The sequence below is a fragment of the Dasypus novemcinctus genome, chromosome 13, assembly GCF_030445035.2.
Source record: "Dasypus novemcinctus isolate mDasNov1 chromosome 13, mDasNov1.1.hap2, whole genome shotgun sequence".
NCBI lineage: Eukaryota > Metazoa > Chordata > Mammalia > Cingulata > Dasypodidae > Dasypus > Dasypus novemcinctus.
The window spans coordinates 48,453,609-48,525,697 of NC_080685.1; the positions used below are offsets into that span (position 1 = coordinate 48,453,609).

Consider the following 72,089-nt stretch of genomic DNA (forward strand, 5'->3'; position numbering starts at 1 on the left):
AGTGGCAACTAAAGGAGGCAAGCATGCTTTTTCCTGGCTGGAACAACACCTCACTCAGCTTTACTTAGCACCTGCTGGCTTGGAGTGGTTTCATCCAAGCTGTCGGACAGAGGATGTGCCAAGAGCCTTTCCTCCCATATCTGTTCCCCGCCCCAAACCCCATGGCAACCTGTCCTGATATAGATATAAATGACAGCCTCAAGTTTGTGAAGGAAGAGAAGGCTAATTCAAAGCAACAACCAGGCAAGCTTCCTTTCCCTGTATGAATAATTATTACCCCCCTTTTCCATGGCCCACTTGGGAGCCCATTATGCCTTTAGATCCCGCTGGCAGAAGACGGACGATGAAATCTGTCGACATAGCATGTCTTTTATCCTTCACAAATCCATTCGCCATGATTTCTTTCTGAGCTATCTCTACCTGCTGGAAAAAATTCCCCTGGGTAAGTCTGTCAGTGCTACTAGATAAGGGACAAGCAATGACTGAAGATTCTGTGTGATGTTGTTGAACTTGTGGAAGAGGAGTTAGAACAAGGGCCCTTTTCAGATAAAAAGAACCCACAGCCATACCAGTGGGCTTGAATGTTTCAATAGAATTCTTTTATGGAGAGTGCAAAAATCAAATGCTGCCTATCGAGTCAGGACTCTAGGATCTATTTTAGGACTTCTGGGTGTTCTCAGACAGAGTAATTTGCTTCTCTGTGTGTTGGTTTTCTGAGTATCAGGCTTATCAAAACTTATTTCTGGGATTTTGAAGGGCATTTTAAAATTGTCAAAAATTTAGTGTTGGGCAAATAGGTAGCTCAAAGATGAGCACATTAGTGAGGTAGTATATCAAGTGAGAATTTATAAAAAAGACTAATTAATTACCAATCAAGGTGTGCCGTGTATACATGTCCGTGTGTTTGTGTGTATGTGTATGTGTATACTTCATTCCTCTGACCTTCCTGAATCACTACAGTAGTCACAGAGCTTAAAAGGAGCAGATTTTGGGTCGTTTTTTGGTTACTTTATTAAGGAATAAACTGGAATAACTTTAGTTTTATTAATAGTTATTTCTTTCAGTTTTCAAGGAATTGGTCAAGAGGACAATAAAAGTCTTATCTGGTTTGTCTGTACTACTTTTCTCACTGTCTGTGAACATGGTTACTTCAGGGCTCTCTTAACAGCACTAAAAAGGAAATAACTTAAGATTAAAGAGTGAAATAGCCCCCTCTGATTTATATTTCTCCCTGTTAAAGCAGGAACACTGTGTATCAGCCACAGCGTGTTTTTGCACTTTACGTGGGACTAGGTTTCCAGACCTGGAAGGACCTTCATAATTCCTTACACGTTGTTCAAGAAACTAGATGCTAGTAACCTACCAAAGGTCTCTTTTCATAAATCCATTTTTGAGGGGATCTTTAATTCTAGACATATAGATACCTTCACCTCGTATTTATATAGCTTTCCTGTAAAAAATGTGCATTTCTCATCTTTATTTGGTCTTCACAGCCACACTAGGGGATAGATTGGGTAAGTAACATTGTTCTTTTCTTCCATCCTCCATAACCAATTTGTTTTTTTCAAGTTAGGGAAAGAAAAATCAAAGATAATGTGGTCAAATCTAGATAGAGGAATACCAAGGCAAGAACCCAAGATCAGGGCTCTTTTTGGTAGATCATGCTGTTATTCTTTTAGGACATATAATACATCATATCTCTATCCAAATGGAAAAATTTGGAAGGTGATGCCATTCTGGTACTCCACATATTGGTAGAGCATTGGTTTTTCTGGAGACATCCTTCAGGCCATACCTCTGTAACAGTAGTTTGTTGGTCTTGGTTGCATTAGATTGGAGAAAGGTATCAATTACAGTATCTGAGAAGACACTCACTAAAGGGCAGATGATTGACAAGTTTTAAAAATAATTGCTGCAGAGAAAAGGAACTGATCTCTGAAGGTAGCTGAAGGTGAATTAAAAAGTAATAAAACAATCTCTCCTGAAAATCAGTTGAAAATTAATTTGAGACAAATAGACGATAATTCATATTTGGCTTCAATCTTTTTTTTAAGCTACAGAGTCATTTTGGTTTGATCTTTTTCTCTTTTGTGAACTTGCTAATTGTTTGACAATGATTTCCAATCTTTAAAAAATTATTATTATTAAAAGGCAAATAGTTTGACAAATAAAATCTTCCATGGAAGTTCAATGTAAAACATAGGTAAAAGTGGATCTTTCTAACTGGGATTGGGTGTAGCATCATTTTTTTGACCTAGCTTCTCAACCTTGCCAATAACTTCTGAGGCACTTTGGTAGCATCCATAGGGTTCCATAGTCAACAGTCTGAAAACCTTTAATCTATTCTAAGCAAAATTTGGCTCCATTTCACTTAGTTGCAGTTTTCCACAAAAGGGCACTGCTTATTTTTTTTGACCCTGATGATCCAGCCCAGGTATTAGTTTTTTCCACAAAGGCACAGATCTAGACCTAGACACAATACCTCTTTGATGATAATAGTTTGGGATTATATTAGTCAGGATGGACCAGGTTATGCTGCAGTAACAAATTAATCCAAGAATCTTTGTGGCCTAACACATAAAAGTTTATTTATTTTTTATTGCTACAGCATTTTCGACATGTGTCATTGGGGAGCAGGTAGAAGTATGCCTCACATAGTACTCAGGGATCCAGGATGATAGAGGCTCCACCACCTGGAATATTGTTAGTCACCATGGCAAAGTTACAGAGGAGCTGAAAGTTTGCCTACCAGGTCTGCAATACTTTGACCCAGAAGGATATCTGTTACATTTGCTCACAGTCCATTGACCACAGTTAGTCACACAGCCCTACCTAACTGCAAGGATGATGGGAAATATGAAAGTAGCACATGCTGATTTGGTCAGTAGTAAAAGTCTCTGCCACAAAGACAAAGTATTACTTTTTAGTCATATAAACACCAGACATTTATTCTTCTGATCAATACAATTATATTCAATTTAAAGGACAGGTAGGGGATTCTATTGTATAAAGTACTATGCTGTGCCCAGGAAAAGATTGAAACACTAACGACAGCATCTCTCTTTTTGAGGATTTTATAATTTGCTAATGGATGCAGATCTATAGATAATGTTATATCATTCCTCAAAAGCTTCAATAGGGGTACACGGATGGCAGCCTACCAGTTCTGTGATTATTCATATTTCTTACAGCTTTTTCTTCTCATGGCAGAAGCCAAGGCACTTTTACTAAACTATAAGCTCCTATCTTGTCTATATTTATATATATATATATGTTCAATCAAAAACTGATGTTTTCCTAAAATGAATTAGCATATGTATTTCATCTGCCAGTATAACTTATATGTAATCAGAGGGTTTCCACCAAACCTTGATCTAACTTGCTTAACACTTGATTTTTTTCCCCAGGAGGTTATAACATATATTTAGGAATTCATTTACGTATATTATTCCTCTATTGGACTCTAGAGTCTATGAGAGTAGAGATCTTTCAATTTTGTCTTCTCTTACATCTATACATTTAGCACTTACCATAGTTCCTGATACATAGAAAAGAGCTCAAAGATATCTGTTGACTGAATTAAGTGGTCCTTTATTAATTATGAATTGAAGGCTATTGAAATTCTGGATTTGAATTTTGACACTGCTACTTACTGAAGAAGTGACCGCGGGCAAATGACTAAAGTCTCTGAGCATCATTTTCCTTAAAATTAGGGCTGAAAAAGAAAAAACAAAACTTCAGGGATGTTTGAAGGATCACATGCAGTAATATACATGAAAGCTGTAGATGCTCAATAAGTATGTTTCTTTCTTTTCTTTCTCTGAGCAAGGCCTTTTTTAAAAGTCTAAAGCATCCTTCCCTAGAAGAAGCATTGCAAAAGACACTTAATTAAATTCAATATATGAGAGTTTATGGGCTTCAGTGGTTATTATGCTTTTCAGTTTGGAAATAAAACTTAGCCAGCAGAGGTGCTCCATCCCCAGTGTCACTGAGGTGTTTTATAGTCAACTTCCTCTACTCTCAGTGATCTCAAAACTTCATAGAAATAAAAATAAAGCCCTTCTTTCGAAAAGGCAGGGTAACCCTTCCTGTAGGGTCTACACAGAGAGCTTGTTGTTTGGGGCAATTTGGGAAAGGCTGCGGTTGACCAGACTCTGATATCTTCTTCCCTTCCTTCTTCCCTCCATGGGAAGACATGTACTGAAAGCCTCCAATGGAAAGACTCACCTCTGAGGGTGAACACAGATCTTCATAAAGACAGGGAACAAGCTTATCACTGTTCTAATTGTAAAGCCTCCCAACATCCCTATTAGGTGGTGCTGCTATTTTCCCCATCTTATATCTGAGAAGTTAAGTAACTTGCCAGAGATCATGTGGCTAGTGCATGGTGGAGGTGGATTAGAACACAGGCAGTCGAATGCTATAGTCTATCTTTTTAACCATTACATCATGCTGCCTCTCCATGCGAATGACAACTTAACTAATGTGAGCAGCAATATAAATTAGACCTTGTATTCTGACTGGATAGGAATAGAAAACACAGTCCTTGTGGAAAGAATTTTCTTTGTTTTGAATAATCTACAAAATCGGCAGAACAGTGAGTAGACTCATATAATCTAGTTCAATTGGAAGCTTGGAGTGAAAGAGTTTTCCAAAAGGTGGCTCTTTATAGCAAATAGGAAGTAGAATAGGAAAACAAATCAGTATAAATCTCCAGTTTGTATGTCAGTATATATATAGACAACCTATCAGAGATGTTCACAGCAGTATCCAGGGCACGTTTCTGAGTATATAGAAGGAAGTCAATGAATATTTATTAATCATATTATTGAGCAAGAGTCTATTACTCCTGGACATTGTTAAAGGACAACATTTAACTTCATACTTAGCACAAAGATTCCATGTCGTTTAAGAGAAAGAGCAAAGGTTTTGTATTCAGATAGGCATGGGTTAGAACCTGCCTATAACAGTTCTTGTCTGTGTGAGAGTGTGCAAGTTACTAAATCTTTCTGATTCTTATATTGCTCAATCTGTAAAAGTGGTGATTATAATCCTGGTCTTATAAGTTCATTGTGAGGCTGAAAAGAAGTAATGTGAAGAGATGGTATGAAAGTGCCTTGCATAGTGCCTGACATGTAGGAGGTCCCTACTAAATGTTAGAATACTTCTCATTTACCTCTTTTTAGAAGAATCAGTCTCTGAGAAGGAAAGTGAGAACTATGGCTACCTTTTTACTATTATAGTTAAAAACCAGAGTTAATAAAAACATCTCTTATAAATACTTCCAAATGAAACTTGCCATACAACTTTTGGCATTTTTCAAAGTGATTTCATCTCAGTGACAGGCATTGCTGCACAACTCACTGTACAGCAAGAAAATTTTCAAATATTTATTGTTATCTTGGCAATGCAAATGCTGCGAGATCACTTTCCTCCTTAAAAGAATGAAGATCAGATGCTTTAACCTTATTTAGCAGATTTATTTTCAGGTGCTGGAGTTTGAGATATATGAGATATGGTTTTGGATTTAAACACATCCCAGTAGCTTTTTGACCTTGGGCAATTTAGTTAACTTTTTATGCCTTGGTTTCTGCTTGTGTAGAATGAATGTATAACATCTATCTTAAATATCCAGTTACATATAAATGCTTAGCATATGTAATGCATATATATGTGTTTGAACAATCATAGTTACTTTTTTTTGTTATTATTTGAGTATGCCTGTTAGAAGATAGCCCATAAACTATACCAATGGTATGACTTCCATGTGGTCATGTAAGCTTTTTCCTATATATAGCCTCTTAGTTTAAATTGAACTTAGGTATCACTCGAAGAATAAAAAAGCTAGACAATTCACTAGAAGGCTTAATACTATGTGTTAGACCTGATGTTAAGTGCTGGGATTATAAAGAAAATAAGATGTAGTGTTAAACCTTCCAACTTCCCTCTTTTTCTTCTTTTTTTTTTCTTTTCTTTTTTATGGTATAAATCTAGTTTAATAAATAAAGGAAACACAGGCCTGACTGCACTCTGGGAGAACATTCATTCAGAGTCTTTGCTGAGACTCCACTGCTGCTTTCTCCCAGGCAAGTCTAATGCTGCAGTCATGAAATTTGTAGCCATCTTGCCTCACTAATGCTACAGCACCAGGCTGCACCCTAACACTTCCTCTCTGCCTGCTTTCCTTCCTTTATTCTTTTTTTACCATTGGCTTTTTTTTTCTTTTTCTTTTCTTTTCTTTTAATGTTATCTTTTTTAAGAAAGATACGTGGATCACACAAAATGTTACATTAAAAAATATAACAGGTTCCCATATACCCCACTCCTACAACCCCCACTCTTCCTACATCAACAACGTCTTTCATTAGTGTGGTACATTCATTGCATTCAATGAGTACATTTTGGAGCATTGCTACGTAGCATGGATTATAGTTTAGGTTGTAGTTTACACTCTCTCCCAATCCTTTCAGTGGGTTATGACAGGATATATAATGTTTTGCATCTGTCCCTGTAATATCATTGAGGACAACTCCAAGTCCCCAAAATATCACCATATAACATGTCTTTTTCCCTCTGCCTGCCTTCAGCATCTCCTGTGGCCACTGTCTCTACATCAATGATATAATTTCTTCCATTGCTAGAGTCACAATATTTCTATAGTAAATACCAGTAAGTCCACTCTAATCTATATTTTATTTCTCCATCATGAGGACCCTGGAATGGTGATGTCCACTCCACCTCTAAATTGAGTGGGGGCTTAGATCCCACATGGCTGTTGGATGGAATTCTCTTTGTAGCTGTAGACTCTCTTGGTTTCCTGGTGTGGTGGTTGACCATCCTCACCTCCCTGTTAGCTGGCCTGGGTAAGTCCAATGAACCAGAGAATAGGTGTTGCAACCCTGCTGAGGCTCAGGGCCCTGCTGGCACATTGACAGTCCAGAGATTCAAATCTCCTGAGCATACACCAACCCCAATGCCAACCACAGGTTCAGTAAAAGTGACAGAAGAGACATGCATGGAGAGATCACATCTGAGTCCATCACACTCAGGAGCACAAATACCAAAGTAGGGCCCATTGGCAAGGCATTGAACTCCAGAGCCATCTCTCATGACCATAGGACCTGGATGTCTCTATAGACCTCAGGAGCACCCCTACTTGGGGCTGTATCTAATTTGGCTGTCTCTGAGATCCTGCTGAGATGTGCATAAGTGCAACCCTGCTGATGATCTCCTGATTCATTTTGAAGTCTCTTAGCCATATAAACTCATTTGTCTTTATCATTTTCCCCTTTCATTCAAGGTCTTTTTCTAGTTGTATCACCAGCTGGTACTTGGTAATAATCCTTTGCCACCAGGGAGGCTCATCCCTGGGAGTCATGTCTCACACTGGGGGAAAGGTAAAGCATTTACATCCTGAGTATGGCTTAGAGAGTGGCCACATTTGAGCAACATGGAGGCTTTCAGGAGGTAACTCTTAGGCACCCTGCAGCTCCAGGCCTGGTTGAAATTTCAAGCAAACAGGCTTATAAGCATAGCCATCAATATCAAGGGCCCATTACTGGAACTTCCTTCTTCACTGATCCTTGTCCTTGTACTTGGGGGGATTGTTGCTGCTTCATTGGGGAGTGTGACAGAGTTTCCAAGGATGTAAACTCAGCACTCCCTCAGTTGTCATGTGAAATTCTACCACCCTATGTCAATACCCAACAAATATCCGGACATATTATATACCATATTTGCATGCCCTGGAGAACTCTCTCCCACCCATGCATCCCCATCAATGACACCCCACATCAGTGCTCCTTCCCTGTGATAACTGAGCCCCCCTGTGATCAAAAACGTCTTAAAAAATGAAGTCTAATATATTGCCAAATTCAATTCATAGGAAAATGAAAAGGTAACGATAGGTTTAAAGATTAGAAATAGATATATGATAATTTAGAAAAGTTAAATAAAGTAAAAAATAAGTAATTTGTGGTATTAAAAAATGAAAAATATCATAAGACAACTTCTTTGATTTTTGCCTTTCATCGTTGTGATAGGTGTTGCCCTGTATGTACAGTGGCAAGACAATCTCTTCCATTTCTTCCTCAGTGTCTACATTCTATTTTTTTTTGATGTCTTCAAAAAAGTTTTAGGTCACGGGAAAGTCACATATAGAATGTAAAGAACTCTCATATATTCAACATCAGACCCTTTTCCCCATCCCCAGCAATGATCTTTTTACAAGTGGATGTTACATTTGCAACAACTGATGTACTGATATTGAAACATAGCTACTAACCATGATTCCATTATGATTCACATTATGATTTACATTTTAGACTGTACACATTTATAAATTTTCGGTGATATTTAACATGGCCTATATCAATCATTGCAGGATTATGCCAAACACTTCCTTTGCCTCCCAGTTACCCCCTCTTCCTACTATTCTATTTCTCTCTCCCCCTCCTCTTAGAATCCACAGTGACACCCAAGCTTCAGTGCTTGATGGACAAGATTCATAGATACTTGTAACAATGCTGAGGGCTTGACACACTAGTTTGTCCTTCCCCTTTGGGAGCCACCCATGCTCTTGAAAGACACTCTCCCCTCTGTTTGAGAACATTAGGCCTCCCCAGAATGGGAGCATAACACCTTCCCACTCATTGTATGGGTCTCCACCCACTGATATAACACACTATGACATGATGAGTACTCACACACTCCATAGAAGCCTGCCACAGGTGCACCCTGTGCCAGATGCCACCTGTCAAACACCTTTAAACAGTAGCCCTTCCTTATTATATTTTTAAAAGAGTTTTCTCAACATTATAGTTTCAACCACACACACAACAATCTCCTATGTTCACCTGCCCCACCCGCCAGCCCTCCCCCCAATTCTTTGGACCATTTGACCTATCCTCCTAACCCTAGTCCCCTCAAACCTGCAAAGCCCAACCTGGTAGTATTCCTATGCCCCCACCTTATCCCTTCACTGCACAACTACTTACTTCTACTTTATCATAGATTTCACCCGTGTGGGCATTGGCTTACCACTTTCCTCCCACCACCCTATTTTTTGAAAGCCTAGCTTCTAGTCCCTAGCTCTCTCAGACAGCTTGATTTGCTTAATTCATATCAGAGAGGTCATGTATTATTTGTCTGTCTTGCTTCACTCAACATAAGTCCTCAAGATTCATCCATGCTATCCTGTGTGTTAGTACTGTATTCCTTCTTCCACCTGAGTAGTATTTCATTGTATGTATATACCAATTTTGTTTATCTATTCATCTGTTGATGGACATTTGGGTTGATTCCAACTTTTGGCAAGAGTGAATAATGCCCCTATGAACATTGGTGTGCATATATCAGTTTGTGTACTTGTTTTCAGTTCTTCTGGCTATATACCCAGCAGTGGAATTGCTGGGTCATATGGCAAATCTATAGCTAGTTTTTTGAGGAACCACCAAACTGTCCTCCACAATGGCTGGACCCTTCTACATTCCCACCAGCAGTGGATGAGGGTTCCTATTCCTCCACATCCTCTCCAACACTTGTAGTCTTCTTCTTCTTTTTTTTTTTTTTAAATAGTCTAATGGGTGTAAAATGGTATTTCATTGTAGTTTTGATTTGCATTTCCCTAATAGCTAGTGATGTTGAGAATCTTTTCATGTGCATTTTGGCCATTTGTATTTCTTCTTTGGAGAAGCATCTGTTCAAATCTCTTGACCATTTTAAAAATAAGTTGTTTGTCTTTTTGTTTTCAAGATATAGGATTTCTTTATATATGGATATTAGTCTCTTATCTGATATATGGTTACCAAATATTTTCTCCCATTGGGTAGGCTGTCTTTTCACTTTCTTGATAACTCCTTTGAGGAGCAAAAGGCTTTAATTTTGAGGAGGTCCCATTTACCTATTTTTTTCATTCATTGCTCATGCTTTGGGTGTGGAGTTCATGAAGACATTTCCTATTATAGTGTCCTGTAGATACTTTCCTATATTGTTTTCCAAGGTCTTTATGGTCTTAGCTCTTATATTTAGATTTTGATCCATCTTGAGTTGATTTTTGAATAAGGTGTGAGATGGAATTCATCTCTCATTCTTTTTGAAGTGGATATCCGGTTCTCCAAACACCATTTTGTTGAAGAGGCCATTCTCTCCCAGTTGAGTGGGCTTGATGGCCTTGTTGAATATTGAATGACTGTATATTCGAGGATCTATATCAGAATTTTCAATATGGCTCCATTGGTCAGTATGTCTATATTTGTGCCAATACCATGCTGTTTTGACCACTCTAGCTTTGAAGTATGTTTTAAAGTCAGGTAGTGTGATTCCTCCAATTTCATTTTTCTTTTTCAATATGTCTTTGGCTATTTGGGGGCTCTTTCCCTTCAAAATAAATTTCATTAAAAAAATACTGTGTTGATTTGTGCATTAAATCTGTAGATCAGTTTGGGTAGGATAGACATCTTAATGATATTTAGTCTTCCTATCCATGCACAGGGAATATTCTTCCATTTATTTAAATCTTCTTTGATCTCCTTTACCAGTATTGGGTAGTTTTCTGTGTACACATCTTTTACATCTTTAGGTAAATTTATTCCTAGGTATTTGATTTTTTAATTTACCTTTTAAATGGTGTTTTTTCTTGATTTCCTCCTGAACTTGCTCATTATTGGTGTACAAAAATGCTACTGATTTTTGCACATTGATCTTATAACCTGCAGCTTTCCTGAACTCATTTATAAGTTCTAGAAGCTTTGTTGAGATTTCTCAGGCCTTTCTATGTATAGGACCATGTTGTCTGCAGATAGTGAAATTTTGACTTCTTCCTTTCTAATTTGGATGCCTTTTATATCTGTTTCTTGCCTCAGTGCTTGAGCAAGTACTTCTAACACAACGTTAAATAGGAGGGGTGATTGTAGGCGTCCTTGTCTTGTTCCTGATCTTAGAGCTAAAGATTTTAAGATTTCACCATTGTAAATGATGTTAGCTGTGGGTTTTTCATATATACCCTTAATCATGTTCAGAAAGTTTCCTTCTATTCCTATCTATTGCAGTGTTTTTTAAATCAGGAAATGTATTTTGTCAGATGTATCTATAGATATGATCATATGATTTGATTTTTTTCCTTCCATCTGTTTATGTGATGTATTACATTGATTAATTTTCTTATGTTGAAACATCCTTGCATATCAGGGATGAAACCCACTTGGTCATGATGTATAATTTATTTGATGTGTTGTTGAATATGATTAGCAAGTATTTTGTCAAGGATTTTAGCATCTAGGTTTGTTAGGGAAATTGGTCTGTAATTTTCCTTTCTTGTGGTGTCTTTGTTTGGCTATGTAGTTAGGGTAATGTTGGCATCCTAGAATGAGTTAGGCAATGTTCCTTCTATTTCAGTTTTTTGCAAGATTGGTGTTAGTTCTGTCTGGAATGTTTGGTAGAATTCACTTGTGAAGCTGTCTGGTCCAGGGCTCTTGCTTGGGAGGCTTTAAATGACTGATTCTATCTCTTTACTTGATTTGGTTTGTTGAGATCATCAATTTCTTCTTTGGTCAATGTATGCCCCCTATGTGTTTCTAGGAATTTGTCCATTTCCTTTAAATTGACCTTCTTTTTGGCATATAGTTTTTCAAAGTATCCTCTTATGATAGTCTTCAGTGGTGATATCCCCTTTCTCATTTCTTATTTTGTGTATTTACATCTTCTCTCTTTTTTTCTTTGTTAGTCTAGCAAAGGGTTTGTCAATTTTATTGATCTTCTCAAAGAACCATCTCTTTGTTTTGTTCATTTTTTCTAGTGCTTTCTTATCTTCTGTTTCATTTAGTTTTGCTCTGATCTTTGTTATTTCTTTCTTTATTCCTCCTTTGGGGTTAGTATGTTGTTTTTTTACTAATTCCTCCAAGTGTGCAGTTAGGTCCTCAATTTTGACTTTTTCTTCTTTTTTGATGTATGAATTTATGGCTGTGAATTTCCCTCTCAGTATAGCTTTTCTGTATCCCATAAGTTTTGATATGTTGTGTTGTCATTTCATTAGTTTCAAAATAGTTACTGATTTCTTTTGAGAATACCTCCTTAACCCACTGTTTGTCTGAGTGTGCTGCTTAACTTCCACATCTTTGTGCCTACTCTGGTTCTCTGGCCCTTGCAGATTTCCAGCTTCATTCCACTGTGGTCAGAGAAATTATTTTGTATGGTTTCAATCTTTCTGAATTCATTGAGCCTTTCTCTGTGGCCTAGCATGTGGTCTATCTTGGAGAATGATCCATGTGTACTTGAGAAGAATGTGTATCATATTGTATTTGGGAGTAGTGTTCTCTATATGACCATTAGGTCCAGATCTCTAATATATTATTCAAAGTTCTGTTTCTTTATTGATATTTTCTGTTGAGATATTCTGTCTAATGGTGATAATTGTGTATTAAAGTCCCCCACTGTAATTGTAGAAGCATCTATACCTCCACTTAGTTTTTCCAGTGTTTGCCTCACATATTTTGACATGCCCTGATTAGGTACATAAATATTTATGATTGTTCTTTCTTCTTGAAGGATTACCCCTTTTACTAATATGTAGTGTCCATCTTTGTCTCTTATGATAGTTTTGCACTTAAAATCGATTTTGTCCAATATTGGTATAGCTACACCTGCCCTTTTTTGGTTATTGTTTGTTGTAAGATTGTTTACCAGACATTCACTTTCAACCTCCTTGAATCCCTGGGTCTAAGGTGGGTTTCTTGTAGACAACATATAGATGGGTAATATTTCCTTTTCCATTCTGCCATCTGTGTCTCTTGTCAGGTGAGTTTAATCCATTGACATTCAGTGTTATCACTCTCAATGAATTATTTACATTAGCCACATTTTCTTTGGATTTGTGTATATCATACATTGTTTTTATTTCTCTTTTTGTCTTTTTAGTTGTTTCTTACACTCTCCTCCAAATCTGTCTTTCCAGTTTTTTTCTTTCCTCTTGTAGAACTCCCTTTAGTATTTCTTGAAGGGCAGGTTTCTCAATGGCATACTCTCTTACTTTTTGGTTATCCGTGAATATTTTGAACTCTCTATCATTTTTGAATGACAGCTTTGCTGGATAGATTATTCTTAGTTGGGAAATTTTTTTCTTTTAGTACCTTGACTATGTTAATCATTGCCTTCTTGTCTCCATGGTTTCAGATGAGAAATCAGCACTTAATCTTATTGAGCTTCCCTTGTATGTGATGGTTCTCTTTTCTCTTGCTGCTTTCCATATTTTCTCCTTGTCTTCAGCATCAAATAATTTGACAAGCATATATCTTGGGGCAGGACTGTTGGGATTTATACTGTTTGGGGTGCATTTTGCTTCCTGGAAATGTACATCCATCTCTCTCAATAAGTTTGGGAAGTTTTTAGCCATTATTTCCTCCAACACCCCTTCTGTCCCCTTTACCTTCTCTTCTCCTTCTGGGATGCCTATAACACATATGTTTGTGCATTTTGCATTGTCATTCAAATCCCTAAGTCCCTGCTGCATTTTTTCTATCTTTTTATCTATCAATTCTACTATCTGTTTTATTTCAGATGTACTGTTTTCCACATCACTATTTTTTTCCTCTGCCTCTTCAAATCTGCTGCTATTTGCTGAGGTTGTATTTTTGATTTCTTGGATTGTGCCATTCATCACCATTATATCCATTATCTTTTTGTGTATGTTTACAATTTTCAGTATGCTCTGCATACATTTTCTTAATCTCCTTAATCTCTTCCTTCATGTCATGAAGTTGGTCCATGATATTTGTTTGGAGAGCTTTGATTAGTTGTTTGATGTTCTGCCCTTCTTCCTGGTTTTTAGTTTGTCCGTTGGATTGGGCCATGTCTTCCTGACTATTGGTATGGTTTGTAATTTTTTGATGCTGTCTGGTCATCATTTTCTCTTGATGGGTTTGTTCAGTTGATTAGCTTCTCTGTCTAGCCTCAGGTTTTATTTAGATTTTTTTTTGTGTGTGTGTTTTCTTTTTGACACTTAGTTCTTCTCATTCTATTTCCTTGTTGTTGTATAAGTTCCCTTGAAGGAAAAAAGATTAGGGCCAGACAAAGCAAAAGAGGTAAGGAAAGAAAAAGTATAAGAGGATTGATAGTAAAAGTTAGCAGAAGAACCATATAAGACCCAGAAGAATGAATATTAAACTTTTATAAGCAGTGTAGAGTTATAGGAATAAAAAAATGGAGTACCTACAACGAAATGTGAAACTGAATATGGAGAAGAATATAGTATGAATTAAAAGGTCAATGTGATTAGGAGAGAGGGAAAGAGAAAAGAAAGGACAATAACATAAAGAGTTAATAAAAGACAGAAAATAGATTAGAAGTGTTAGAAAAAGCCAGAAAAATTGGGGGCTACACAAAGAGAGGTGGAATGTAAGAGCAACAGCAGAAGGTGGAAGATAGAAAGATATAAGAAGGAAAAGAGATAGCATTGGTAGCCCAAATCAGTATACACAGGAAAGAGGAAATCGAGGATGAGGAAGTGTAGCAAACAAGAAACAAGACAGCATCTCCTAATAGAAAAATATAAAGGAAAAAAAAAAAAAAGAAACAAAAAAGAAAAAAAATGGGGTGGGGGTATAAAGAGGAAGGAAAGACCAGAAAACAAAACAAAACGAAAAAAAACGGACAAGCCCTCAAGCAAGGAGTCAACAAACTTTAAGAAAAAACAGACTTCCCTCTTCCGCCTCTGTGGAGCTTGTCAGGCTGCTGGTGTTTATCAGTCATTTACCCTGGAGCTTTCTCCCTGCAGGTTTGGAGGTGGGTTTTACTGAGTAAACTAAGTTAAATTACGTAACAAAAGTAAATTTTTTTTTTAGGAAAAATAAGGAACCCAAGGGAAGTTAATACAAGGATAATGTGTTTTCCCTGTTTCAAAGTCTCAGCTAGATATTTAATATCCCAGTGGGTCACTACTCTAAAAGGAGCCAGGAAACTGAACCAGAGACCTTGAACATTCAAGGCTGAAATCCTCCACTGAGCCAAACCCTCCTCCCAGGTCAACCTGCTCCTCAAAAGAGTCCCCTTCCTGGGGCAGAATTGACTCTTTGCAATTGAATAAACTGATTAGGAATCTGTCCTTCCCCCTTTCTCCCTTTCTCCCTTTCCTCTCTCCCAAGGCCAGCAGGAAGCCCATGTGAGAGCTCCACTCTGAGATTTAAATGGGACTCTGGTGAACCAACTCACCACAGAAAATAATGACTCTTAGTCTCTATGAGAGAGAGAGCACTTACACCTTGCCAGGAACACTAAATATGCTCTTGGAAGCCTGCCAAGCATTTCCTACTCTCCCCCTCCCTTAGATGTGTTGCACAGGACTAGTTAATTGCCTGAATCCACCTTCTCCCAGACCAATTTTCCCTATCCCAGGTAATTTGGGTAAATCAGGCTGCCTCAGCAGATTCTCCTCTCCCCTCTTCCTAGTTCCTCCTCAAGCCAGCTAGTATGCTCCTCAAAGCTCAAAAAGGGGGGTCCAGGCAATTGGAGCCCACACCTGTCAGACCCTTCTGCACCTTTCATCAGAACTCTCCCACTCTCAGAGTTTGTCACAGATTGGCAAGTTTTGGGGAACACTGGGGTTCAGGGAATGCCAAGTTTGGGGAACTCGGCTTCAGGAATGTGGGGTTGGGGACCATGGATTTGGGGGTTGTGGGCTTGGGGATCATGGGATTTGGGGAAGACCATTGCTATCTGCCCCAAGGGAGAGTCTTAGCCTTCCCACAACTTTAGGCACAAGCTCAGAAACCCATGGTTTTACTTTCAGCTATCACTCTTTTTGTCACACTCTCTTCAGATCGATGTCCAGAAGACTCCTGCTTTGTGGGTTCTCAAAAACAGCTCACTGAGGCAGGAATTTGTCCCCACTCAGTCTTTTTTTTGTAGGAGGGATGATGTGGGTGCACTTACTCGGACACCATCTTGCCCCGCCTCTCATCATTGGCTTTTTAATGGCTAAACTGGGAAAGGCTCAGCTGTGAATCTCTTTATGGAAGGTCTTACTCTTCATAAGAGCATCTCTTAATTGAGCTTTTTTTCCTCATAAATAATGGGCTAATTTGATCCAATATTGTGTCTCAAATCATTTTAAACTTAATGTCTAAACCTAGCCTTCATACCCTCTGGAGACCATCAGGTCAATTTTCAGTTGACAAATAGATCTAGCAGCTAGAAAAAGGCTAAAATAGCTACATTTGAGCATTTTTTACAAAGAAAGAAAAAATATAAAGAAAAGCAAAGAAGATACTCAGCAAAAATAAACATTTAGCTATGAACAAAATAACTTCTCTGTGATGTCTGTTAGGAAGACCTCACATTGTTGGTACACTGAATAATAATGACTGGACTTTTTGGACTGTTCTCTGATATTGGGTCAATAGGTATTTTCAAATCTATTTTAAGATTTCGATTGATTATTCTGTTTTCTCTAGTTTTTTTTTTTATATCAAAATACAGCAAAGACAATCAAATAGCACATGGCCTTTAAGTAAACGCCATTTCTTTGCATCCTAGAATCAAAACCTGAGAACCTGACTTCCTGTAAGAGATTTTCTCAAATGAGACATTTTTTAAAAGTCTGCGTTTTTATCCCAGTTACTCAGATCATCTGAAATTCCCATCCTCTTCATTATTTTTGCTAACAAACAAAAGCCATCCTTCATGACTAAGGTCTTTTTGGAATCTTTCTCTAAACATGTCTGCTGCTTGCAGGCAACTGCTGGTCCTCCAAGGTAATGGTTATATACCGTTCCTTGGGCATGCAGCTATGTATGGTATAACTCCCTTTTGCTAGATTGTAATCTCCATAAGAGAGAGATTGGGCTTTATATTTCCTAAACCTGAGTGTTGTACTGGTGCTTGATGAATGGATTGTCTTTCATTGAAGACTCTTGATTATTCATCTTTCTAAGAAAGTTCATACCATTTTTATTCTCTTTCAGGATAAATGAACTTATGCTTCACATTTTTTTTGTGTGTGTAACAAGTAAATACTTGGAAGGTCCTTGGGAATTCAACTTATAATGTAGGTCAAGAAATAAATAACATATTATATCAAGAATTAGGGGAGCATCTAGTCTTTTTTAAAAAATGCTTGTCTCACAGAGACATCACAATCCTATGAAAACAAGTCACCAGATGTACATCGATAGTGAAAAGCCACCAGCTGGTGACTGGTTGCCTTATCTGCCTCGACTTGCACTGTAGCAGGAGCTATCTGGAGGGGAGAACCTGGAGCTGGCCATGACACCTCATATATCTCTTTAGTGAAATGCTTCTGTCAATTAGGTGAAAATGAGCCCATAACCATAAAAGCCCACCTATTGAGTCTGACCCCTGCTGAGCTTGGCATTCACTTGTGGTCTAACTGGTGCTGGCATAATGGACCATTCCCATTTTCAGATTAAGGTTTTTAATAGACTCCACAGACTAGTTGACTTAAGCAGGTGATGATGAGTGTGGCTGCTTTGTTGCTTTGGTTGGATCAAGTAGAGGACTAGCCTGTGGCTTGCCAGTAAGCCCAGAGCAGCAGTCAACTCTGGGCAGACTTTATGAGCTTGTGAGCCATGGTTTCTTAGTCCAGTTTACTGGGGCAACCATAAGGATTTGGAACAGTTATGTTCTTGGGATGCTGATGCCTGATTTTTGTCATCTCTTACAGAATTTATAAGCATTTATTCAACCACCTGCTGTGTACACAATTTACCAAGTGCTGAGGAAGGGAAATTGGTGTAGATCAGTGGTTCCCAAAGCTTTTGAACATGAAGACCTTCCTTTTAATACTTTATTTACTCAGTGAATAATTTTTGTATAAAATGTCAAAAATCTTCTATGTACTTAGTAATACTTCTAAATTTTGATATTTTAATAACTGTGTATAATAGTTAATATATATGGGAGATATAGTACATAATATTGTTAGTATTCAGAAAATTTCTTGTATTCCTTTCAGCAAATTCATAATTCTTCAGAGTCAAAACATTGGCTCTAATATCTATGAGTTGGGAAATGCAGATTAACTCCATAGATGGAATATAGTTATAATAATGTAAGTAGTATTTATTGGATTTTTAACTCTTAGAATAAAAATTTGGTACTACATAATTGTTGTTCAAATTAGAGCCAAGCAGTGCACTAGCCCCATGTCACAATCTCAGGGTTACCTGAAGAAAATGTTCTAGTAAGGTTAAAAATAGATTATCATTTCTTTTATTCCTTCTACTGGATAATAAACTGTTTTTTTTTGTTGTTGTTGTTTTTTAAAGATGTATTTATTTCTCTCCCCTCCCCTCCCCACCCTGGTTGTCTGTTCTCTGTATCTATTTGCTGCATCTTCTTTGTCCGCTTCAGTTGTTGTCAGCAGCATGGGAATCTGTGTTTCTTTTTGTTGCGGCATCTTGTTGTGTCAGCTCTCCGTGTGTGCGGCACCATTCTTGGGCAGGCTGCACTTTTTTCGTGCTGGGTGGCTGCCCTTACGGGGCGCACTCCTTGCAGGTGGGGCTCCCCTATGCTGGGGACACCCTCGTGTGGCATGGCACTCCTTGCGTGCATCAGCACTGCGCATGGGCCAGCTCCACACGGGTCAAGGAGGCCCGGGGTTTGAACTGCAGACCTCCCATGTGGTAGGCGGACACCCTAACCACTGTGCCTAGTTCGCCACCAAACTATGTTTTGATTTGCTTCATATTCTAATCATACCATTTTTGCACCATTTTATGGTTTTCTTTGAACTTAAAAAAAAACTGTTAGCAGCGTTTATTTTTATTTTTTCTCTCCCTCCCCCTCCCCCATTCCTCTTCTTCCCTTCTTCCTCCCCTCCCCCACCCTGCTGTTTTTGCTGTCTGTGTCCATTAGCTATGTGACCTTCTGTATCTATTTCTCTTTTTATCTTCTCTTCTCATCTTCTGTAGGATTCACTGGGATTTGATCCTGGGGACCTCTGAAGTGGAGAGATGTTCCCTGTCAATTGTGCCACCTCAGTTACTAGTCTCTGCTGTGCTTCACCTTGACTCTCCCCTTCGTCTCTCTTTTGTTGCATCATTATCTTGCTGTGTGACTCACTTTCTCACCGCGCGGACACTTGGCTTTGCTGTGCAGGCACTTGGCTCGCCATGTGGGCACTGGCTCACTGCACTGGCACTGGCTTGCCATGCAGGCACTCTCATGGGCACTCAGCTTGCCCTGTGGGCACATGGCTCACCACTTGGGCACTCGGCTCTCCACGTGGGCACTGGCTCACCATGCAGGCATGCTTTCTCTTGTTTTTCACCAGGAGACCCCAGGGATTGAACTGGGTCCTCCTATATGGTAGGCACAGGCCTTACCACTTGAGGCAAATCTGCTTCCGTTTTTGAGCTTTTAACTATCTTTTATTTTTGGTGGTTGAGATAAAAAATATTTAAAACATGCCTTTGTTAGAATATTACTAATATCTCCTTGCTTCTTATGTGCTCTGTCTATTGCCTTTCATTTATAGCATTCCATTTCTTGAAGATATATTTTTTAAGCCTATGTCTTCTGTAGTAATATAAATTGATTTCTTTCTAGGTATGATAAACAGTCGTTTGGAATTTCTTTTCAATGGATTCCTGGGTTAATTTCATGGTCTTTCATTCCACATCTTCTCTTGATGTTAGCCCTCATTAGACTGAAATATAGCTTCAGGATACTTCTAAGGAATGAATCCATGGGAGGTAAATATTCTAAGTCCTTTTTTCTTTGAAAATAACTTTATTTTATTCTCACACATTTAATGGCTCTTGAATTTTAGGTTCAAAATAATTTTCTCTCAGAATGTTAAAGATACTGTCCCATTGTTTCCCAGTGTTGCTGATGAGATCTGTGATATAAGCATGATTTTAGTCCTTTGAAGGTGGGGTAAAATACAGGATGTCCAGTTAAAGTGGTATTTCATCTAAACAATGAACAATTTATTGGTATAAGGTTGGTCCAAATATTATGCTTATAATATTTATACCAATAAATTATTGACTATTTATCTGAAATTCAAATATAACTGTGTGCCATATTTTTATTTGCCAAATCTGGCAATCCTATTTGAAAGTCAGCCACTTTTTTTTTGTTTTTTTTTTTGAGGTACCAGGGTCTGGGGATTAAACCCAGGACCTTGTATGTGGGAAGCCAGAACTCAACCACTGAGCCACATAGGCTACCTTGAATTTTTTTTTTTTCATTTGTTTTGCTTGTTGTTTTTGTTTTTTCTAGGAGGCCCTGGGAATCAAACACGGGCTCTCCCATGTGGGAAGCAGGCATTCAACTGCTTGAGCCATATCCATTCTCCGCAGCCAGTTTTCCCCCCTTTAATGTCTTTAGCATCTTCTCATTACTCTTTGTGTTTTGAAACTTCCTAAAGATATGCATAAATGTGCTTTTCATTTTTAAAATCCATGCTGCTCAGCACTTGTTGGACTTTATAATCCCTTTTTAGCTTTGAGAAATTTTCTTCTATTATTTATTTAATAGTTTTCACCCCTCCATTTTCTCAGTTCTCTTTTCCTTGAGTTCTAATTACCTTGTTAGATATCCTGAATTAGGTCTCAATAGCTCTAATCTTTTCACTCTTATTTTCTATATCTGTCTTTTTGTTTTATGTCCTGGTAAATTTACTCAACTTTATATTCTAAAGTTTTTGGTAACTATACCTTTAATTTGTAAGATTCTTTGTTATTCTTTGAATTATTATTTTTTTTGTATCTTGTCTTTGATATATGTATGCACCAGTTATCATAGCTTTCCAATGGTATATAAGGGTTTTTTGCTTTTTAAAAAATCTTTGTTTTCTTTTAAATTCTCATCCTTTCTCTTGAATTATTTCTATTTCCTTTGGGGTTAGTTCTGATTGTTTATCTCAGTCTTTTTCTTTCACACCATTATTTTCCACCATGTGTTTAGAAGTTATTGTTTGTCCATATTTAGGAATAAAAGATAGGGTCAATGTTTCTTAGGTAATTGGAGGTTTCCTCTGTTGTATATCTTTTCTCTGAATACAAAGGATGACAAGAAATTCTACTTATGTTGGTAGACCTTACCAGGCTCTAATGAGTACAAAGAAATGTGAGCTTTGAGTCCCCTAAATGCCAGAACATATATATATATTCTGGTCTGAAGTTTTTTCAGCTTTTTTTCATCTGCTTTTTGTCTTCCAGAAATTCGCTGTAATCATGAATCCATTAGTGATTCCCTATAATTTCCTTCACTGCTATGGATTTAGTCCAATGCAATAATTTTCAGGGAGTATTGGGAGAATGGGAAGACAAATGCATGTGCTCAATCTTGAATCAGTTGTTCCTCTCTTTCATTAGCTACTAGTTTTCCTCTTAAATATTCTCTAACAAAAATATTTTTATATGCGTGTGTGCATTTGGTATAAAAAACACATTTAAATGCATTTTCATTTACCCTTCAGAAGTTGTAACATATGCTTTACTAAAATTAAATGTCTTAAAATAATAATTCATAGGATTTCTGAAATAATGACATGCCAAATGTATCTAGCATACTACCTGGTACAGAATAGCTTCTCGATAAATTTTTTATTATATCTCTCTTTAATATTTTCAGAAGATAAAGTTCAAATATATTCATGTAAAGTTGGTATAAGCAGATATTTGGGTCTGTGTTACTTGAGGGAAGTAGGAAAAAATAGCTACCCATAATCTATCTTGTGATTCGAAATCAGGATTAATGAGAAAATTCTCTTAAGACATTTGAAGCTCTCAAAGATAAAACTCACCATAAAATTGCTGGCATTCTTTATTCTACTGTAGCAAATACTGTTGAATTTTTTATTATACAGTGATAAACTGTAGGTTTATACAGCTACAAATGACACATGATTGTGACTTATAGATGAGATCACTGAAGATGAGAGAGGTTAGACATTTCCTCAAGGTTACAGAGCAAGTAAGTCACTGAGCCAGAACTTAAATCCAGATTCTCTGAATTCAAATGCAGCACTCTTCTTCCACAAAACAAATTCATGGCCTTCCAGGAGGATGCCTGATAAAATTGAGCTTTTTCTGTCATATAAATATTAATAATATTTCATTTGCAGTGAGACTGTATGCTTTGACAAGCCAAGTTATCCACGGCGAAATGCAGTTCTATGCCAGAGCTAAACTTTTCTACCAAGATGTACCAGCCACAGAAGAGGGTATGATGGGAAATTTCATTGAACTGTCCAACCCAGATATCCAGGCTTCTCAGGAATTTCTTAGGAAATTTATTTGGGTAAGTTATCCAGCCAAAGTTTGATGAGGAGGCAAAGTCCTTGCAAACACTGAATTTGCATGCTTCTATGTTGTCATTTAAGTCAGGTAAGAACTATATGAGATCAGCCATGCATGCAATCTAAAAGCCAACTTTAAAATGTTCAGAAAGGATGGGTCACATCAAACCACTGGTTTACCCACCTGGCATTTTGCCCTCCTTGTGCAATTAGTTAAGTTAAGGGTGGATTAGCTTGCTGATATTATGCTTTGGGAATTAAGAAGATGTTTCTTTAGAGTCTCACAAATGAACAGTTGACACCCAGATGACTGAGAAAGTATCATGTCATTTGGGATCTTGGAGTGATGTATTGATTCTCTGAAACGAAAATTCAGGTGTAGTAAGGAAATGCATGTTTGTATTTAGTTTAAAAATCAGCAGAGTAGGATCCTTTTACACAATTTTGTACATAATCAGACTTTGTCTTGATCTAAAAAGATTTAAGATGGCTGTGATTCCCTCATAGTCCTGGCATTGTGATATCTTGTAGTCCTCTCTTACTTTCATTCCACATGAAACTGAATAGTGTAAGGACCAAAACTTTAGGTTTTAGAGTCAGATTTGTTATAAATGCACTAAGCCTCAATTTCCTCACCTGTGTCTAGGGGTTAACAATAGAACCTGCCTCACTGGATAACATGAGGATCAAATAAGTTGATAAATGTCAAGTGCTTCCTTAGTGCACAAAGTACACAAAAAATCTAATTTATTGCTATTAGTAGTAACAAGGCTTTCATATAATGTATTCAGTATATTTTAAGGAATATAATTTAGTTGTTAGACTACCCATGCAATAAAGCTTCTGTCTTTCCTACTGAAGACATAAAGTCCTAATTGGGAAATGAGTTTTGTTCCAATTCATTGTGAAGCCATTTATTTAGAATTTATAGCCCATTTTATTCTGATAAGGGAAATATTATAAATATTAGGTTTGATATTACCTGACAACCTACTAAGAAGTGTAATATTAATATTTTAAAATATCTCTGTGTTGAGTTGAGAACTACACACTCAGTCTCCCTGGAGAACAGAATGCTTCTAAAACCAGAGCCTAGCAGTAGAGAAAATGGGATTATGATGGGGATTCCACTGGGGCTAAGTGTCTGGATAACAACCGTAGCCATTCAAGGCTTTGGAGGTTAGGGATGACGGCGATGGCTGTTTCTAGGTAAAAATCAGTTTTATCTGTACTGTTTCTAAATCGGTGATACTGACCAATTGCACTGGGTGCTTATTCTGAGACAGTATGGCTCTCTGCTAAGCAGTCACTATGTTAACCATTGTCTCATTTACTCTTCACAACAATTTTAGGAGATAAGTATTATTATTAGCCCTGTTTTTCCTATTTTTGCAGTTGTGGAAACCGAAGCTTGGGGAGATTAAAGAAATTGTCAAAATCAGAAAGCTAGTAAGTGACAGAACTGAGACTTAGGCCCAGCCAGGTCTGTCTGACACCAAACTCCCAGCTCTTAATCATGACTTATTTTGTTCCATTTGTCTCATGAAGCAGAAAAATCTCTGCTTTTTCTTTTTCGGTGGGCCATCGACCTTAATTCTCCTCCAGTCTGGCCTGAGTAATTCCTCCTGCTTGCCTCGTGGTGAGGCCGGCTTTGATCCCTTAGCATTTCAGAAGCTTAGTTAGTAATCCAGCTGTCTTGTCCCTCTCGGTGCAGTGCCAAACTGGCCACAGCAAGGCTGGTCAGACAGCCCATACACACTCCCACAGACCTGGGAAAGGAACCAGCCTTGAGCTTGCTTATTTATGTTGGAAAAGAGGCAGCCTGCTCTTTTCAAACAAATATAAGGAGTTCTTCTTCGTAGACAGGGCTTATTGTAAAGCTATGACTTCTAACTAAATAAAAATGTGGTCTTCTGAAGAAATGATATTTAGGTACTTTGACCTTAATAATCTGCTAAATTAGCATCCAGGTCAAGATACAAGGAGTGAGGGAATACGAGTATCTGACATGATTTATTCCTGTGTCAACTGGGAAAAGGCAGATTGTTTAATTTATACTTTTACTTTCCTTTCAACACTAGTGACATAGGACAGTGGGAAAAAAGCATTTAAACTTGTTGCAAATACGTTTACTTTACCAAATAAACAAATGATACTAAGATGATGTCAATGACAGCTACTAATGTTCCTCAAATTTTAGCTTGCTATTTGGGGGTAAAGTAGCAATTTATAAAGGTAATCAGTGTTTGCTGGTATTTATTGTGACATTTCTCAGAAATTGTATGACTCAAAAATCTTGATCTAACTTGCTAGATTTAATGATTTTGATACAGTGGCATGAAGCACTTTCATTTTGGTTTTAAATGATGGTAGATGAACTTTAAACAGTGTTCTTTAAAACAATATATAGAGCTAGAGGACTCAAAACTGCTATGAAATTCCTCAGAGTATTGTGACTCTATTTTTCATGAATTCAAAAATAAATAAGACAGTAAATGAAAATTAAAACAAAAAAATTTTAAATCATACATATATATTTTCAAAAGGTCACATTCACAGTAAGGCATCAGATTTCAATACAATCACACTTTGCGTAGCTATGTTGACAATGAAGTGGGAGATGTCACTGAGATCATTCTTTTAATATCCTCTTCTCAGAGGAGCTGCATGTGAATGAGAGAAAGAAAGAAGTTTGACGCCAGGAGACGAGAGACAGAGTCAACCATATAGAGTGAACCGAAGGAAAGGGAACTAGACAATAGAGGCTAGAGGCATGCAGAATTTCAGTGAACAGCACATTTTTGTATTTGTAAATAACCGTTGTTCAAGATTATCTGTAGTCAGATATAGCACATCTAAATTGATGAGAAGTAAAAATTAGAAAGATAATTTTCAAGAGAAATCTAAAACATTTCATCTTTATAGGCCTCAAAAAGTAGGGAATTAGACACCAGTGGTTTAAAAACTGTAGTTTATGGTTCTCTAGAGTTTCATTGAGAACTTTCAAGGGCTTCCATGAAAAATAACAAGAAGCCTGGATGAATGAAGTCTTGCCCTATTTTAACCAGAGCAGCTTAATGTTTATTTGTTCATTGAGAAAAAGGAATTTGGCTGCTATAACCTTCTTGAGATCCTCTGGCATTATACCTATAAGGCTTCTTTGCTTTGTTGTTCCATGATTCTACTTTCTAAGATCACTAACTTCAATAATGAGAGCAATATGCCCAGTAAAACTTTTAGGGTAATGATATGAAAATGTTGTAATGAGTCTTTCTAATTGAATCCATAATTTTCTAGTAACAACTGAAATTTTCAGTAGCTAAAAATAATCTTCCTATACTTTCCCCCAGTCTTTTTCATGCAATGAATTTACTTAACAGGTGCTTTTTGCTAAAGCCTTCACAACATAATATTTAGCCTAGGCCTTTTTCTGAATTTGTTTAGTTTAAATTATAATATTTTAATAAGAAAGTTGACCTAGTGTAAGTAGCAATGGCAAACATATGGCACATGTACCACCACTTTCCCTTCCCATACCCAAGGCAGACATTACTAATCAATCATAGGCCTGTTATATCTGAATGATGCCTTGGAGTCCTTTTCAATAGAGCATTAGACAGAGACTACAAGGTAAATTAGAGTTGTCACTTGAGGTGACATCCCTAATGTAGGTCTTTGGATTCAGAAGGTCTTGTGTTCAAATTCTAGTTTTGCCCTTAGCTGTGTGATAGGGGAAGCCTAAGGTTCCTTATCTCCAAAATGGAGTTAATACTCTTTATCTTGTAGAATTATTTCAATTACTGTAGTTATTATAGATGTAAAGAGCTTGGAACATAACTGGCACTCAGTAAATAATAGCTGTTCTACTTGAAAAGAAGTTATAACTGCTCTACTTTTTGTTCTTCATTTTACCTTTCTTGCATTTTAGATGGTCTGGAAAGAAGCTTTTCTGATGCTTCCTTCTGCTTGCACTTCACCTTTGATCCTTAGCAAGATGTTTGTATTTTTAATCCTTAGTTCCTGAGAAATCAAGAGTAGACTTTCTCCTTAAGACCTTAATTGGCAACCTCAAGTATATTGTTACTGTAATTTCTAGCACAAAACCTATTCAGCAACATCCTTATTATGACAAGATAATTTAGACCAGCTGAATCTTTATAAATCAGAAAATATTTTTTTTTACTTTAAAGAAGTTAGTTTGAGAAAGTTTGCATTGGCTGATTCCCTCTTACTCTGTTCCTCGCACACTCCCGGTTAATGTAATGTACAGACCTACTTTTAAAAAAATCAGCTTTAAGAATCTTGTGCCTAGTAAATCATGTAGTTTCTGGTATGAAAGCAAAAACCAATTTTAGCATGAAGGGAGACTTTGCTGAAACCACCTTTTACCCATGTGAACTAATGAAGTGCTGCATATGTCAGGGCTGGGTTTGAAGTAAAATCGTGGCCTAAAGAATGAGACAATTAGCATTTCTTCAACTCAGGTTCTAAAATTTACAATCCTCATAAGAGGAGTAGATAATTCAGAGCTCCCAAATTAGTTTTTTAAAAGTGAAATCCAATCAACCCCATATGGATTGAAATGTTTTCCTCCAATGAATTTTTAAAGAAATTTCAAAATTCAGAAAGACTTTCACTGCTTTCCTTTTGTTTTCCAAAGTGGTAATCTATAGTGCAGGTCCATCTGGCTGCAGATTCAACCTAAATTTATAGTTACTAAGGTTCTATCCCCAGAGGCCTGTCAAAGACCCATTTCTTACGGGTGTGTGTGTGTGTGGGGGAAGTATCACCAAATTTTCAAATCTAATACAATATTTTTTAAAAATTCTATTTTGCAATTCTTTAAAGACCTATATTTAGATAAAATAAAGAGAAGTAAAATTAGAAGTGTTTAGAGATTTTTGTCAAAAGTAATTGAATTCTCTGTATCTTGATTGTGATAATGGTTACTTGGGTATATACATTTGCCTAAAATTATTGAATCATACACTTAAAATGGTGCATTTTATTGAATGAAAGTTGATCTTAATAATGTTGATTTGGAAAGTTAATTAGAGTAGCCAAGCCTCTGGCGGGGGAGGAGTATTTGTACTTGAAATATTCCACAAGGTGCTTTTCTGCAGGGACCCGGGAAAGCTGGAACAGGCTGTGCCTTGGATTGTGGCTCTGGGATAGGAAGAGTTAGCAAGCATGTCTTGTTGCCGGTTTTCAACAGCGTGGAACTGGTGGACATGATGGAATCTTTCCTCCTTGAAGCCCAGAACTATCTGCGAGTTAAAGAGGACAAGGTAGAAAACTACCACTGCTGCAGCCTGCAGGAATTCACACCTGCAGTGGGGAGATATGATGTCATCTGGATTCAGTGGGTCTCTGGTTAGTCCTGCATGGCACCTGCCCTTCTCCCTTCCCAGTAAGACAAGACAACACCTGGGGCTTCTTTGAAAATTTGTGGATAAAGGGAATTCCTGCTCCAGTTGTGTTTATAATAGTTACTTAGCCTTAGCTATCTACTAAACACACAAAATCTGGTCCTCCAGATTTCTCTCCCAGCATCTTGTGTACAAGCCTAACAATCCCCACCCTTAGAAACAGAATGCCTTTTGACCAACTTAAATCCTTGAAAAACTTTCAAAAGCAGGTCCAAAAGTAAATTCCCACTTATTGATAGAACTAGACTTTCTTAGAATAAATAAAATCTCTAGGAAGTGTGATGGTAGTGTTGGGGTATGTGTGTGTATAGGAGACACATATGAGTGATGGCAGAATGGGGTTGTCTGGAGGACATGGAGGGAACCCACAGGAAGGCAATAATTTATCTCACACCTGTGAGGTAGGAAGGTGAGGTAGTATAATACCTAAGTTACAGAAAGGGAACTAAGTCCTCTTATCTGAATTCCAAAGCCCGTTGGAACTAAGCAGTGTACACTATTAAATAATTCATGAGTGAGTAAAGGAGTGGTCTCCTGATTCTTAATCCTATGTTCTTTCCTACTCACTTCCTCCTATCCACCATTTCATCCTGTCCTCCCATCTACTTGACCCCACCTGTAGGATACCTCACTGATAAGGACCTTCTTGCCTTTCTTTCCCGGTGCCGAGAGGGCCTGAAAGAAAATGGTGTCATCATACTGAAGGACAATGTGGCACGGGAGGGCTGCATCTTCGATCTCTCTGACAGCAGTGTGACTCGGGACATGGAGATCCTCTGGAGCCTCATTAGGAAGAGTGGGCTGGTGGTGCTGGGCCAGGAGAAGCAGGAGGGTTTTCCGGAGCAGTGCATCCCAGTGTGGATGTTCGCTCTGCACAGAGATGGACAATCCTGAGTAGCACTGAGAAAGGACTAAGAACTGAAATGCTCTACTGGACTGGACAGTGGTGCTTTGGGACAGAGATGTTCTCCTTTGAGATGCCCCTTGAAATTCAGAGAGGGATAGCGAAAAGGGACACAATGCATGCCTAATAGATAGATAATGTAGCATGCTCAAGTTTTCACTAATGTTAGAAGTACATGCACATGCTCAGTGGATTTTCAGAAAGAAAAAGGAATGAACCATCAGGAAAAAAGTTTAAAGAAACTTCCTGTATACACTTAACTCTATCTGTGTGCAATGTTCACAAATTCTAAATTGCCTCCGTCTTTGAAGATTTGCATTACAGAGTGGAACAGGATGGGTGGGGGAAAGTCTAGACCCTCTGCCCTCACATCAGCTCCATCATACTTCCTTCCTCTTTGGGACAACTACTTTAATTGGACAAAAATTTCCTCTTCAGTTAAGAGGGTACTAGTCAAAACAATCTTATGAAAACAAAATCATTAGTTAATTTTGTCCTTTGCCTTTCTATTGGCAGAAAAAGTAGATGGTTTCACTTTCTATTTTGGGTCAGTTTCACTACCCAATGATGTAATATGGGTGTAATTTGATAACAGAAGTCTGCATTTCAGTGATGAGGAAGTGTCTCTTTTTCAGCTGAAATTTCAGCCCAGAACGTATAAGTAAATGTCACTGATAATCTAATTGTAGCCATTGGCTTCCAACATCACTTGCTTCATTGCAGCTGCTCCTGTTTCCTTGTTTGATAAGAATGGATGGTGGGGAGAGAAATTACAAAGGAAATGGACAAGGAAATGAGAAACCTGCAAATTGAACTAGCTGGTTATTTTAGTTTGCTAAATGCTGCTGGGAGCAAAATACCAGAAATGCATTGGCTTTTATAATGGGAATTTATTAACTTAAAAGCTTACAGTTCTGAGGCCATGCAATGTCCAAAGCATCATTGAGAGATGTTGTCTCACCAACTTGCAACTGTGGGCAATCAGGTATATGGCAGTGTCATCTAAACATGCCTTTTCTCATAGCTCAGCTGTGGGTGATGAGGCACATGGCAGGGCACAATGCCAGTCTGCTTGTCTCCCCCCTCTCCTCCAGGCCTGTGCCTTTTCTCTCTCCTGGGCTCATCAGCTTCTGGAGGCCTCTCTCCATCTCTGCTGCTTTTTTTCTGTCTCCTGCTTTTAGCCTTTCTTTTATAAAAGATTCCAGTAAGAAGATTAAAATCTATCTTGGGTCACCCAATCTAATGACAGGCCCTTAGTAGAAATAATTTAATCAGGAGTTCCCACCTACAAAGGCTTTACAAGCACAGGAATGGATTAGCTTTAAGGACATGATCTTTTCTGGGATCCACAAAAAGCTTCAAACTGTCACACCGGATTAATTTAGGGCATAGGTGTAATTAAAAATGTTCTAAAATGTTTAAATGAAAATGTAATTCAATTTTTATTAGCATTATTTTAAAATAAAACTGCTGTTTCTTTAAAATACTCTAGTTTCTTCATGTGAAGCACATACATATGTTTTCACATATGTTGAGTCTTCTATGAAATTCAAGGAGTCAATTTAAGTAAAGGTGGTCTAGTACACAGATATTCTATCATTATAAAATTACATTTCCAAGTCATAGCTCTAACTTAGGAGGAAAGAAATGTTTATTTGTACTACATTGCTGTAATGTTATGTTCGTTGTTTCACATAATGTGCTGGGAAATGACACCACCCCACCACCGTCCAGCTCTTGTATATTGCTCACCACGTTCTAGGGTAACAGAAGAATGTGAGTTAGAACCATTGGCGAGTAAGCGAGATATCAGCACTAAAGAAAATGGTGGACCATTGCTAAAAAGACTAAGTGTAGCAACCCAAGGGTTCAGTTGTTTTAATCATTTGTGAGTCTTGGGGCGAATTGGTAGAATCTTCTCTTTAGGTCCCTTTTGGGATCTTCCTTCCTTACTCTGTCACTTCCTTTCTGCCTTCCTTTCTTTTTTCACCAGCATCCTCAATTCTCTTACCCCTTGACTTTGCGCTTTGCCAATATCAGACACTGATTGACCCAACTGCCAATTTTCTCTGCTTCTGAGTCACTGAGCTTATGGAGGAAATAGTGTAATTGTCCTTGTGGATACATATATACCATCTTCAACTCATTTGAGCCTATTTTGCTCCTTTTCTCTTCCTGTGTCAACTACTGATCATTTGCCTTAGAAATTGTCTAGATCTTTATTGCTCTATACAATTTCCTAACTCTATGTCTATCCTTAACTGAGAAAATAGAAACTAGGGAGTAAACTGTTTCAGCATCTCTTCTTGGTACTGTTAAGAACAGGTACAAGGTAAAGGGAAGTGTGACTAATAGTAGAGGCAATCAGAGACACATCACAGTCTACAAGGTCATGTTAAGTGTGGAATTGTTACTCGAAGAACAAGGGAGAATTTCTTGAAGGTGCAAGAAGGCAACTGACATTTTTTGCCCTGGGAGTAAAGTCATAGATACTACAGAAAGGAAGACATTGAGAGCAAGGCCAATTCCAGCCATCTTCAATCCAATTCAGTAAGCCAAACACATTGCTGATTTTTGTCAATGCATCTGGAAGACAGTGTTCTAGATGAAACCTTACATCTCTTCCCAAATACTGGTCCATAGTACAGCCACCTCAGAATCACCTAGAGGAACTTTTAAAAAATAGAGATTCCCATGCTCCCTCCCAGTAAGAGTCTGATTCTGTGGGAGTCAGGTCAGATTAGTTGTATTTTTAAAAAAGATCTTAAAGTGATTCTGGTCACTGGTTTTGTTTGAAGTACTCATAGGGAAAATGTGGGGAGCTGGCCTCTTCAGAGCCACAGAATGATAAGGTTGAGGCATTGGCAAGAGTGTGGGTCAGGCTCAGGGAAATAGGTGAATAGTGAAATCCATCTAAATCTGACCTTGTCATTTATAAGCCTTCAGTGACTCCCCATCACCTGCCAGATAAATTCCCATTGCTTTTGTAAGGTATATAAAGTTTTTGTGATCTAGCCTTGGCTTCCCTCTGCAGCCTCATTTTAGCACACCTCCTGCAAACTGTACTTAACTATTTGTAATTCCTTGAAGGAGCCTTGATTTGTGACTCAGGGCATTTATGGATGTTGCTTCCTTAACCTAGAGCATCTTTCATTCTCTTTTGTCTGGCTCAATCTGCTTGGATGTTGCTGACCCCAGGAAAGCTTCCCTCATTTCCCAGATGCTGTGTGAGACTCCCCCCACCCAAACGCTATCCTTATACCCTCTGTTTAACATACCACAGCACTTCTGTAATTACCTCTGTTAAATTCCTATTTCCTTGATGGAACATTCATGGTTATGCTAGATTGTCTCTAGCACCTGCTCTAGTACATTGGAGGTGAAAGAATGAAAGGTAATCTTATCAGTAGAAAGACGCAGGGAACAGTCTGGATTTCTGGAGGCATCAAAAGGAATCAGAGCAAAGCAGTAGGAGAAACCAAGGACTTCTGGAGTTCTATGAGCACTGGGACCCATGGGACTAGTCAAAGCAGTGATCACATAGTGCAAGCTGGCAAGAACCTGGAAATGCACAGAAACAAGGGAGTGAGCTCGGGGCTCAGGCAAACAGCTGGGAAGAGTCTGCAGCAAGAAGATGAGGGTCTGAGGCAAAATTCTACCTAAGCAGGAAATTTTTTTTTCCCAATGAAGCCAACACAAGGGAATGGCCAGCCCAAAGCCCATAGTTTGATCAGGAGAGCAGGTGAACCTGCTAAAAGAGATAAATTTCTGGGTAGGTCATAACAAGGCAATTCCTAATCCCCAACTATTTCCTGCTAAGCAGCAGGAAGTAGAAGGTGTTCCCCTATACTTCACAGATGAATTATTTGCAAACACACCTGCAATTCTAGATAAACTTAGGCGGACCTACTGTGATTTGTGAATGGGTTCAATCTGTACCTACCACTTCTTCCGAGAGCCTGAGTCACCAATACTGAGCCCTAGCATAGAAGCATGCAAAGTCTAAGGAGTCAGCAATTTCATATATTCTGGACTATCATAAAAATATAAAACAAAATGAATAAGTCCATACTTGTAAAAGATGATATGCTTCATATTATGGACATGTTTTTGGCCCCATCTTTTTTTCCCCTAAGACATTTCCTATTATTGGCCATTTTTGAATGGATGTTTTGGGGAGAACGCATGTACCAGATATATTCAGCTGCTTGTCACAAGTAATTAAAACCAGTTGTGTTATTGCTTTCCTTAGTTCCAGCTGACTCTTTGATGCATTAGTGTCCATGCTGAAAGACTACCTCTTATAATCATCAGAGGCCAGTGTTTTTGCAGAGGTCACTGCAAACTAATTAAGAAAATATGTGAGAAATAGTTTAAAATTATCTCAATTAATAGAATGTAAGTATATACATATTTAGAGTAGGGTTTGAGGAGGGACTATTTAAACAATAACTGACCTACAGAGCTAGTGATTTGGTGTCAGAGAACTACATGTATATCCTTTGTCTGTTACTCATTAAGTTGGCATAATTTGACCTTTGCTATATGACAGGTTCTGGCATTGTACTGGTCTTTAAAGATAAACATATGGAAATGTCCAAGACGGTCATGGCCCAGTAATGGAAAAGACAAATACATTAAATATTAATAATAAAAAGGATTAAAATAGTGGGGTATACAAAGAATTGAAGTAATATGAAGTCATATCTGTGGGAATTGAGGGAGACTACACAGATTCAATCATTCAGCACATATTTTCTGAGTGCCAACCATGGGCCAGGCACTGCTATTCAATCTCAGGATACATCAGGAAATAATATACAAAGATCCCTGAACTCATGGGGCTTGTATTCTAGGAGAAATAGAGAGGTAATACATATAATAAATTACTGTATTATTTTTATTTTAAATGGTGGTAAGTGTTTGGAGGAAAAGCCATAGTAGAATAAGGGAGATTGGGAGTCATGGGGGAAGGCTGTGATTTTAAATAGTAGTTAAGGTTGGTTTCAGTCAAGAGATGACATGTGAGCAAAAAGTGAAGGGGTGAAGATATTATCCATATCCAACCTCAGGACAGAAGGAACTATAGTACAAATGTCCTAAGGCTTGAGTGTACCTGGCCTATTTAGGAAATAGTCAGTTAACCGGTGTAGCTGTAGCAGAGTAGATGAGGAGGAGTAAGCTATGAGAATCAGGGATATGACTTGAGTCAGATCATGTAGGGTATTGTAGGCCATTGACAGGCCTAACTCTTTACTCAGTAAGGAGAGGAAACATTGCAGTGGTTTGAACAGAGAAGTGACATGGTCTGTTTTGTGTTTTAAAAGGGCTGCTCTAGCTTCTGGGTTAGGAAGAGATAATAGTGAGATCAAGGAGACAGGGGTTGATAAACTATGACTCATGGGCCAAATCTAGTCCACCAACTCTTTGTAAATAAAGTTTTATTGGAATACAACCATGACCATTTATTTTTGTATGTAGCTTTTGTGCTACAACAGCAGAGGTGTGCATTTGTCAGATAGATTGTAGGGCATGCAAAGCAGAAAATATTTACTGTATGGCCCTTTACAGAAAATATTTTCTAATTCATAAATTGGAATATTGCAGTAATCCAAGAGAGAGGTGATGGTGGCTCAGACCAAGGGTGATAGCACTGAAGGTGGTTAAGTCTTTGGATTCTAGATACATTTGAAATTGACCGACAAGATCTGCTGAATGATTGGGTGTGGAGATTGTAATAGAGAGAAGAGAAGAATGAGTCTAAAATTTTATAAACTATTCCATTTGCCTGATCCACCAGAAGAACATAGTTACTTTGGTTTGAGTTAGGGAAAGTTGTGGGTAGAACAGCTTTCATGGTAAGAGATCAGGAACAAAAAAAGTTCAAACTTGACATTTCCAGATGCTAAGTTTGAGATGTGTAACAGACACCAATTGAAGATGTTGAGTTTGTAAGCCTGAAGTTCAAGAGAAAAGTATGGGCTAGCAATGGAAAATTAGGAACCATTAGCACAGAGATGGTGTTAAAATCATGATTCTGATAAGATTACCAAAGGATTGAGTAAAAACAGAAAAAAGGATGGAGCATCTAAACATTTAAGATTTTGGAAGAAGAGGAAAACCCAAGAAAAGAGACAAAGGTGGAGTCATTAGTAAAGTCAAACAACAGCAGTGTGTTTTAGGAGCTAAGTGAAGAAAGTACATCAAGGAGCACAGAGGGATTGACTACTCAAATGTTGCTAATAAGTCAAGTATCAAGAAAACTGAGATTTGACCATTGAAGTTTTGGTTGAGTTGGTAGGAATAAAAGCAGGATTAGAATAAGTATGAACAGACTGAAGATTTAAGACTCTGGGACATATATTTAACAAGAATAGTGCTAACTGTAGGTTCAAATAAAAGGGACAAAAGAACCATGTCTATGGAAATTATAAATGAGTCTAACTCCATTACATTGGAGAACATATATTCCAAAGTAAGTTTCACTGACAGGGTACCAAATTTCTGAGATTATCTGCCCTGCCTAAAGTGTCTAGATGTCTCTAGAGCCCTCAGGAGCCCTGCTGTTTGAGGCACTGTTTACTGTGGCAGTCAATGAGATCCTGCTGAGATGTGCGTAAGAATGATTTCTGAAATGACCTCCCAACTCACTTTGTAAATTATACTGTAACCTATAGTCCGTGGTTAGTAGCAATGCTTCAATATGTGTCAGCAATTGTAGCAAATGTACAACACTAATGAACGATGTTAATGTGGGAAAGTGTGGGAGGGGAGAGGGTGGGTTATATGAGAATCCCCTGTATTTTGATGTAAAATTTATGTAATCTAAGGCTTCTTTAAAAGTAAAAAAATTAAAAAATAAAAAAGAAGTGCATGAAGTATGTATTTTACTCACTTTAAAAAAACTGAACAATGGTGGCAGACTTGGCCCAGTGGTTAGGGCGTCCTTCTACCACATGGGAGGTCCGCGGTTCAAACCCCGGGCCTCCTTGACCCGTGTGGAGCTGGCCCATGTCCAGTGCTGATGTGTGCAAGGAGTGCCCTGCGACGCAGGGGTGTTCCCCACATAGGGGAGCCCCACGCACAAGGAGTGCGCCCCGTAAGGAGAGCCGCCCAGCGCGAAAGAAAGTGCAGCCTGCCCAAGAATGGCGCCGCACACACGGAGAGCTGACACAGCAAGATGACGCGACAAAAAGAAACACAGATTCCCGTGCCGCTGACAACAACAGAAGTGGACAAAGAAGACGTAGCAAACAGACACAGAGAACAGACAACTGGGGTGGGGGGGAGGGGAGAGAAATAAATAAATAAAAATCTTAAAAACAAAACAAAACTGAACAACATACTGAATTTGCAGCTCACTAAATTAAACTTGTGTTTTAACATTGTAAATCAAGATAAGTGCAAAACAGTGAATAAAGTATGTATTTTACTTAGTTCAAGAAACTAAAGAGCATTCTGGATGCATAGTTCACTAGATGAGACTTGTGTTTTCATATTGTTTGCAAGTCAAGATAGTTACATAGAATTGAATGAAACGTGTATTTTACTGAGTTTCAGAAAATAAACAACAGACCGGATTCACAGCTTACTAGGTAAAACTTGTGTTTTAACATTGTTCGTAAATCAAAGATAAGTACATAGAAGTGAATGAAGCATGTATTTTACTCAGTTTAAGTAAGTGTACAGCATGCAAGAATAACAGCTGACTATATGAAACTTGTGTTTTAACCATTTTTTAAAGTGTGAACTAGTGCATAGAAGTGAAATAAGCATGTATTTTAAGCAGTTTAAGAAACTAAACAACATACAGACTTCAGAACTCAATGTGCTTTTTATTATTATTATTATTATTATTACTGGAATGACGAAAATGCTCTAAAAATGATTGAAGTGATGAATGCACAACTGTGTGATTATAATGAATACCACTGATTGTACACTTTGGGTGGATTTATGCTTTATTAATATGCATCAATAAAATTGATTTATTAAAAAAAGAATAAGTATGAGAGTACAGGAGGAGAAGAACTGCAGAGAATGAATATAGAAAACCCTTTCAAGGAGATTTTTACAAAGAGGTAGAAAGAGATAAGTTAGTTTTAGGCAAGGGAGGTAAAGTTAAAGGGAAAGCTTTTATTAAATTTGCTTTTAAGATGAGAGAAATAAAATTTTATTTGTGTGTTTGTATATGGATGAAAAAGTTTTGGTAGAGAGGGAGAAATTCATGATTCAGGAAAAGAAAGGAAAAAGAGAGAATTGCTAGAGCAATGTCATTGAATAAGAAAGACAAAATGGGATCTAGTTCACAAGTGAAGAGATTTACTTTAGATAGGGTGTATAAATACTTTTCAGTAACCAGTGGAGCACAGGATGTATATGCAGAGATTCTGGTAGGAAGATGGTGATAGTGATGGTAATCTAAATTCTTTTTTGTTTACTTTAATTTTCTCAATGAAATAAGGCAAAAAAAAAAGTCATCAGCTGAGAGTTAGGATTGAGGTGGTGATGCTGGGGTTTTAGGAGAGAGGAGCATATACAAAATAGTCATTGAGGATATGGTAGAGTGGAGGGACTAGGAAAGTTTAGTATGATTGCCAAGCGGTATACGGTTTACTTAAGTGTCATAATCATATATTTAACCCAGTTATATTCCTTTGCATGGGTGCAGGTACAAATTAAGTAAAAAGCTTGATTTAACCAGGATTGTGAATTTGCAAAATGAATGTGACAGGGACAAGGAACTGAAAGAGTGTGCAAAGAAGTGAGTATGCTGATTGACCATGGAATTGAAAATGAGTAAAGAGGGAGGGGAGAACACTAAGAAGACAAGAGGCAGTCAAAGGGTAAACCGATGGATTGGAGATCTTGGAGAGGGTGGAGTTGGGATGCTAGAGGGCATAAAGGTGTAGATGGGAATTATGGTCAGAGAACGGAATGAATTAAGTTGAGATTATGGAGAGATTATTGGTAATGAGATGTTCTAGGGTTAGGACTATATAAATGAATGGCTGTGGTAGTGTGAAGGACCAGATCACTGGAGACAAATTCAAAAAAAGCTTAGAGGCTAGAGTTTTGGATTCAGTTAGCTAATGTATATATTGCAAACTTCCAAGAATTAAAACATAAGAAATATTAGAGGAAGTGGAAGTGAACCATGAACTAAAATCGTAGGAAATAAAGGGGTATAACCTGGGGGTGGTTAGTGACAGCAACAATAAGCGATAATGATTAGATAAGTTAATGGTATGAGATTCACTCTGAGAATGGTTAGGGAGAAGAGGGAGAGAATGCTTTCGAAGCATGGGGGATACATACTTCACATATGATTTCAATTTTTAGCTGAGGCTCCAAGGATGAGTGGTTATTCCTGGGGTAGGGAGGTTGGGGAAACACTATTTCACATATAGTAAAATGTTTGGGCATTTAATGACATGTACAAAGAATGGAATTTAAAATGGTGAATATGTCAATGTGGCTGAGGTGTCAGATTGGGGCTGTAACTGTAGAGATGCTGGGATATGGTGAAGAATGATGGAAGAAAATGAAATCACCAAAATGTGTAGATTCAGATTTTCCTGTAAGCAAAAGGAACAGTCTAAGGGTTTTAAGCAGGCCACTGACTTCTTCAGTCTTATTTTGCAAAGATAAATCTTTCTACAATGTGAAAACTGGGTTGGAGACAAAGAAGGCAGCTAGAAGCTACAGCAATAATTTAAACTCAGAATAAAGGGTCTGAATTTAGGCAATTTCCATAGGAATAGAGGAAACACTGGGAAGGTAGATCCAACAGGAGTTAGTGACAGTTTGGATGTGGTTAGTGAGGGAAAGAAAGGGCAACTTGAAGGTTTTCAGTTAGGGTCATTGGGTGAAATATGTTACTTTTTACCCATTTAGGGAATAAGGGAGAATTTAGAACCTTGACAGATTAGACATCTCTTAATAGGCAAGCATACAGCAGTCTTAAGGACACCTTATTTTGTAGTTAGACTTTATTTTACAGAGCTCAACATTCCTTGAAGTATCTTCAAGACTGGTAAGAGTTTTGAGGGGCCAATCACAGCCTCTCCAAAGGGTGTAGGCAATTTAGAAATAGACTTGGGAGTCAGGAATCAAATACTAATTTATTATGTGTAAAGCAAGCTTGGAGATTGTATCTTGGATCTGTGATCCAAACCAGGCTTCCTCTCGTGGCCCTGTCTCTCCCAACCCCACAAGTCCAGTTCTTGGGACTTGATTGCCCCTCCCTACCTACTACACTCCAGCCCTACCCCCAACCAAAAGAGAGCCAGGTCTAAAGGCCTAATACCCACCAAGACAGATACAAGAAGATCTGCAATCTCCCTTTCCCAGGGAGAATGGATAACTCTGATAGGAAAGGATTGTGAGACCTCTGTGCTGTCTGTCCACAGTGACACAAGAGAAAGAGGGAAGACTGTAGGCTGCTCTGTGAGTCCCATCACTTCTCCCAATCCCATTGAGAAAAGTCTTAATCTTTCTATGTAAGGGGTCAGGGGTAAGCAAGAGATGGAAAAGGAACAGAAATGCACCTTCTTTCCTTACTGATCTCTTCTGAAAGTGGAATAGAAATCCTTGACTCTCTATGGAAATTGAGGAATGGGATAGTAAACATTCTCCAAGTGATGATCGGGGCCAATGCTAGATATAGACAAACTGGAAATGCAAATTCAGGTAAGGCATTCTAGTCATATGTGGGCCCTAAGCATGGGCACATGTCTTCTTGTGTAGAATGAAGGGCCAGGGAGGCACTAAGAAAATAGAAAGTAGAGGACTTAGGAAACCTATTCAGGACAAAGGATATCAAGGAACTGGGATGAGAAGCCTGAAGCCAAGTATATCAACTATATCAATGATTGGATCACTGGTCTAGCTGGATGATAAGGGAATTGTTTAGTATATGGACATAGGGTGTCTAACAAAACTAAAGGACAATGCTGCTAGGTTTCAGGACAGGACTGGGACCAGAGACAAGAAAGTCACTGGGAGCTCAAGAAATGAACATTTGCACCCATGCGTTTGTTTCTCTCTGAACATGTGCTTCATTTTTCTCTTTCTCTGTGGGAAGCATTTGATGCTTCCTGGCCCACATAACAGAAAACATGGGCATCCCAGTTAGCATGTTATGGATTCAGTCACAGGGACTGATGATTCTCTCTAGGTTGCTCTTGCACTGCTTTAAATTCTCCTTTTACTTGGAAGGGTCACCAATTGGGCCAGCTTAGGTAAGGGTCTCACTTCCAGTCCCCACAGCTGATGCAAGAGTTACCAGATCTACCCCCAACTGTGGGCTATAGGCGAGGAACATAATGAAAGGAGGGAGCTGGTTAGGAAGATACACCAAAAGGTATTCACTGCCCTCAGTGACTGAGATCAGGAAATGATAAGAAAATCTCAACCCATGTGATGTGTTCATTCCATGACCTGGAGATGAAATTCTTGAAAGAACCTCTTAAAAAAGAGGGCAGCTAACACTTGTGCTTGGGACATAGGCAAGAACAAGAAAGCTGCCATTTCCCTGTGATATTGGATTAAATACATGCACAGAAAGGATCTGAGTTATTGTAAGATAATATTAAAAGGGTTTAGGGGAGTTGAGAAGTCGGAGATGACTGGTATCTGAGAAGCAGCAGGTTTATGGCCATCTTCCTTATCATAGAAATTCGGTTTCAGTGGTACTAATCTGGGAGGACAGGGTCCAGACAGAGATTAATGAGAAACCTTAACCCTCTCTGAAATGAAGGCAGAGCCCTGGGCCACAAAGTCTGGCTCCTGAAGGAATGGTTTTAGAAGCCGGAAGCCCAAATTGTCTGAAGGGGAATATTAGATCCTTGGTTCAGGAAAGATGAGTAGTCTTAACACAGGCTGTCTCTGGTCTGGTACATGCTGCAACTTTCAAGTTATTCTCTCACCTTGCAAGTTCAACCTCAGCCTGATCAGGAAAAAAGGTGAAGCCAGGTGACTTGGTGTACAAATAGGCACATATAAAATTTAAGTTTCCCTGGGATATTAGGATGGACTGACTTAAATCTTTAATATGATGATCATGGCCTCTTGATATGACTAAGCTTCTATACTAGTAATTATGCAAGCTCTGAAACAAGGGACAGAACAGAAAGAGCCACTGTTTGGCACAGGGCGTCAACACACTGGCCTTTTCTTAAACCTAAAAGTGGTTGTCTTAGGTTAGCTTTAGTGGGCAAAGTTCTCCCCTCTCTTCTCTTACTCTTTGAGTTCCCATTAACTGTGTATTATTCTTTGTGATCACTTGCTTGGGGACATTGGAAGCAGGTCATTGTCTTTCTGCCTCATTTTCCATATTTAGTTGAATAGGAGTAACCCAAGTTCTATCCATTCCACATTCTCCCTTATCTTTAACTTGAGGAAGGTTTGTGTAAATTTAGTCTCAGAATGAGTTACGCTCTCCGTGGCCTCTTAGCTGCTCCTGGAAGGACCACACTCTTGTCTCTGGGTCTTTGCATTTGCTGTTCCCTCTGCTTGGAACAGTTTCTCCTGGGTATACACATGGCTTACTTTTTTACTTCCTGCATGTCTCTGCTATGATAGCCTTTTATTTAATTAAAGTGATTCCCCCTTTCCCCTCTTTCCTCCTCACATGCTGTATTTTCCCCCAATGCATTATCAGTACCTGACGTTATGTGGGTGACACATTTGAGTATATCTGTTCATCTCCCTTTTCTAGAATATAGCCTTAGGAAGACAGAGCCTTCACTTTGTTATTGTCATATGTCAGCATTCAGTAGAGTGCTGACACATAGCAGGGGCTCAATAAATATTTGCTGATTGAATAAATGAACTGTAACCATCAAGATGGTAAAGAGAGAAAGAGAAAGAGAGAGGGTGTATTGCTAATGCAAAATACCAGAAATCTGCTGGACGTTATAAAGGGTATTTATTTGGGGTAGGAGCCCACAGATACCAGGCCATAAAGCATAAGTTACCCTCACCAAAGTCTGTTTGGAGCAAGGTGGCTGCCGACATCTGTGAGGGTTCAGGCTTCCTGGCTTCCTACGTTCCTGGGCTTGCTTTTCTCTGGGTTCAAGTTTCCTTTCTTCCTGGGGCTGACTTCTCTTTCCTCTGTGAGATTACTTGCTGTGGCTCCAGCTTAAGTCGTCAGCATCAAACTCCAACATCAAAACTTCAATATTAAAACCCCTCAGCTCTGTTCTTTGCCATGCCTTTTAGCTGCCTTAATCATAACTCAATCATGCCCAGGTACAGATCAGATTACAAGCATAATCCAAGATTTCTTTTTGGAATTAGTCAATTATATCAAACTGCTATAGAGGGAGAACCCTACCCATAGGAACAAAGATACTAGCATTAAGATTGAATATATTTTCCATTAATTTACATGTATTTTTATATCCCAATTTTCAGGCTTCCTCATAGATTCTTTCCTTCTCATAGTTCTAAAGCTCACCCAACCTCCCTGCATTTCTGCATATAGTCCCAAGCCCTAAAAACCCTCCCCATTTTTACAAAGCCAAAAAGTACTGACCTAACAATACATCCAGGGACCCACTGAAAATGGGCCCCACTTAAAGCTATCCTGTGTTAAAGAGGGCTGCTCTAACCCTGGACCACTGTGTATGCTACATTTGATTGCGCTTCTCTGCCAATAAACTCAGAGCATTTTATAAATAAAAAAGATGATATTGGAGAGAAGAATTTTCTCTCTCTCATTCTCTTTCTCTATTAATTCACATGGATATTTTATAGTGCAAATCTCCTGCTCAGTTGTGTTATTACATCACTTTCAGCCCAGAGAGATGATTCTTTTGATTCAGAATTTGGCTATTGGGCTTTGCTGATACTAAAAAGCCTGACGTCAGTTTTTTGAAAACGGGCAGACCAGATTCCACAGAAACAATCCTTCTAGGATAGGATAGAGGACCAATCCTCTTAACTTTACTTCCTTGTTCCCAAAACAGTTTTCACAGCCTTTCTGAAAGGAGCCTCAAGTTCAAGAGGAAAAAGGAAATGGTGGCCAATTTAAAGCCATTCCAATAATGCAATTGCTAGCTATCTCCTGACAGGGGGTTCTGTTGTGCTTTGGAGGGTAATATGAAAATTCAAGCTCAGAAGGAGGAAAATTAAAATTCTACCTCAAACACTCACACACATCTGAAGCCAAGTCCGGCTAGATGGCCAGGAGGGATCTGTTTATTTTGTATGGAAAATCATTTTCCTTTTATTAGCAAGCTCCAGGGGTTCCTGATAATCTGAAATACTGTTGCTTGTCAGAGTGTAGTTCTGGGGCATTCTTGGTATAAAAAGAAACCAAAAAGACTAGAAACCTTATTTTGCTACATTTTTTTCCTGTTTTTTGAGGTCAAAGAAGACAAATCCTTCTGATATGCTCAGCAATACCTTTGAATTTGGATTGCCTCATTGTCCTGAGCTGACCTGGGGAGTTTAAAAACCAAGCCAAAACAAAACAAAAAATAAAAACAAAAACTGTTCCTATTATCATCAAGAAACCAAACGAAGGATTTTCTCATTGCTTACTAGACTTAATAGACTTAATGGGAATTGGGAGTTGGCAGGCAATCTCGTTGTAGTCATTAAACACATTTACAGTTCAATTTTTTCCCTCCTGTCATTATGCCCACTTTTGCATTCTTGCTATCCTTCAATTGTTCTCCTCTAACAAGCAAGCCAGCTCATTTCTCTTCATCTCTCTGAATCCTACCAAGAAACTTCCTCCAGGGGTGCCTTGAATCTTCCAACCGTCAATGGATCCCCTATCTCTCAGTGATAGAAGTAAGTACTCTTCAGGGTCCCAGTCACTTTATGGTGAGAATCTAGGTATTTTTTCCATTTGTCTACCTCCAAAAGTAAGTAAAACAAGTTCTTTCCAGAAACTTTCTGATTTTCCTGAGCTGGAAAATAACCCTGGATTCTCTACTCAGAAGCCCAAATCCTTGAATTTCAGTAATTTCTGGGCTCCGTGGTTCAACTATTATTCCACCAGTGGCTCCTCTGCTAGCTCCTTTCTGCCTTTCATATAGCCTCTAATTCACTCATCCCATTTCTCTTCTCTTTACCATCCATTCACCATTGCATCTGGTCTTTGTTCACATTATCTTTCCATTTGTTGAGTGATCCTGTCAGTCAACTCTGGCTCATTACAAAATGAGTATGCCCTAACCCCACATGTCTATGTGGTGTCATGATATTATGGTTGCATTCCCTCTCTACATTAGACAAAATGAAAGACATGCTGTGAAAGTGGGTCTGTTTTGGTTCCCAAGCAGACTTTATTGAATATGAGCAAAGTCTTCTTTAGGACCATTTCCACCTATTGGCCCCTTCCTATAATGGGACTTTCTGGGAGTTAACATTCCTCAACCAGATAACATAAAATGCCTGCCTTCTGCATCATGCTTTTAAGTCTTTAGACCTTAGAGGTGATGATTTTAAGTGGGGACCATAATAAAACCTCAGCAGTATACTTGATAATCCCTTGTATACTATGAAGTTTGAAGAAATTGAGAAAAAGGTTAGGGGAAATGGGTAGAGACAGTTTTATGTAATAATTATAGCTATCATTTACTGAGGGACTGCTTTGGACTAGGCACTAACTAGTTATTTTATATATGTTTTCTTGCTTAAATGTGGCTAGAGAATTTCAGTTCAGAGTTATCACTGGCTCAAAGCTTCCAGAATATTATTTCCTAGGTTGTTATTTTTCTTTATTTGATATTTAGAGCATGGACCTAAGAATCTGAGAAATGTGGGTTCAAGTCTTTCCTCTCCCCTGTGGACAAGAATCTTAATGTCTTAGAGTAGGATCATCAATTCCTTGTCTGTAAAATATGAGAATGATAGTACCTACTTAATGGGGTTGATGTGACAAATAAATGAGAAGATGTAACCAAAGTGTAAATTACAGTAACTGTTCTATAGCAGGTGCTCCGTAAATAAGAGCAGTGCTTATCATTTTTACCTAGATAGATGTATCTGGCAAGAGATGAGACACCCAGTAAATCTAGTTTGTGTTAAAATTCTTTAAGGTTTTGCTGTTGAAAATTTGTTCCACAATTCAGAAAACCTTTGTGTACCTCAGAATAATGGACCCACAGTGCACAGAGCTAGTGAGGAAAAGTGAAAGGAAAAGTCAGTAAACACACACACACACACACACACACACCCTCAGTCCTTTAGAATCAGTCTTTAGTAGGAAACCAAGGTTCACTTACAGAGCTCTCATAACAAAAGAGCATATGGAGAGCATTTGACAGAAGGGAATATCCTGCAAGGAAGCTCTTAAATTCTTGGGAATTCAGAAAGAATGGGGGAAGAATGTCTTAAAAATGAGAAGAAATGAGAAAATTAGGGAAACTCTCCGTGGTTTATTCTTTGTTAAAATTTGCAGTGTAGAGGTTTATGTCTGTGTTTAGGCCTTGGAGCTAGGATGCATTCCTCCACACTGCAACCTGGAGAAAACAGATCTGGGTGCCCTTTAATCCATGACCACTGTAGATCAAGTTACCTCTTTGAAAGAACTTTTCTTTCTCTGGCCAACTAAATGAATTGAAATTGATGTACTTAATTGTTTTCTAAATTGCAATTTTTCTCCCACAGATGGTTTTTATCAGTGCTGAGCCCAATGGGCTCTGTCAGTCTCACAGGGAGATGAAGTCATGTGGTAATAAAAGAGAAGGGTTGGGGGAGGAAGGGAAATGCCATACAGTATATTGTCTAATTGAAAAATGTGCCACATAAATGCTGAACTTGAAATCTCTCCCTCCCCAAGGGCTACTCACAACAAACAATGCACACATATTCTGCACTGGAAAGATTAGACCTCTCTCCTCTCTCCATTTTTAATTCAGGCCAATGCAAGAGTTTCCGTCCTTTACCTTTCTTGGGTGAGGTCACACTACTGAAATTGTGCTGCAAGGTAACAAGATTCCAGTTTATGTATGGAAGGTCCCAGAATTAGAGGGTGGGGGTTACAGTGGTGGTGAGGGGGACAGCATTAGGCTAATCCTGTAGGGGGACGAATGAGAACTGGCAATAATATCCACGGATGTTCCTGAGAGATGGCTGTTAATGAGAATACATTCTGAAATGGAAGGGTAGCAGGTATAAATATAGCACTTGGGAAAGTCAGGAAAATCTCAGGCCTGAATGCATGCCATTGGAAACTGGAACCATACATGGTGTGGAAGAGTGAGGGCAGACAAAAGGGGAAGAGTGCACTGTTTCTCAAAACAAGGAGAGTGCTGCGAATGTGTGACTTCCATCAGCATCTGGGAGAGACAGAAGTACAAGGATGAAGTTGATGCTCACAAGCACGCCTAAAGAAGTTGAAGATAATCACCACCACATCCCCTTTTTCCTTCCTCCATTATGGAAAACAGATAAGAACAGGATATAGTTCAAAAATATGAATCTGGAAGGTTCTCTGAAAGAATTTTCTGGTTTTCCACCTGTCTTCTTTTGCACTGAACTTTAGCCACACCTGACTGAATAAATGCAGTCCAATTTTCAGATTCTCAATAGGAAGTGACTTTGTTACCAAAAGGATGCTAACTGATCCTTACTGTCAAGACGGCTCTCTTGTCCTGTCATCATTGAAGGAGGATATCCAGTCATTATAAAGCAGACTCAACGAGTTGGTCATTTTAGTTTTTACTCATTTAATTTAGCTGTGCCATAAATTTGACTAAAACAGACTCCAGGGACCTGTCCAAGTTCTTTGATTGCACTGGAATCTGAATCATTCTCTTGTTTGAATTATGAGGGCTATTGCCCAAGTTTTATAATCCTTTTACTATAGAGTAATTTTCTCTGCAGTGATATATTTGAAGTAACTAGATTCAAACTACATGATGGAGAGGAAACTATATATTACCAAAGCTTTAGGGGAAAAAAATCAGATCATACTAAGATGTAGATGATCACGATGTTGTGTGTGTTCTAAAACTTGCCTCAACTTCTCTATTCCTTAGTGTTCTTCTCTGAATTAAAATAGTCATCATCATCATCACATCATCATCACTTTTCTCTTCCTCTCTTATTTCCCCCCCATTTTCTTCTCCTTCTTTCCAGTCTTCCATCTCCTTCCCCCTTTTGTTTCTCTTACTTCTTCCTCTTTCCCCTTTTCTTCTTTGCTCCCTCCTCTTCCCTTCATTTTCTTCTTCTCTTCTGATGTTTTCCACTTCCTCTTTTTAGCCTTCTCCTTTTCTTCCTTCTCCTTCACTTTTTCTTTCCTTCCCCTACCTTCTATTCCTTTTTCTCTACAATTTTATGAATGTATTCTGTGCCAAAGTTTAATGAAGCATTTTTCTAATGTCATCACATTTCATCCTAGTAACAACCATAGATATTCTTGTCAGATGAGGAATTTATGTATCAGAGAAAATAAGTAACTTACTCATTCACATGATGAGTAAATGTGACTTTAGGCCTGTCTGACTCCAAATCCATGCTTTTAAACAAAGCCTTTCTGGGAAGGGATAATGAATATAGGGGGCAGAGAGAATCAAATAAAATTATAATTAAACTCAAAATTTTCAATTTGAAAGAATAAACATAATTTATACTTGTGAAGATGTGGAATTAATTAAGGTAAGATATGTAATATTTACACAATAAGCAAGCAGTTCTTAACAGAAAAATCTATAAAGAAGAAATGAGAGGGATGTGATAATACTTTGAAATATGGAAATGCCTTTATAAGTAGAACTATTTATCAAACATTTATTAGAGTGAATAAAGATTCTCAAGGCTGAATGAATGGGCCATTACAAAGGATTCTACATTCCTTGCAAAATGCCAATTTATATTAGTTAGGATCAGCCACCAAATAACAGAAGACCAAATTTACAGTAGCTTTGCCCTTTATTAAAAGAATTCTGGAGATAGAATGTTCCAGAGTGGTCACAGGGACTCAGTGGTGTCCTCAAGGACCCCATTCTTCCTCTCTTTTCACTTTAACATTTTCAGCATGTTGGCTTTTGGCTTTTACACTTGTATGCTAAGATGACTGTCACAGCTACAAGCATCACATCCTTACCCAATTATATTCAGGGGCAAGAAGTAAAGTTTTTACTTTGTGGAGTTCTACCTTTTTCATAAAATTGGAAAACAGTTTCCAGAAGCTCTCATCGTCTTCCTCTCTGCCTGCTTATGCTTCATTAGCCAAGTTTGGGTCACATGCTCATTTCTGATCAATCACTGACAAAGGAAATGACAAGGAAGGCCTGAGAAGGGATCAAGCTTCAAAAATGTGAAATCTGTACATGTTCCCTAAATATATACGGAATTTGGTTAGCAGACAAGAAGAGGAAATGGGTGTTGGGTAGGCAATGAACTGTGTCTGTCACTCTACGCTACCCACTTTACAGGGAAAGATATCTTTTCTTCAGTTCCCTAGTCCCCCTTAGCAGAGAGCAGATACTTTGCCTTAAGGAAACAAAGGTAGTGGGGAAGCCAGCATCCTGTGAAAAATTATGTTGTTCTGCCTGTTTCTTTCAAATTCCCAGGTATTTGTTAGTATTCATTGAATACCAGGAGAACTCTGAGCAGAAAAATGCAGGAGAATGAGTCAAAATTAAAGGTCATTTTATTTTTTACTTAATTTTTTCAAGAGAGGATTTGGACAAGTGAGGGACAGCTATTTAAATAAGTAAACATATGTCAGTGAAGAGGGATCAAGTTTTATATGTAGTGTGGCACATGAAGAAACAGAGATAACTGATGGACAGGACAAGGGAGTGAAGAAGTCAGGGGCTCTGGAAGTTCCTGAAAAATTCAAAAGTAACATCTTTGCTTTTATTGTAAACTTAGCACAATGTGTCAGTGGTCTCAAGGATGACTTAAACAAATGAGTTTATATGGCTATGAGTCTCCAAAAAGAGCCGGAAGGTTATCAGAGGGGTTGCCCTTATGCAAACCTGAGCAGAGTCCCAGAGACAGATAAAGTAGATACAACCCTAGGTATTGGTTTTTCTGAGGGTTGCAGAGACCCACAGGTTCTATGGTCATGGCAGATGGAGTTCAGTGCCATGTCAGTTGGCCCTACTTTGGAGTTTGTGTTTCTGTGTGATGGAGCTGGACTCAGATGTGATCTTTGTTCACAAGCCTCTCCTGTTACTTTTACCGGAACTATAGTTGGTGCTGGGGTTTAATGTATACCCAGGGGACCTGAATCTCTGGACTGACCATGTGATAGCCAGGCCCTGAGCGTCAAGAGATTTGCAACTCCTACACTCTGGTTTATTGGACTTACCCCACTCAGCTAACATGGATATGAAGAAGGTCAACCACCACACCAGGGAGCCAAGAGTGTCTACAACTGAAAGCAGGAGAATTGCATCCAGCATCCATGTGGAATCTAAGGCCCCTCTTGATATAGATGTGGAGTGGACACAACCATTCCAAGGTCCACAGGATGGAGGATTAGAGTGTGGATTAGAGTGGACTTACTGATATTCTATTCATGAACTATCGTGATTAGTAATCGGAGAAAATGTGGCATTGGTGTAGAAAAAGTGACTATGGTGGCTGCTGGGGGTAGGGAGTGGAAGGAAGAGATGAGATGTGGGGGCGTTTTCGGGACTTGGAGTTGTCCTGGGTGGTGCTGCAGAGACAGTTATGTCCTCCCATGGCCCACTGTGTGGACTGTGATAGAGTGTGGGCTATGATGTGGACCACTGACCATGAGGTACAGCGGTGCTCAGAGATGTATTCACCAAATGCAATGAATTTCTCATGATGATGGAGGAGGTTGTTGTTATGGGAGGAGGAGTGGGGTTAGGGGGGTGGGGGATATATGGGGACCTCATATTTTTTTAATGTTACATTAAAGAAAATGTTACAAAAAAGAAAAAAAAAAGGATGACCTAAAATCCCAGAAAGATGATAGTAAAAACTTTAATATATAGTGCTTACTACATATCAGGCACTGTTCTTAACACTTATGTATATCAAATCATTTAATGGTTGGGACTACACTATGAGATAGGGTCTATTTCATCCCATTTTTTCAGGTGAGGAAACTGCAGCATGGATAGGTTGAGAGCTTTCCCAAGTTCACATAGCTAGTAAAATGTAGAATAGCAATTTTTGATGTTGTTATTGGTTTCGAACGTTCTTTCAATATACTATTTATACACATCTGTTTAATGGACAATGATTGGTTCTGTCAAACAATCATACCAAAGAATCTAATAACACAAAGTTCCTTAAAAATAGATTCAGGAAAAACAAGATATTTATGCACTTTATTTTATTTTTATTTTATCTTTTTTTTTTTAAAGATACATAGATCACACAAAATGTTACATTAAAAAAATACAAGAGGTTCCCATATACCCCACTCCCCACACCCCCCGCTACTTCCACATCAACAACTTCTTTCATTTGTGTGGTACATTCATTGCATTTGATGAGCATTTTGTTTGTTTTTTTTTTTATTTTTTATTTTTTATTTTTTTAATTGACTTTGTAATAATATTACATTAAAAATATATATGTGAGGTCCCATTCAACCCCACCCCCCCACCCCCCCCTCTCCCCCCCCCTACAACACTCGTTCCCATCATCATGACACATCCATTGGATTTGGTAAGTACATCTTTGGGCACCTCTGCACCTCATAGACAATGGTTCACATCATGGCCCATACTCTCCTCCATTCCATCCAGTGGGCCCTGTGAGGATTTACAATGTCCAGTGATTACCTCTGAAGCACCATCCAGGGCAGCTCCATGTCCCAAAGATGCCTCCACCTCTCATCTCTTCCTGCCTTTCCCCATACCCATCGTCCACCATGTCCACTTTTCCCAATCCAATACCACCTCTTCTATGTGGACATTGGATTGGTTGTGTCCATTGCACCTCTATGTCAAGAGGAGGCTCAGATTCCACATGGATGCTGGATGCAATCCTCCCATTTTCAGTTGTAATCACTCTAGGCTCCATGGTGTGGTGGTTGTCCTTCTTCAACTCCATCTTAGCTGAGTGTGGTAAGTCCAATAGATCAGATTGTAGGTGCTGGAGTCTGTTGAGGCTCAGGACCTGGCTATCACATTGTCAGTCCAGAGATTCAAATCCCCTAAATATATCTTAAACCCCAACATTAACTGCACCTCCAGCACATTAGCATGAAAGTCTTATGAAGGGAGATCCCATCTGAGTCCAGCTTCATCACACATAAACACCATTTCCAAAGAGGGGCCATCTGCCTTGGTAGTTAACCCCATCGGCCATGACCATAACTCCCATGGGTCTCTTTAGCCCTCAAAGGAACCAATATCTGGGGGTTGTTTGATGAGCATTTTGGAGCATTGCTTCATGGCATGGATTGTAGTTTATGTTGCAGTTTATATTCTCTCCCAGTCCATTCAGTGGTTTATGGCAGGATATATAATGTCCTGCATCTGTCCTTGTAATATCATTGAGGACAGCTCCAAGTCCACAAAATACCTCAATAACACCCATCTTTTTCCCTCTCCCTGCCTTCAGCAACTCCCATGGCCACTGTCTCCACATTAATGATGTAATTTCTTCCATTGCTAGAGTCACAATATTTCTATAGTAGAATATCAGTAAGTCCACTCTAATCCATATTTTATTCCTCCATTCTGAGGACCCTGGGATAGCGATGTCCACTCCACCTCTAAATCGAGAGAGGGTTCAGATCCCACATGGCTGATGGATGGAATTCTGCTTACAACTGCAGAGTCTCTTGGTTCCCTGGTGGGGGGTTGTCCATCTTCACTTCCCTGTTAACTGACCTGAGTAAGCCCAAAGAACTGGGGAGTAGGTGTTGCAACTCTGCTGAGGCTCAGGGCCCAGCTGGTATGTAGACAGTCCAGAGATTAAAGTCTCCTGGGCATACACCAACTCCAGTGCCAACCACAGGTTCAGTAAAAATGACAGAAGAGGCGTGCATAGAGAGGTCACATCTGAGTCCAACTCCATCATACTTAGGAGCACAAATTCCAAAATAGGGCCCACTGGCAAGGCACTGAACTCCAGAGCCATCTTTCATGACCATAGGACCTGGGTGTCTCTGTAGCCCTTAGGAGCACCCCTACTTGGGGTTGTATCTATTTTGGCTGTCTCTGAGATCCAGCTGAGATGTGCATAAGTGCAACCCTGCTGATGACCTCCTGACTTATTTTGAAGTCTCTTAGCTATATAAACTCATTTGTCTTTATCATTTCCTCCTCTTATTCAAAGTCTTTTTCTAGTTGCATCACCAGCTGGTACTTGGTGGTACTCCCTCGGCACCAGGGAGGCTCATCCCTGGGAGTCATGTCCCACCCTGGGTGTAAATAATGCATTTACATGCTGAGTTTGACTTAGAGAATGGCCACATTTGAGCATCATGGAGGCTCTCAGGAGGTAACTCTTAGGCACCCTGCAGCTCTAGGCCTAGTTGAAATGTCAAGCACATGGGCTTATAAGCATAATCATCTGTATCAAGGGCCATCATTGGGCCATCCTTCTTCACTGATCTTTGCCCTTGTACTTGGGGAATTGTTGCTTCTCCATTGGGGAGTGTGATAGAGCTTCAAGAATGGTAACTCAGCACTCTTTCAGTTTTCATGTGAAACTCTACCTTCTTTGTCAATACCCAGCGAACATATGAATATATTTATATACCCCACATGCATGCCCTGAAGAATTCCCTCCCACCCATGCATCTCCCATCAATGATACCCCACATTAGTGCTCCTTTTCTGCCATAGTTGAATCCCTCTGTGATCCAAAACTTAAAAAACGAAGTCTAATATATTGCCAAATTCAATTAATAGGAATATGAAATAGTAATGATAGGTTTAAAGATTTGAAATAGAATACATAATAATTTAGAAAAACTAACCAAAATAAAAAATAACTTGAGATATTAAAAAATTAAAAAAAATTTTTGGATGTTTTGCCTTTCCTCACTGTAATAGGTATTGCCCTGTGTGTACAAGGGCAAGGCAATCTTTTCCATTTCTTCCTTAGTGTCTACATCCTTTTTTTTTTATGCCTTCAAAAAAGTTTTAGGTCACAGAAAAGTCACATATAGAATATAGGGAACTCCCATGTACCCAACATCAAACCCTTTCCCCCCCTTCCCCAGCAATGATCTTTTTACATGTGGATGTTACATTTGCTGCAAATGATGTACAGATATTGAAACATAGCTACCAAAGCATGGCTCCATTATGGTTTACATTATGGCTTATATTTTAGACTGTACACTTTTATAAATTTTTGGTGATATTTAACATGGCCTGTATTTATCATTGCAGGATCAGGCAAAACACTTCCATTGCCCCCCAGTTACCCTCTCTTCCAACTATTTCTATTTCTCTTTCCCCCTCCCCTTGGGACCCCCAGTGACACCCAAGCTTCATTGCTTGAAGGACAAGATTCATAGATACTTGCAACAATTCTGAGGGCTTGACACACTAGTCTGTCCTTTCCCATTGGGAGCCACCTATGCTCTCGAGAGACATACTTCTCTCTGAGAACATCAGGCCCTTCCCCCCCTGCCCCAGGATGGGGGCATAACACCTTCCCACTCATTGTATGGCTCTCCACCCACTGATATAACACACTCTGACATGATGAGCACTTACACACTCCCTAAAAGTCTGCCCCAGGAGCACCCTGTTATGCCCTTCACTTTAAACATAAGAACTCTTTGCGACTCATTACTGAATTCAGTTTTGAGATCATTGAGGAGCTGTTTCAATCATAATCACACAATTCAAAATAAGCATCAATTGGGTTAAGGCAATACAAGCAGGCTGAAATAAGCCAAAGGACTCCAAATAATTAATCTATGTACTTTACTTGTATTAGAGCCATAATTTGAATAGCAAAATAATTTCCATTAGCTCCTTAATTATCGTGAAAGAAGCTTTTTAACATGTAAGGTGATAACACCAAGAGTGGGAAAGCATTTGACTAGACTCAGTGGAAGTTTATCCACTGCTTCCTTTCTCCGTGCCTCTCCATTCCTGGGGCCCTTTTTCAGTTTGTGTTTGAACAGGGCTATTCTGACTACACTTTTTTAAAATTTTTAAAGATTTATTTATTTATTTATTTCTCTCCCCTTCCCCCCCAACCCCCCGACCCTGGTTGTCTGTTCTCTGTGTCTATTTGCTATGTCTTCTTCTTTGTCCACTTCTTTTGTTGTCAGCGGCATGGGAATCTGTGTTTCTTTTTGTCGCGTCAGCTTGTTGTGTCAGCTCTCCGTGTGTGCGGCACCATTCCTGGGCAGGCTGCACTTTCTTTCTCACAGGGCAGCTCTCCTTACAGGGTGCACTCCTTGCACATCGGGCTCCCCTTCGTGGGGGACACCCCTGCATGGCACGGCACTCCTTGTGCGCATCAGCAGTGTGCATGGGCCAGCTCCACACCGGTCAAGGAGGCCCAGGGTTTGAATTGCTGACCTCCCATGTGGTAGATGGATGTCCTAACCACTGGGCCAAGTCCACCGCCCTGACTACACTTTGAGTTAGCATGGAGCAGTACAATTTCATGGGAGGAAGACACTTTTCCTTGGCAATACCTATGCTTTAATGGTCAAGGCTTTTTCAACTATATTCCTTTAGTCCATTTACTGGCTAATGATCTTGGAGCAATTTCAGAATCATAGACAAATATTTTAAACCTAATATCCATAAGTTTTCCCTTTCCATCCCTTTGAACCTGTAATTTCATTACATTACTACCAGCTGGAACTTACACCAATCTAGTTCAAACATTTTTGGATGTCTTGTCAGGGAAATTTTAATTGTCATTATTCTCTAAATGATCAACAACCTTCTTGTGAAAGAGCAGGGTCTAGCCTAACAGCTTCTGGGTTGTTTGTTTTTTTTAAATATTAAAAACAGCATTTTATTTGTTAATGCCACATAAAAAACTTAAGCAAGTTACACTGTCTTAAAAAACGCAACGAATGAATTTTTTTAATCACTTTCGAGTTTTATTTTTTTTCTTATTTCTATCCCCTCTTCCCCCACTTCTGTTGTCTGCTCTCTGTGTCCATTTTCTGTGTGTTCTTCTGTGTCTATAGTATTCTTTTTTTTTAATTTGTTTCTCTCCCCTTCCCGCCCCACCCCTGCCCCAGTTGTCTGTTCTCTGTGTCCATTTGCTGCATATTCTTTTGTCCGCTTCTGTTGTTGTCGGCGACACTGGGAATCTGTGTTTCTTTTTGTTGCGTCATCTTGCTGCATCAGCTCTCCATGTGTGCAGAGCCATTCTTGGGCAGGCTACACTTTCTTTCGCATTGAGTGGCTCTCTTTAGGGGGTGCACTCCTTGTGCGTGGGGCTCTCCTACGCAGGGGCACCCCTGCGTGGCAGAGCACTCCTTGTGCACATCAGCACTGATCATGAGCCAGCTCCACACGGGTCAAGGAGGCCTGGGGTTTGAACCACGGACCTCGCATGTGGTAGGCAGACGCCCTAACCACTGGGCCAAGTCCGCTTCCCTCTATTGTATTCTTATTAGGCAGCTCCAGGAACCCATCCTGGGACCTTCTGGAGTGGGAGAGGGGTGATCATTCTCTTGCTCCACCTCAGCTTCCTAATTTGCTGCACCTCATATTGTCTCTTCTCTGTGTCTCTTTTTTTGTTGCATCATCTTGCTGTGTCAGCTCTCTGTGTGGGCGGCACCACTCCCGGGCAGACTGCATTCCTGCACGGGGCTGCAGTCCTTGCACAGGGGACACTCTTTGTGCGGGGGGCACTCCTGCGTGGGGTGGCACTCCTTGCGTGCAGCAGCACTCCATGTGGGCCAGTTTGCCACATGGGCCAGATGGCCCTGGGTATTGAACCCTGGGCCTCCTACATGGTAGGTGGAAGCTCTATCAGTTGAGCCACATCTGTTTCCCGCAACAACTAATGAATTTTAATAGAGACATCCTTCCCTCCCCCCTTTCCTGCCCTCCCACCATTCTCTTACAAATTAAGAATCTAAAGGAAGAAGTAACCAGAAAACAATGTTTTGTGAAATCCTTAATTCAGAGTGTTTACATGATGATTAGGTTAATATTGCCTTCTTATAAAATGTTTCTTTTCCATTTAAAAAAAGAATAAGCTTGTTAAATTATTACAAAAAATTTCACTACAAAGTTCAATATATTGAAAAATGCTCTTCCCCTTCCTCACAGCACTATTATATAGAGCAGAGAATAATCAAGAGCAGATTATTAATCTAGATGGAGCAATCTTCAGATATCACCCAAACACGCAATGACTTATTTATGCCTCCTTCTCATAAGCACTTAAAAAAATACACACATGCAAAAGAAATGTCAAAAAACTTGAGGGACCTTTTCCAAACAGTACAGTTAGTTCAGCTGGAATTTTCACCAATCTAGTTCAAACATTTTTGAATGTTTTGTCAAGGAACTTTCATTGTCAGAATTCTCTAAACGATCAACAATCTTCTGATTAAAGAGCAAGTCCAAGCCTAACAGCTTCTTCCAGGCTCATAAGCAGCAAGTCCAAAGCTACTGACCACAGATGGTCCACTTTAGCAGCTGCCTTGTAGTCAGGGCCAGAGCTAGAATCTAAACCAGATATTCTAGATCCAAAGTCCATGCTCTTAACCCTTATACTATATTGTCTCTTTAGAGTTTATGCTTTTAACCACCACTGTACTAAAGTAGTGTACTGAAGACATGACAGGGTTATAAATGGCAAACGTACAATGAATAAGAAGGACCAATCAAGACTGTGTTATAGGATTGGGAAGAAAAGGATGTACATGGCAATGATAAATGGGAATATTTGGAGAATGAAATGAGGGTCAGTTGTATTTTGAATGAAAACATGTTGGTGGGGGAGAAATTTGCAGGGAAATAATCATTCATGTTTCAGCTTAGCTGCTAGCCAATTGAGGTCTTCAATTTCCTACCCGAGAGTGGAGTAGAGTGGGTTGATGATAGATGCTGTCCTAGTACTTCTTTTTCCTTTCTTTCTCATCACTTCTCTGGCCTCTCTAGTCCATGGGGGCCATAATCGCACTGCTTGCCCACTCTACCAGACAGCTTGTCCTTTACTTACTTGGAAAAAATACTCCCTGTTATCCCAGATATGTACAAGAGGAGAGAGAATGAGAAGCAGGGCCTCGTTTTGGTGGCATTTCATTCCTAGCCAGGGATGTAGCCCTCGGTGACAAGTAGCTATCAGACGATGGTAACAGTGGGCCAAACATCCAAGGTCTTGGGGCAGTACCAGGATACCCTGAGGCCTATTTCACAACTTCATGGTTTCTTTTATTTGTCGTATAACAGGGCAGAGTGTACTTTCAGAACTTTCCTTTCAAGGTCTGGTAGTGAACTCTTTTTCTTTATGACAGCAGTCTAAGGTTTCGTAATTATTACAGGAGCAAGTCAGAAAGAAATTTCCTATATATATCTGCCTGAAGGTCAAATGGAGCTGTGGAAATCCATGACAGGGCTGCAACACATCCCAGCCACTATCTGTGTGCAGACGTTGATGCCTCATAATTATTTTCATGAAATCAGAGACTCATAGCATTTTAAAGCTAGAATGTAATGTATCTTCCTAAAATCTCAAACCTCTCTTTACAGATGAGAAAACTGAGGACCAGAGAGAAGAAACCATTTACTAAGTTAACAAAGAGGCAGAGCTAGTACTATATTATTTGACCTTAGGATCCAATCCTTTTTCCAATATAGCCCCAACTTGGATCAATAGCATTCTGGGGAAATGTGAGGGATAATTATTACACTGGCATGAGAGGTAGGGAGAATGAACTTCAGAAACTTTGACTAGGGCAGAGGGGAAAGCAAACTGGGTTGACTCTGCATTTTGCTTCAAACCGAGGCTTACTGGATATCAAATTGCTGAGGCTCCGTCCCATTGACAAAGTTCTTTTCTGGGGAATAATATTCTCACCCACATGAAAGTAAGGAATTCTTCCATAAGCACTTAAGTACTGCTATTAAGGAAGCTGGAAGAGGTCATTTACCAAATAGACCCTTACCCTTCTGACCAAGAATTCATTGCTTTAATTCAGGAGGGTATTTTTATGGAGAATTAACTGGTCCAACACTAAACTGTAGTCTGAGCTCAAACCATTTGCTTTCTTCCTCCTCCTCCTATTTTTTTTTTTTAACCATTCTCTGGGATTTACTTTATTTTTAAGTTAAAAATTATCCTGTAAAATTAATATGAATTCTTTGTTTAGAAACTTAAATAAATACAAAAGAATATTTAGTGAGAAGAATTTCTCCATGTGGACTCTGCCCCACAGACCCTTAGCTCTCTTTCTTAAAGGCAACCTCTGAAACAAGTTCCTCTCTTTTTCAAATCTATACTATGTGCATTTAAGTATATATTAATATTTAGCAGCCTCTTTTTATATACACGGCAGCATGTTATTCTTACTGTATTGCACCTTTGCTTCATTCACTTAATGTTTCTTAAATATTACGTTTCACTGTATACTTACTTGATTCATTTTAATTAACCTTAAACTTTAAAAGTTTGATGAAGGACATTCCATTTTATCCTGTTACTGTTCTTCTCTTTTTAGTCCCTGTCATGTGGCTAAATCCCAGGAGATGAGCTTACCACAGAGGTCACATGAATTAGTCCAGAAAGGCCTGCTGCTTCTGGGTCCAGGAATCCAGAAGCCCCTCTCTGTCACCTCTACCTCCTGGGTGACTGGTTCTGTATTATAAATATCTGTCAAAGTCTACTTCTCAGATGATGTTCCCAGTATGGCTGAGAAGGGAGGGTTGGTGGGGCCCTGAGAAAGCAGGCATGCCTCGTGTTTTTCTTCTTGGCTGCTCCATGAAGGAGTATTACACAACTACTCTGAGATTTCTCCAAGGAGACATTGGGTTTTCCTGGCAGGCAGAGCTTCAGGCTACTCAGCGAATGCCTATGATGCTGCAGCTTCAGGAGGAGCCAGGAGGCTGTGCTTGCAGGCCAAGGGAAACACGGCCTCAGACTCACAACCTCGATTTGGCAGAGACTCTGGGGCCTGCTGAATTTAGGAGAGGGCTCTCTCATACCCCTTACTTACCCAAACCACCCCTTCCCACTAAAAGAGGAGGATGGAGTGACAGACAGGAAATCTGTTTTATTCACTAACACAAAAGAATTGCGTTGGTAAAATGGATTCCAGTGCTGTTTCGGTATGAGGGAAAAGGCAAGTGCCTCCTTCACAAACTGGGAAGGAAGGAGAAGGAAACCAGAATTGAAATCAGACATCTTAAGTCTCAGCGGCAGTCTTGGTGTATGCTTAGACAAATAATCTCTGGGAGGCCCAAATCCCCTGTTCACTGTGAAAACAGACAGTGCCAGAGTGAAACAGAATTAAATTGTTTCTCTTTTATGGCAGCTGAAGTGTAAAGACCATTCTACTCCAACCTTGTGGTCTGAATATCCTGACACCTCATAAATTATCCTAAGGGCTCAGGGCTCAGGGCCCCTGAGGCTTGTGAGGCTGAAGGTCCTCTCAGCAGCGCTTCCTGCCACCTCCCTCCTGGCCTTTCTGATACTCAAGCACCAATGTGCAGGATGCTCAGGGAGTAGTTTCCTCAAAGTCAGTGTTTCTGAGTTGGCAAGAATTTTCCCTTCCTTTTAAGTTTTTAGCGTTCATATGTGAAGAGTATTAAGAAGGCAGGTAAAGCTGAGTGACAGCTCCTAAGCCTGACAGAACCACTGAAGTGGCTTTGCCTTTAGAAGAAAGAGAAAGGGAAAGAGAGTTGAAGGAGTGAGAGACAGAGTAGAGGAAGAGCTAGAGAAAGAAAAAATGAATAAAAGGGAATGAAAAGGCAGGAGAGAAGGAAGAGATGTGAGTGAGAGGTAGAAATAGCCTCTTAATTTACGTATCACTCCCCTCACCCCACATACCCAGTCTGGTTGCAAGAAAATGAGGAGACCTCCTCAGCAGGGTGGGACTCTTGGACTTCTCTGCCTCCCGGTGAGCTGCTTTTTGCCCCTATATCCATCTGTGCCCTACACCCAGTAGGTGCTCTGTAAATGTTTGTCGAGTTGAAAGATCCACAGATTGGTCCCCAGAGAAGAAAACAGATTTATTTTAGGAAACTTCAAGTATGTGGAGCTAAGTCGTTTGGAGGAAACAGGATTCCTGTAGCCCAAACCACCATAAGACTTAAAGAATCTGTATATTTGTGGGTGTGTCTGGATGTATTGTGTGTGGGAGCATGGGTGGGTGGTCTGAACGGGTGGGTAATAAGGGACAGGAGAGCCCTTGAAAATATAAAGAACTCCATAACTACTGTAAAAATAAAACTGGGAACAGCATGCCCAGACCTCCAGCCATGCAGTGACCCAATCTGACCTTGGAAGAAATGAATAATACTGTGGGGATGGATTCAAGAATTATTAGTCAATGTTTTTGGTCCCTATGGACCTTTTTTTCCTTTTTCAAACTGCTGGGTGGGTTTTTGGCAAGGCCAATAACTGCAGCAGTTTGTAGGATTCCAAAGTCCTTCCAAGCTCTTTCTAGACCCTCTATATTGATGCGTATTTATTTCTGGTTCTTCTTTCTCTGATGGGATGCCTCTTCTGCCCCGCCCCCCCCCCCCCCCCCCATTGAACAAAGGATATGATTTATCATTTTCTTGCTCTTAATTCCTCCCTTTTAAAGAAATTATGTCTTGAACATCCTTCATAGACAGGCAATCCTCCTTTTGATTCCTCTGGCCTGAAAGAGCAGAACAGAAAATCCAAGAGAGCAGATGGTTAGAAAAACTGTTCATATTGGGCTTCAAAACAAGCAGCTGTCCTGAGACACAAAGTTATACTCATTAGAATATATACTGGGGATGGTGAAGGGAAGCAGGGCAAAAGGAAGTGTTTAGGGGCTGCAGAAGTAAACGGGATGTGGCTGCAGATAACTCTCGGAGAGAATATCCCACACTATCCAAGCATAACTGTGGATACCTGACAAGTTTGAGTATCAGTATGTATCTTCAGACATACATTTGCTATCACACTATAGCAAGCTCTCTGATATTTAATTTAGAGGTCTTCATTAAGGAAATAGCAGGTTGTATAGAATGGTAAAACATCCTTAAACCCTGCAGGTATTTTGGGTCCTAGGTGGTAAGTCCTAGAAATAAAGTCAGTTGGATGTTGGAGATTGCATGCTACAATTTTAGGCATTAAGGAGTGTATGAAACTAAAATATTCTCTAAATGTCATTGAAAACAACATTGAATATTACCTCCTTATTTCCTTTATACATCTCTTTGAGGTTTACCTAAACATTTCCCAACTAATCAGTCTAATTCTTGATTCCACATGACCATCTCTCTCTTATAATTGCTGTGCACATCTGTATGTATTTTTGTTGGTTTTATATATTTTGTATCTGTCTATTAGACCTTAATCTCCTTGAGGATAGGGATCAGTATAATCTTCATTCTGTATCCCTAAGTGCCTGGGATTGCTTTTTGACTCCTATGTGTAGTCAATTAACAAAGTGCACATTTTATCTCTGAGGAGTATTTTAAAGCTAGATAGGCTTGTTTCACTAACTTCTTCTTTCATCATTTTACTAGTGAGTGCATGCTCAAGAAATGCTGATGTCAGCCTTGGGATGACACAATTAGGGAAAAAACACATTTTAAAAATTACATAATACACTTTAAAGTCAAAAGTAAATTATCTATGGATTTTCCATGGCTTTGAAGTTAGCAAAATGGCATCTAAATTATAGGTATAAATTTCTGACCATAATCAATTATCTATCTCTTAATGAAACAGAAACTTTCTATTCAGTTGCTAAACATTTTATTTTTATTTTTATTTTTTTAAAAGATTTATTTATTTATTTATTTCTCTCCCCCCGCCCCCACCCGGTTGTCTGTTCTCTGTGTCTATTTGCTGTGTCTTCTTTGTCTGCTTCTGGTGGTGTCTGCGGCACAGGAATCTGTGCTTCTTTTTGTTGCGTCATCTTGTTGTGTCAGCTCTCCGTGTGCGGCACCATTCCTGGGCGGGCTGCACCTTTCCTTCGCACTGGGCGGCTCTCCCTACGGGGCACACTCCCTGTGCGTGGGGCTCCCTTACGTGGGGGACACCCCTGTGTGGCATGGCACTCCTTACGCGCATCGGCACTGTGCATGGGCCAGCTCCACACGGGTCAAGGAGGCCCGGGGTTTGAACCGCGGACCTCCCATGTGGTAGACGGATGCCCTAACCACTGGGCCAAGTCCGCTGCCATGCTAAACATTTTAAATGTGTGTTTCTCTTACAGCATTCTCTGTGGTTCTCCTTCGGGCATTTTATTGAACCCTTCATCATCACCTCCTGAATTTTGAGTCCTGTCCCAATAACAAGGCAACCACACCGGAAAGGAAAGTCAACTAAATAAATTCTCCTCATTTCTGAACAAAAGGCTAAGTCCTCTGGTACATTTTACTAAAACTACCCACTCTTAAAGTTCTAATCCTCAGGTAATGCAAAATGTTGACTTACCTCATTATGTCAATCCCCTTCCCAAAAAATTTACTGAGTTGTAGACTGCTTCATGCCTCTGATCCCTTTCTCCCACTATATTATTTGGCTACATCAGTCCTAGATGCAATTGTGAAATGCATTTCTACCACTGTCCTCCCCTTGCCTCTGCCCCATGGCCTTGAGCTGCACCCTGCAGTCCCAGCATGCCTCCCGCGACCTGCTGCCTGGCCAGCCTCTCCAGGCTCTTCTCCTTCACCTGCATTGACACTGACCTGTCCTTCCTTCTCTCAAGAGCCTCCTCTTATTCAGTTGTTTCCGTGGAAAGACAATTGGATGAATTTAGAACTTAATTGTAATGCAATAATATTTTAGAAATATGTACTCTTTTTTAAATCTCTTTGAATATAAAAATAAATAAATATCTGCATCCTACTTCTAAAGTGCATACACCCATCCATTAACCTGGGAGAAGAATATAATTTATCTCCTAAGGAATTTAATGAGAAAGATAGTAAATAGCTTCTGACATGCAAAACAGGTTTTGAACTAATTAATAGGATTGAGAGCCAGACAGGCACAATCGAGGAAGTTTTTGCCAAATTCCTTTATTCCTCCCTTTAGCTTATGAACAACCAAGCCTGAATAGCCCCTGCCAGAATATCTCTTCAGGATAGAGAAAACAGCTCTGCTGCTATGGATGTGTAGGTCAGCTCTATGGCAGCAGAGAGGTAAGACTGAGGAAAAGTAAAAGGAAAGATGAGCTTCTGGCTCCAGGAATTATGAGGAGAAGAAGATGGAAAGAGAGTAAAGCGGTGATGCAATCAGACTTTTCTCTCCCAAATTACTCTTAGGTAAGCTGAAGTAAACTCCAAGAAATAGGTTGAAACTGAGGGAGGACACCACGTTGCAATCTGCCCAGAACCAAACTGGGTCACAGTCACACCAATAATGATAAGGCAGAGGGTGGTGCCGAGGGCTATTTTTCCCTGAACCATGCTTGATTTCCATGTAGCATAGACAGAAAAAGCTAAACACCTACCTGGCAACTTGCGAGAGGGTATGCCACTATTTTGGGGGGTTGAAATGGTTCTGTAGTGAGAAATGCCAGGTCAATCCCTCAAACCAGGGCCAAATGATAGTCACAGCCAAACTTCAGAGGGGTCTGTGAACCCAACAGGAGCTGAGGTGAAGCAGAGTCAGCCAAGTATCATTATGAACCCCACTGGGCCCAAGACAGGCCAGACAGCAAGTTACACCTTGGACTTCAGCTGTCGGATGCCAGGAGGGCAAGCAGCACCCACATGGATAAAGGACATTCCCAGGGAGAGGACATTGCTCCTGAGGAAACTGATTCTTTCCTTATGGACCTTGAGGTTCCACAAGCCATATTCTTCCTCCTCCTCCATTCCTACTTCGCTGTAATTAAGCGTGAGGAAGGAAACTTTCAAAGAGCTTGAGAAGTTTAAACAAAGAGATGTTGAATATTTCTTACTCTTTAAGTTATTGTGAGTCTTTAAGATCAACTGGATTTATAGAAAATTTTTCCCACCTACCTTTTGAGGAAGACCAGATTAGACCCATGATATACTAACCCTTGAATTTTCTCTACTTTTCTCATTTGCAGTGTTTGTTAAATTTTGTGACTCCCACACATCATGGCAGTAGCTGGATACTTTTCCTTTCCTGGGATATGAATATTTTATTAGGGGAGTATAAGAGGTCCAACTTAATAAATTGAAGGGCTTAATTTAAAAATTTAGAACATGGTTGGCAAACTACGGCCTATATGCTAAATCTAGCCCTTTGCCTGTTTTTTGTAAATAAAATTTTCTTAGAATGCAGCCTCATTCATTGTTTACATATTGTCTGTGGCTACTTTGGCATTGTGATCGTAGAGTTGAGTAGTTGCAACATAGACCCTATGGCTGGCAAAACCGAAAGTGTTTGTTATCTGGCCCTTTACAGAAAAAAGTTTGCCCACCCTAGTATAAAATGATTTGATTTTATGGAGCATCTTGTCCAATCCCCTGTTTAGATAGATGAGGCCACTGAGGTCCTGGGAAATGAAGTGACATGTTAAGATGACACAGATTGCTCTACTGAACAAAGAGTAAGGGGCAGGGGAGAACTTATACCTTAGTTATGTAAGTCCCCCAAAAATGATCCACTATGTCATGCTGGTCAGTTTAGGGGTTTGAAAAATAACCTTAAAAATTGATTGCTGGAATCCCAAATGCAGCTCCTACAAATGGGAGGGTATCTGTAATCCCGATCAGTTCCAAGAGGCTGCCAGAGAAATAAGGGCTGCATAATTTAATGTCCTTTCCTAGCCTTTTGAAGAAACTCAGCCACCAAGGAACAAACTATAGAAGGGTCTCCACATTGCTATGTCTTTCTATCCTTCCTCAGAAGAGTCCGCCCTCTCTGCTCTCTCATTTTATTTCTTAACCTCATGTTCACTTTTTACCACTTGCAGTTAGGAGCTGGCCCTGACACTCCACTGAAATAGGAAGTGCCTTTCAGCCCTCACCTCATTTGACCCCTCTGAGACATCTGACATTTTGCCCACGCCCTGTCTGATAAAGTTCCCTCCTCCCTTGGCTTCTCTAATGCCTTGCTCATGTAAATTCTCCTGTCTTAGTGCCTCTCCTTTTCTGGCTCATCCTTCATCTGTCCACCACACTCAAATGTGGGCTGTTCTTCAGGCTCCCAATCTCTACCCACTTTTCATCCTTTTCATACACTTGGGAAATCTCATTCATGATCATAGTCCAAACTTGCTGACTGGGGTTGTTTCCTAAATCTATTTCCAACCCAGACCTCTCTTCCAACCCAGATTGCTCTTCTGAACTATAAAATTCATACCCAGTTGTCCAGGCAAGACATCCACTAGGGATCCCACAGGCATCTCAAACTCAGAAACTCCAAAGCTGAGCCTATTGTCTTTCTTCTAAACCTGATACCTTCTCGGGTGTTCTAAAGTTATCACCCACCTGCTCAAAACCTTTCAGTCGTTCCCTGGATCTAAAAAGCCTTCCATGACCCATCTCCTGCCAGTCTCCTCTCTTATGTGACCTTCACTCTCCCTACCCTACTGTTCCTTGCTTTTTCCTTGCTGTTTTACATTTCAGTGCCTTTGTTCTCTACTTGGAATTCTCTTCCCTTTTGTCAGCTCACCAAGCATCTACTTAATTTCCAAGATTCAGTTCAAGTATTGCCTTCTCTACAATCACTCAACAAGACACTGAGCACTAGAAAAGGAAGGTCAGAATCCTTACTTCTGCATCTATGCACACGGGTGAGCCATGAATTCATTGCCCTGACAGAGCAAATTTGTGGTGGCACTTGCTGAGCAAGGCTCTAGCTGACTGCACAGTTTTTGTGGAATTTTCCAGTTCTCCCAGCCATCTGGGATTATCTTATTAGCCTCACTTTAATAGCTATGAGCCAAGTGAGTGGTAATTCCTGGAGTAATTTAGTCAGAGTACTGTTAGTGAAAACTCTTCTAGAGAAAACAATGCAATGCTAGAATTGGGATCATCTTATTAGGGGTAGAGTCTAGCACATTTTTCAATGTTTAATGCATTACAGAGACAGCACGATAGAGTTAAAGAACTTTGAAGAGCTTGGTAACCCTGACAAGTTTTTTATTCTTTCAGTGTCTCAGCGTCCTCATCCATAACATGGAGATAGTAATAATGGTACCCTCCAAATATGATTGTGGTAAGGGTAAATAGCTATATTATCTGTACCTCCATCTCCATCTCCATCTCCAATCTATCCCTGGTATTTTAATTTAATAAATTTAACACATTTTTTATTTTATCTCATTAGATGACAAAGGGGGAAACCAAATTTCAGTAGCCACATGTAAGGTCATTACAACCAGAGGGCTGAGCAGGCTCCCTCTCCACTTGTATAATGAAGCCAGGCTACACACCAGTAAAAACAACCACCAAACTCTCAATTCTCCAATTAAACTATACACTGAATAACAAACTTATATATTTTGTGTTTATTTAGCCCTTTATACTAGGCAAATAACTTTCACTTACTGTTATATTAGGTAGCAGTAAAAACAAGAAAAGAATAAAAAGGCTTTTGAACATGCAATACTTTATTTTATGTACAAATACTTTGATGAACGTCTCCTTAAATACTTCAAGCAAGCAATTATAAAAACTTCAAACACCAGGGAGCCCTGTTAGCATGAACTACTGTGCATGGATCCTGAGGGATCCATGATCCTTATGGATTCGATGCTCACAACAGTCTCAAGAGGTAGTATTGTCATTTTATGTATAAGAAAACAATCAGAAAGGAACACAGGAGTCCTATGTTTCCTGACCCCTTATCCTATGCAAGCTTTATTGGTCTTTTTAAAAAAATCTTATTTTATATACCTGGTGTGTGTGTGTGTGTATATATACACATATGCACACATTACTGAACCAATACATACCATAGAGACTCTGTCTAGCAGCTCTTAGAGCCCCTTTTATAACTTTCCAAATTGTAGTCATTCTTTATGTTGATTCTGATATCTTCATTGTTACTGGTGCAGTTCAAGGGGATTATTATGAAAGAAATTGAGGTGAGCAAGAGGCATAAGAGACGTAGAAAATAGTTTAACAGAGAAAATAGACTTACTATGTTTTCTCCTGTTGGTCCCTAGTCAATGTTCTGTTGCATGGTGCTATTGTAGCCATCTATTTCTCCCCTTTCTTACCATCACTTAACACCCTGACCTATGCTACCATGATCTCTTGCCTGGATTGTTGTAACTTCCTCCTAAATGGTCTCTCTGTGCCACTCTGATGCCATTCTAATCTGTTTTTCAAACTGTTGCCTGTCATTTTTTCCAAATGAAAATCTGATGATGTCGCTTCTCCCTCAATCCATTTAGGGAATTACCCTAAATGGATTTCCCCTGATCTTGAGATAAAACCAAGATTCCTATAAGACCCTACCATCTTAGCCCATGTGCTGACTTATATTTCCCTTACTGTTAGGGGTGGCCATGTGAATGAGTTTAGCTAATGGGATGTGAGCAGAAGTGATACGTGCCATGTTAAGGCCTGGCCCGTAAAAACCTCTGATGTGCATTCCTTCATTCCTCATGATCCTTTCAGAAGACTGGGATGGCAACACTCATGATGATTTTGAAAGGCACATGTAGAAGAAGACATAGATATCAACATGGATATCTTATGATGAACCTGCTCAGACTGCCCCGCATCTCTATGCCTGACCTAGAATTGCCTTGGAATATTATATGAGGAAAGAATATTATATTTAATGTATTGACATTATCAATTAACATCGCACATTTAGGTCTATTTGTTACTGCAGACTAGTCTATTATAACCAATATTTTACATGTCCTGCCTCATCTACCATAATACCAACCATGCCTAACCTCTCCACATCAGCTGAAAAAATCTTTCAGTTCCTCATGCTTGTAATGCTCCCCTCTCCTTAAAGGTCTTTGCATATGCTATTAATCATTCCATTAACATTTTCTGGTTGAATCTGTTCATCCTTCAGCCCGTAGCTCAAATAGTTCTTAAAGGAAGTCCTCTCTGACCTCAGTTCCTCCTATTAGAGGCTCATCTCTCCATCTACTCTCCTTCATGGCTGCAATTCTATATTTGCTTTTTTGCTTATTTAATTTTTTCATGTCCCCTCACTAGAGTGCAATTCCATGAGGGCAGGGACAGTATCTCTTATTGTTCATTCATCACCTTCATAGTATCTTGCATAGATACAATCAATAGTTTTTGTTAAATGAATGAATGAATAAAATTGTTGATTCATGCCATTAAGAAAATTGAAAATAAAAACAAGTTATGGTTCAAAAATATTTTTCAGTTTGAAATGTCATCATATCTGTTACTGTACTTTTATATTTCCCTTAATTTTAAGTGCTTTTTTTGCTGACTTGCTCTAAAATCATAATCTCAGGAGGAATCAGGGCTTTGGTGTACCAGTCCTATACCCAATGCTCATGGTTTAGCTTATTTGTCATTAGCATTTCATTTGCTCTGATAGTTGGTAACAAAATACAATTTCTGGCTTAAGTTTCTCTGAAGAACCTTCTGGTTGGGAAAAACACTTGAGAATGAAATATACAAGGAATAAAGTATATTTTGGATACTACTGAGTGTGGTAAAGTAGAAAGAGCATGGATTTTGGCAACAGATCTGGAAGCTTGATTTCTAGTGAAGGTTGCCAGATAAAATAATGATGCTCACATAAATTTGAATTTCAGATAAACCACAAATTTTTGTTATGGTAAGTATGTCACATGCAATACTTAGGACCTGCTCATACTAAAAAATTATTTATTGCTAATAAAAAAAGTCTAATTTAATTGGATATTCTATATTTTTATTTAGCAAATCTGTAAGACCTCTTTCTAGTCTGATACTTACAAAAATCTTCACCTCAATTAGGAATTTTACCTTGAGAAGATTAAAGGAGATACAATAGTTGACGTGGTTGACAAAGTGCCTGGTAGTGCTTGAAAAATAGTTATTCCTATTATTAACATATGTTATTTAAAAAGTGACTATGTAATAATGGATTCCATTACTTGTAACAATAAGAGCTACCATTGATTGTGTGCCTACTGTATGCCAGGTATTGTATACCCTTCACAAGTGTTATTTCATTCAGTCCCTCCAATGATCCCATGAAATAGGTGTCACAGTATCTCTACTTTACAGATGAGCTTGGGTCGCTGCCCTGGGTCATACCATTCAATAGTGGTGGAGACAGCATCAGACCAGCTGTCTGATTCCAGAGCCTGCGACCTTAAGCACCACGCCACAGTTCCTGCACATTACAAATGAGGCGGGCCTCTTCACGGTGAGCATTCTTTCATACTTAACAGGAACATTTCCCGCGAGCCCCTTTGTAACTGGGGAATTGATTCTGCCGCCCACCTGGTAAATCAACCATCCATTTTGCACTCAGAGCTGATTTTTATAGAAATCTAAATACTCTTTACTGGATTTACATGTTAACACTAAAAGAAAAAAGTTCCCTGCTTGCCTTTTATTTGGGGCAACCCTTTGGTTTTACAGGCTTGTTTTAGTAAGTAATTATTCTGGTAATGCCAAGGCCTCCCTTATTGAGTCATAAAAGCATCCTGGACAACTTGGAATAACAAACAGGCCCTTTCCTTTGAGCCTAGCAGGCAAACACTGTTTAGCGAGATGTAAGTTAGCTTGGCTGCCCCTGCAGGTTTCTCTCTCACTCTGGAAACCTCCTATGAGACATGTGAAGGGGGGAAAGACGATCAGATAATTGGGATCTTTAAGATGGTTATTATGAAAAATGTTCTGGAACCAATTCAAATACCAATCAGAAACCACATTGTTCAACTAAATCACTTTCAGATGCCACATAAGATACAAAATACAATTATTTCCAGTTTAAAAATATAATGTTCCTTTAAAAAAACACAGTATTTTATTTTGTTATTTAAAGAAAAAAACTGTCTTGGCTGGAATTCAGGCCCGTCACAGATGATGTACAGACAGGCTTTATGCAGTTCCCTTTGGAATCAGGGGCCTATAGACCTCACTGTAATGTATTTAAAAGTTCCTTAAAATGAATGTGACGGGTGTTTTCTTTGTGTATTACAGAAATATACAGAGTTCACAGGCTCTGTGGCTACACTTTGGGCATGTATGTCATTAAAGGAATGAAAAAAAGATCATGGCCAAACGCTGTATTAAAATCCCATTAGAAATGCTGGGAGGAATTTATGGCCCCAACCTCTTTTATGTGACAGGAGTCAGTTTGGTGAAACAGTTTTCTTTCTTTGTTTTTTCCTCCCTCCCTCCCTACCTCCTTCCCTTCCTTCCTCCCTCCCTCCTTCCCTTCCTCCCTCCATTCCTTCCCTCCCTCCTTCCCTTCCTTCCTTCCTTCCTTTTCCTCCCTCCCTTCCTCCCTCCCTCCCTTCTTCCTTCCTTCCTTCCTTCCTTATCTCCTCTCTTATTTCGTTCTAGTTCCCTACTGGGTCACAGAATATCTGGCTGTTTTCTTTACCACTGGAAAGAAAATAACATCAGATTTCTGTCAATGTTAGCTGCCTTTTCCTTCTCCTACCTCAGGCAGCCTTGGGGGGAGGTCATTCATCCCTTTCCCAGATAAACTTTTCTCTCCAGCTGAGGATTCTTTAAATCCATGATTGTTTATCTGAACCGTCATCACTGTGACGAGGATGAAGGGGGTCAACACTCTGCGTGACCTTAGGAATGATTTCTGTTACAGCAGCTCCCATATGATCCATCAGACTCTGCGTGTGAATTTTACTGGACTCAGAATCTGTTTTTCTAGCCTGGGGACCAGAGGTCACGAGTTTGCATAGCAAAGCGCCTACAAACTGGTGTTTCCCCCGTCAAGAGCGGCATGGATTTTTGTCCCTCTTCAAGTCTATAGGACATTCTATCACCCCCTGTGGAACAAGAGGGAATTACTAAACCATTACATCATTGAGTAGAGTTACTAATGGATTAACAAGGAAAACTCCAGTCTGCATTCGTGGAGTCACGAGGTTTGGTTCTGGTCCCTTTTAGTCCCTTACAAACTGTGTGGCCATGGGCTAGTTCTTCATCTCTCTGGGTTCAGTTTACTTAGCTGTAGAAAGAGGTTGGCTCTGAAATTCTTTGATTGATTGAAATCAACCCAGGGGGACTGGTTGCAGAGATCAAAATATGACCATAAGATATTATAACCCAAAGATACCAACATCATTATTTTTCCCCAAAGAGTTCAGTATTGAGAGAAGGGAAATCACTGATTACATATAAGTTCAGTAGTCAAATATCATGTTCAATTTACTCTAGCAGCCTAAAGCCACCAGAGGCCAGAGATGTTGCCACTCATCTCTGTGCCTGTTTGTTGCCTGGGGAAAACTTTAGGTAATATTCATAATGAGGGAAGTGTAGGAAGACGAAAAGTCCAAAATACAGGAAAAAACCAGGGGAGAATACTGCTGCAGAAATCAGAGAGTATCTGAGGGAGAAGTGGCCACTAGAGCTGAATGCCACAGAAATGGGCTAATGAGATGGAAGCTGAGGAAAAGGCCCTTCAACTGGTGAATACCAGTTGGCAGTCTATGGATAGAAAAGAGGGGCTCTGTTACTTTGCCTTGCAATGTTTATGTAAGGAAGTCAAAGTGCCTGTGATATCTAGAAAATAGGAGGATGACAGCATTATTATTTGAGGTTAAAGTGAGTTTTCAAGAAATTAGCCTTTCACCAGATGATACACAGTAATAAATTTGTATCAAATCTGTACTTCTGACCTATCTTTTAGTTCCTACTCCTTCTAGACTACATTGTACACTTTCCCTCTACTAACATGAGGCAGACTAGTTAGTGGAAAGGAGCAGGACTGTCTAGGAACTAGAGGAGCAGACTTTTAAAATGGGAGATCATTATGCCACCACAGGTTTACTTCCCATTACATCCTCGAATCCAATGAAAGGAGGAATTTGAACTACTTGGTAGTAAAGAATTCCTTGCAAAAGTGGTAGAAGATTAGAATCAGTAGGTGAGAAATGGAAAATGTGAACATTTGACAACCATTATATTCAAATGACTACCTCAGCAGAGCATTCTGTATCTATAAGAAGGACTGGCTTAAGTAAAACTAATACTATGGAATTAAATGCTAACTGCAAATTAAAGACCCAGCTCCAAAACAGAAAAAGAAAATGGTTTTAGGCAGTACCATTTAGATAATTTGATGTCAGTTTTAAGGAATAACGAAATGCATTCTGAGAAAAAATTTGGAAACACCCAAAGGGTAAGGAAATCATAAGCCACAAAGAGCAAGAGTTTCTGTAGGGAAAATTGTGCCAGGAAAATTAGATTACTTTTTTGGAGAATAAATTTATATTAGTGAGAAAAGGAAGTAGAGTGGTTGTTATTTATTTGAGTTTTTATAAAATATTTGGTTCAGGAATTGAAAATTGTATTTTTAATTTATTTTGAGAGTTAGTTTCAAT

General features: G+C 39.3%; 1 protein-coding gene across 3 annotated transcripts; it reads left to right on the forward strand.

Annotated features, from left to right (window-relative positions):
• The first annotated feature begins 206 nt into the window (after positions 1-206).
• NTMT2 (N-terminal Xaa-Pro-Lys N-methyltransferase 2) lies at positions 207-35,457 on the forward strand. Of its 3 annotated transcripts, XM_071207570.1 has the most exons (6): positions 207-442; positions 17,963-18,058; positions 19,558-19,703; positions 22,085-22,260; positions 27,382-27,631; positions 28,310-35,457. In XM_071207570.1, coding segments are annotated over exons 2-6 (846 nt in total). In that variant the 5' UTR covers positions 207-442; positions 17,963-18,056; the 3' UTR covers positions 28,582-35,457. The 3 variants fall into 3 exon arrangements, with proteins under 3 accessions (XP_071063671.1, XP_071063670.1, XP_004464207.1); XM_071207569.1 differs by lacking the exon at positions 17,963-18,058; XM_004464150.2 differs by lacking the exons at positions 17,963-18,058; positions 19,558-19,703.
• Positions 35,458-72,089: the final 36,632 nt, after the last annotated feature.

Bases quoted from the DNA above. Each gene is read 5' to 3' on its own strand.
- NTMT2 (XM_004464150.2), top strand. From the start codon at position 289: ATGGCCCACTTGGGAGCCCATTATGCCTTTAGATCCCGCTGGCAGAAG. The intron at 22,261-27,381 runs GTAAGTTATCCA...GCTTTTCTGCAG, and splicing joins TTCTTAGGAAATTTATTTGG to GGACCCGGGAAAGCTGGAAC. The intron at 27,632-28,309 runs GTTAGTCCTGCA...CCCCACCTGTAG, and splicing joins CTGGATTCAGTGGGTCTCTG to GATACCTCACTGATAAGGAC.